This window comes from Pterocles gutturalis, unplaced genomic scaffold (genome assembly GCF_000699245.1).
Source record: "Pterocles gutturalis isolate BGI_N339 unplaced genomic scaffold, ASM69924v1 scaffold9923, whole genome shotgun sequence".
Classification (NCBI taxonomy): domain Eukaryota; kingdom Metazoa; phylum Chordata; class Aves; order Pterocliformes; family Pteroclidae; genus Pterocles; species Pterocles gutturalis.
Genome location: NW_010118078.1, coordinates 71,093 through 143,181, shown reverse-complemented (window position 1 = coordinate 143,181; position 72,089 = coordinate 71,093). Strand labels below are relative to the sequence as shown.

At 38.0% G+C, this 72,089-nt stretch overlaps 1 protein-coding gene across 1 annotated transcript; it reads left to right on the top strand.

Annotated features, from left to right (window-relative positions):
• Positions 1-51,333: 51,333 nt before the first annotated feature.
• Positions 51,334-66,383, top strand: RNF32 (ring finger protein 32). The gene is made up of 8 exons (XM_010076064.1): positions 51,334-51,357; positions 51,882-52,152; positions 56,809-56,951; positions 58,646-58,678; positions 59,121-59,245; positions 59,466-59,574; positions 65,628-65,786; positions 66,144-66,383. Exons 1-8 carry the CDS (start codon positions 51,334-51,336, stop codon positions 66,381-66,383), a joined length of 1,104 nt encoding a protein of 367 aa, XP_010074366.1.
• The last annotated feature ends 5,706 nt before the right edge of the window (positions 66,384-72,089 follow it).

Below are 72,089 nucleotides of genomic sequence, written 5' to 3'. Positions count from 1 at the left end.
ACAGTTGGCATCACACCATAAAACACTTTGGCAGCCAAACAAATAGCTTTACATGAAACCCAGCATAATCATGGGTTATTGAAACATGCTTCCTGTACATGCCTGGAATTCCCCTAATTAGCAGAGTATTTTCTCATCTGTCCAAAATATATCACACCAAAACCACCATGCATTTTCCCTTCTGTCCACCCAGAACAGACAATTGTATTGCTCCATCAGTTTTGGAGAGCCACCTGTAACATGAAGGGAAATTAATCACTCAAAATCTCTGAATGCACGATTTTTGTCCCATTGACTTCATGTAAAATTACTTGGCCTAAAGTCTTTCACAGAATTACCCAAAGCAATTACATGTGGTAAAACTCTATATATAGCCACCCTTGGGTTTTTACCCAGCTGTGTTGCCAGCTAACACTACAACTCCCAGCATGCCACTTCGCAGCTCATGCCAGCAGAAGTTTTTTGTGTTATTCTTTTAGATTAATTGTATTTTGGGAAATGTAGTACTGACCAACTACACACCTTCCATCTACTTTACACACCAGTCGTGAGACAAGTTAGACCCTAAATGTGGAACAGCTTACCAATGCACCCCTCCACTGGCAAACGTGCAAGAAATTCCTTTGTGAAAACAATTTCTTTAAAAAAAAATACACTTTTCCTTTCCAGGTGTCACTGAAAATGTCTACCCTGGACACACCTCCATTATTGATGCTGGAGAAGACTCCAACTATATCATAATTATTCTGGACTTGATTATCCAGTGTGGACCTAAATTCCCAGCCAGAAGTAGCTCCAGCTTAAAAGCTTTCTGTGGTTTTCAGCACAGAAACTGAAAAGAAAAAAAAAAAAAAACCTAAACACATGCCCTTGGCAACCAATCATACAGAATAAACAGCAGATACTGATAAACTCTGATTTCAAGGTAAGTGCAGCTTATAGACTGGAATGTATTCACATAAATCTTTGCATATAATGAACAAATGTTGAAGGCCAAATCTATATGCAGATAATTCACAAACAGTAAAAGAGACTGAATTGTACAATAAGACGTTCATTACAAATAAACCACCTCCTTTATTGATTAGATACAGATCTTTTAATAAAACATTTCATAAGTCTTCAAAGGAAGATAAACAACCTGTAAAAATGGAGAAAAAACCCTTTTCTTCTATTGGGTGAACACTACCAAAGTTTGAGAATATAATACACATCGTGCAAAACCAGATTCACCTTTCGACATTAATTTCCAGATTTTAAAACTCTGGACTAGTTTTGAACATGTTGACCTAGTGTATTAGCTTAGATGATGCATAATCCAGTTGATTTTAGTACTGATTTATGGCCTCAATTATGGAGTTCTACATCAATCTAAAAATTAATATTTCAGTCTAAACACCCTTTCACATTTTCTACAATATAACTTGTCATCATTAATCTCCAGCCTTGATGTTAAACATCTCCTTGCAATCAAACAGTAAGTACAACATGGACTATATTTTCTATGCTGCTGGAAAGAATGATTGAAGACTGAATTGATCGAAAATCTTGATTTATCTTGTCTACAATTTTCAGTAGTGTGCAGTGATTTATATACCAGAGAAGGTTCTTTGATTAGCTTGCCATAGTCTAGAAAGGCTAAACATTATGGGCATTAATATTTCAACACAAATGCTATCTCTGCAGTAAGCACAATAGTGACATCTTGTGCCTATCAATACATGTATTAACTGAAGTTCTGACACTTCTCAGTAGAGATTTACCTCCAGAGCTTTGAGGTTTGAGCAATCAATATATAACCTACTTTGATGCAATCCGCACACCAAACTGCATTAAAATAACATTAGGGCTTGCTTTAAGCTGACAACAGCCAGGAAATGCAGAGTCAAAGGCAAAAACTCTACCTTTAACCAATCCTTACATAATTTCAGATTCTGTAAGCACCATGTGATTTTGTGCCACAGTAACCAGCTAGAGCACAACTTCAGTGCCTCCATTTTCAAGGCTTTAGCTATGTTACATACCCAGGCCAATTGTTTTAAACCTACTTTAACACACTCGTCTATAATGCATAGAGATCCATAACGTTCTCTTGAACAGCAGGGACCCGCTGCAGGAAGGACTCTGGCTCTTCATTTGCCACCTTCCCAGACACAAGGCTCTGCAGAGCAGCAGCTGGGACCCCTCGCCTGCCTTCTGCTGTGGGTTCCTGAACAGCCCAGCTCAGGAAGGCCCCTGGATACTTTTCCTTACAGCCCCCAAAGGACTGAGATTCAGTCATTTAAGTGTCCTAGCAAATACAAATGCACCCTGTGAAATAATCATTGTGCGTTAAAATGTTGGTCTTAAAGAACATAACATTAGATATTCAAGGGATGTGCCAGTCTTAGCAAACATATGCCAACTCCATTTATTTGAAATCTGAAGTTGTTTTCTTTGTACAAAACTTTTCTAGTATAAGTCCCAGCAATTCCACAGAAGTGGGTGAAAACCTCCATCTTCCCCTGAGATGCAGACAGTTACCTGTGTAGGCTGTTCATACCCAGTGCACCCATCCCACCCAGTGATCACTCAGAGATTTGCTATCTAACTCCTCCACATCATGTGAACTATCTTCCCACCCAGTGATCACTCAGAGATTTGCTGTTTAACTCCTCCACATCATGTGAATTATCTTTTTCCCCCCACTGTCCACAAAGAGCCTATTCTGTCATGTCTTTAGGACTGGTCATAACCTTCTAGTTTCAGATATACAATCTGCTTAAACATTGATGGCAAAACACACTGGGAGGTAAGAAACGCATCAACACAACATTATCGATAGAGGTAACACCTTCTCTCCTAAGCACCAGGATGTTTTCCGAGAAGGTTTCCCTGCTCATCCCCAAGAGAACTTTTGGGCAAAACTGAGAAGCTGTTGAGCAGAAAAGTGATATTTATTGCACCTTTTTTAAAGGGAGGCAAATATTGTAGAATAAAAAGACCACAGGGGTCTGTAAGGTCTGACACAATTAACAAAATTGAATTCAGCCAGAAGAGTTGGGTATGTCTGTTGTGAAAATGTCTGTGGTGTCCCTTGTGTTTTCAGCAGGTTAGGACCACCAGCTGGGATCTGCTAGCAGGCACCCAATGGGACCCTGAGACTATTTAAGACCACTGGCTAGAAGTAAGATTAACTCAGAAGGAACAAGTCATAACCAGGCCTCTCACAAACAACAGGGAGACAGTATTGTTTCTGCCAGCCCTGTAGGAACAATGAGGAAAGTCAGTTTTCAGGGCCAGTAGATCCCATAAATGCTCCCTTACATACCCCCGCAAAAATCACTAGATAAATGAAGGGTTACTTGCTGAAATCTCAGCTGTTACGCATCTTCTAGTGTTACATAACTTGGTGAGATTACAGTGCATACTGGTAAAGTTGCAAACCAGTCATTACAGTGCATGTTCACGCAGACAAAATTGTCATTATTGCATGCAGTAAGTATATGCATGCTCACCTAATAAAACCTCAGGTTTTTAGAGATTTCACTCCCAAAGTTTCTCCATCGACCGAAAGAGATAACTTAGATAATGTATAAGATCAGCATATAACATTTATATAAACTGAAAAAAATATTACAAACTTTTTTGAAGACTACAAATACAGATTTATTTTCTTCTTGTGTTAATGTGTACCTTCTGTCTTCATACTTCACCTGCACTAACATTTAAGGAAGATAAATGAGAAGATGGGAGCTTTTGGTCCAGGATTCAGTTGCTTTTGTAACTCAGACCTAACTGTAGGTCTGCACTGCAGTCCTTAAACACTTTTGTACAGAGCATGCATAATCAGCAGACTTGGATGGTTCTGCTAATACCACAGTTAAATGCCTTGAGCAAACACACTATTATAATTTTGCACCAATTTGAAAATATTAATTTAAATGTTAAATGAAGAGGAACTAATCAATAAAAACATGCATAGAGTCTCTGGGGAAGTACACTGGGAAAGACAACAATAATCTGCCATTAACATGTAAATAAGGACACAGCAGGGAACAAAAAGAGTATTGACTTCAGTGCAATACTTTGGGAAGAATGTTTTACTAAAATTTGGGCCAAATTCAACTTTGATTTCAATAATTGTAAACACAGACCAGCTCAATTTGACACAGTGGGGAAAGGAACAGAACCTCCAAATGCTGGAGGCATGCAGCTACTGATACTGCTGATCAGCACGGCTACCCCTAGCCCCTGCACTGTCTTTGGTGTAAGGTGCTGGACACATATTTTTAATTAGATCATCTAAAGAGCTTAATATCTGAGACTGCCTACAAACTGAGTATGGAGTGAAAGGAAGAAGTAACATAACGGACAAGCAAAGGCTTGAACTGGCCAAGACCCTTTTTTCCGCAGTCCACCAGATTATTTTTTATGCTAACATGAACTCAGATGCAGCTAAACTACTGCCATGTTATTGTCATCGAAATAAAAACAAAAAGCTCATTCAGGAGCCAGAATCAACTCCTGGAAACTTGCTGTTAATCAATACTGGCTAGCCCTGTGAATATACAGACTCAGTAGCCTGGACCAGTCAGATATTCCTGGAAAGCAAAGATTTTTGCATTCACTGAGATGGAAATGTGTCTTCTAATTCAAAATGATGAGTATTTTTTATGCACTTTGTAGGGCCTCATCTTGCTTTCTGGCAATGATACAACCTCCCCAGTGTACATCGTGCTGACATTGGAAAAGTGAAAAAAATGCAACATGCTTCTCTTTTTTATTGCAGACCCTGTTGGTTGCAGATTGTCATCGGTAGGCTGAAAAGAGCTTACTCCTTGCTCCTCTTGCTGTGTTTCTTACCTGCCTCGAGAGCCTTTGCTCTGCAAAGGAGGCAGCTACAGTTCAGTCCTTTAACCATTGACTATCGTTTCCTGCAGTTTTTCAGAACTGGCACAGGGGAAGGTAAAATTTAAGCGAATATCTGAAAAACAGAAGGAATGTCTGAGCACTGCCGTCATGTTGGAACAGACCATTCACCCCTGGAAGAGGCTGAATGTTCATTCAACCAAGATGTTCCACCTGTAGAGAAAAAAAATGGACTCCAGTATGATGAACAACCTTCTGCAACTGGGGCATGAATTCGATCACCTCCCTGGCTTCTTTTCCCCACTTGCAAGGGGGCACAAAGATACAAGTAAAACCAGCAGTTTCTTTGCTGAAACTTCTTTGCCTTCCTTTAGCAACAACTTATTTTCTTCAAGTGACAACAGTTATCCTTGGGATTATGCTCCTCAATACTTTGGAAATAGTAATGTGAGTATGGTTAAGGACAAAAGCCAGAGACTCCTGGAATATCTTACCTGCCTTTGGAACTATTTGGCTTTTTTCTCTGCAGCCAGGTAACTCTGCTAGCAGGTCTGGACACTGGTTAGTGATCTGCCTTCTGCAGTTCACTAACAAAAAACAGAGCAAATAGATTGGCCCCTACATGAGAATGTAAAGCAAGTGAAGACTCCTTATTTCTTTTCACATTTCTTTATAGAAACTGGCACAGACTCCCTGATCATGCCTTTAAACAAAACCTATCTAGTTACACAGCATTTTAGCAATTGCCACCTAATCTATCTGCTTGAAAAATCTCTACTTTAGATGCTCAGCCCATCTTATACACCTGATCTCAGTGAAACCTTTAAATTTAGCCTGAGGATAAAATATTGAATACAGTTCCTATGTATACACTTCTGTGACCACACTAAAAGAAAAAAAAAAAATCACCTGATGAATCAGAGGAAAGGAGCACTGGCATTGGCCCACGCTCTGATCTCACTAGAGCCAGCCTGCTGCCTGATTAATGAGTTGTGATATCATAGTCTGTGAGGAGGCATACATAAGTGGCAAGGAGAAGAATAGCACCAGACACCGGCAGACTCTCTCTGTCTAAATCTGGGGAATAAAAAAAAAAAAAATAATAAAAAAAATTACGGTACAGGTTCCTATAAAAGAAGAAGGAAATCCTTCATATATCAAGGCTGCTGGATTTTTTTGAGGTGTTTTTTTTCTTTCCAATAAAACTATCTCTTTCCCCAAAGTGCAGAAGATTTTTATGAAAGCGCTTTAAACCATTAGTAGTTACTGGAAAAACAAGGGGTATTTTTTAACCTGAAGAAGTCATTGTAGCTGACAGCTTTTAAAATTGCTTTGTGTTTGGCTGACTAACTGGAAAAAAGGAATATCCATGGTTCTCATAGCTATTGAAAATGAAAACTGTTGTGTCAGGGGAGAAGGATATTTCAAGGTCAGAGCTGGTCAGAGGAGACTCACTTCTGTCTTTTATGATGGATTTCTTAATAATTTTCAAATATGGTATCCAGTATATATTGCTAAAGTTTTCACATAGTCCTACCGGCCCTTGGAGTTTGCAAGAGACTACAAAGAGAAGAGAAATATTTTCTAATTAAATTATTAGACTGGGATTCAGGACTGCATTTATCCCCAGGTCTTCCACAGATTTTCTAAATTACTTCGGAGAAATTTTTTCTACCACATCTCAAAGTTCATCTGCAAAACATGGAAAATAAAATAGAAATGTTTTGCACTACTTTGATTAAAATGTACAAAATAATCACAGATATTTGGTCATGTTTATATGACAGTCTCAAGGCCCGCATTAATGCCCTTGCATTAAACTTTCTCAATAATGGTGCAGTGGTTATGGGCTCCCTATCAGTCCTGCTCCTTATTTGACCGTAAGTGGCAAAGACACATTAAAAGTAAGTGGAGAAGATGTCTTCAGCATGCACATATCCTCAGGTCCCACTGACTGCTGCTGTTTCTGCTTCAGCCACTTGGGACACGAAGCCATTGGACACTGATGATCACTGAAAGGAAAGCAGCAAATATATGGAAAAGGAGTGTTTGGAGGATGGATTTGGGGAAGCAGTGCCCTGCGCATGCATCTATCTATCTATCTATCTATTTATCTGTCTATCTATCTATCCATCTATCCATCTGTCTGTCTGTCTAGCTAGCTATCCATCTTATGAAACTAAAACTGGGGAACATGCCCGCTGGTAGGGTGGCATCCATGTATCCTGCTATCATGCCCTGGGTAGCAGTCAGGAGGAGATAGCTAAGGATTGGGCTGGTGCAAAACGATCCCTCTCCAAAAATACATTCTCAATCTTCTGACAACACATGATTTAGGGGCTTCCGCCTGATGTCCTACAGGCTTTTCCCACAGTCGTTTGGGTGATCTCTCACCAAACAGGGACCAAGTTCTACCACAACAGAAGGATTCAAGCCAGAAAGGATCGTTTTGTGCAGCAGGGAAGAACAATAGTGTTCTTACCTCAGATTTTATTTCCTAGGATTTTCCCACAACTTAGTAAAAGGCAGTCACCTAGAATAAGTTATGGACCCAATGTGAATAAGAAAGGATTTTTGGACCTTTCTTTAAATACTCAGCAGAGAAAAACTGCGTTTTTAATTAATGTTGCAAGGACACCCTTAAAATCTTGCAGACTGTACCCAGTTATGTCAGTGAAGAAGACAGTCTTCCATGGAAGCACGTGGAAACAGAAAAAAAATTGTAACATGAGGGCCATCATTTTACTCATATTAGAAAAAAGATGGACTTAAACTCCATATGCAAATTAATATAAACACAATAAGTCTAGAAGATGGGTAATATCTTTCCTTAAAACTAACCAGCTTCCAGGGATTGATTTTTTGCCGTAGAGATTCCAGTTTATAGCACCATTTTTCTAAGTGATTCTCTGCACTAGAGTATAATTTAGATGATGGATCCCTCTCAATTACTGTCCATTAGAAGACAGGAAAACATTAAGTTCAAGTGAGTATTATGAGAATTATGGGTTACCCTTTAAGTGAAGAGATTGTAAGTGAAAATTAATTTTTAACACGTTCATTTCTGATGTTGCGAAGCATGATTTTGAGCAAAAAAGCTTTCCTATGAAAATTACTTTTTCAAGTAAAGTCATATTTCACTAAAGAAAAAAACACAGTGCAACACAGTAAAACCACCTATCTGCAAAGGTCCTCAAACAGCAAATGTTGCAAAGTATTTCACATCACTTCCCTAACTGATTTCAAAGGGACCCTGCACCAGAAGGTGGCATATGGTGCAGATGTTCTGAGCATGCAGATGTTAAAGCACGTGTTGTCCAGCACAGGGGTAGCACCTTCAAGGAACACACTGGTGTTACATGTGCACATTTTTGTACAAGCCAAAACAGAAGCTGAAGGCTCTTATCCACAAACACTGTACAGATAAAGAGTAAAATTTTGAACCAACTCACTAAATTTTAAACTAAATTTTTCCATGTGCAAATTCCAGATTTGCTCGTACAGACATGCCTGGTATCTGCAGCTCTTTGCTTTAGTTACCTATTTAGTAAATTTGTTGAGGAAGTTCAGCAAGCCAACTTGAAAAATGCAACCCTCTCATATAGTCTTGCTACTGAGAATAATTTAGAGACACAACATGACCATCCTGCGTTTGAAAGACATTTCTCAGATCTGCCTTTTCAAGATAGGTTAAACAAACTTGAGGATTCTTCCAGAGTGAATATTTTTTTTTTTTAATTGACAGTATAGCTTAATAAGAAACATCATTTGTTTACCCTTTGAAAATGACCGGAATAACTTCCCCGGTACTATTAGAGAATAAAACCTTTCTCCCTCTGTAGAGACCCATGTGTAAACAAGAGAAGATGAACATTTTGCATGACACAAAGAACAATTGCTCTGCGGCTGCTGCCATGACCCTCAGGCTACACTAGAGTCATGGCCCACTTCTTTTCCCCTGTAGGGATCTTTTGGTTAATGTATCCATTTAGTTTACAGCCCAAGTATAAATCCTATTTTATGCCAACTTATTGAGAATTTCCTAGCATTTTCCTATCTATCTGTGAGGTGTGCACATCCCCATACAATAAAACATCTGCATTTAAGCCCTTTCTGACACTACGTGGAATCTGAGGGATTTGTGTGGCAAAATCTTTGTCCTCATGATGTGACTGAGAAAACTCCCAGGGCCAGGAAGTCACCATAGGCCCATTTCTTTGTTTAGCATGTCTGGAAGGAGTGACTTGGTCTGCTTATGTAATTACTTTGTTCATACTCAACAGTTAACATTCAACAGCCTTCAGAACTGACGCATAATACAAAATATTCCTAGGAATATAATGCAGACATGAGAGATTCCTTTACAGATGTCTGTGCATACTCAGTCAGTCATCAGTGTTGTCCATGATTTGCAATCTCACGGCACCTTCCATGTGAAGCCATTTACCAGGATTAGTTAAGCCCCTCACAGCCCATCTATGAAGATGACAAAGCTCTCAGCAGCTAGCACTGAATAGAAAAGCACGTCACAGAAAAGGGGAAAGTCCTGATGCGAGGTGAAATATTGGCCTTTTCAAGGTCAAAAGATGTTTTCATTTCAAGCTAAATAGAAATAGGAATTGAGCTCATTTGCTTTCTGTGTTTTTTTTTTCTTTTAACCTGTGAAATCAAGGGTCCTTTCTATTCCTCCTCTTCTTTTGGCTGTACTCCAGCTCCTACACATGCAACAGGGATTGATGGCAATAAAATATGATGGTATTGAAAACCTGCCCATTATTAATAAGGTAGATGACTCATTACTCTTTCAATATGGTGTTAACATCAAAATAAAGCCAGCCTTTTATTGCTATGGTGGTTTTGTTTGTTTACTTCAGTGCTCTGTTGCTCTTGCCAATGGTTTAGATCTGTAAGAAAGTGAGATCATCGCAAGTGCTGCTGCAGTGACACCAGTTTGACCCCTGTCCATTCCAGACAGTGACAGTGTTTCCATTCTTCTGAACTGGAGCAGGATCAACCCCATCGTAAATCACTGGAAAATTTCACATCCTCCTGTTGTTGATTCACAGCAACGGATTAGGACTCCTCCGTAACTGTACAATCCACTAAGGGTTCAACATACACATAGGCTAGATGTAGATTTCTTTAACATCTTTACAGAAAAGGCAGCATATGCAAAATCCGTAATGTCACCAAGAGACTGTCCAGGCTGGGCACTGAGTGGCTACAAAGTCTCTTCCCGTCCTCCTCAAATCCCAGTGCTCATTAAATGCATATCTAGAGTGACTGCGAAACGAAAGCAGAGGGAGAGACTGAGACCAAGAACACACTGGGGTGGTGATGGCAAACTGCACAAACTCAAGTGTTCATCAGTAGTTGACCATGAAACAATGACATACTATCAAATTAAAACTGCAATATTAATTTCTCAGATCTTGTGGCTTGAACCAGTTTCTCAAGTCTGTGAACAAAATATTTATGTTAGTGACCACTGTTTACCACGTCCTTATGCCTACAAGTGACTTCTGTGTATGTTATACTCTTTGACTTTAGGACTGTCCAAAACCAAAGACATTATGAAATTCTGAATCATGGAATCTATTTTCACTCAGCAGCAGAAAGAAGATGCAAACATTTTAAGATCTCCATTTAAAAAAATGAGAGGCAAGAGATTCTAAAATAGCCTATAGCTGAGCAGAGCAGGTACTTCTCCGGGACATAGGAAACCTATCCTCAAGGACACACTCAGCATTTATCTGGCAGGTCTTGTGTCTTTGCCTACCTTCTGCCAGACAAACCTGGTGAGCAAGCTGCAGTCTTCCTCTTCTTTATGATAAAGCTGATACTGCTTATTATAGAAAAGCTTTGTCATTAAGTTAAAATATGAGAGGAAACTTCCCAGGTTGTATCTGAAATGAAGCAGCTGAATATCTGGCAAAAGCCATTCATCATAAACTGTGCCTCTAAAATTGATACTTTTCCTCTTTATGCCAGAAACCTAAGTATTCCTTCCTTCTACCAAATTGCAGGAAACATCTCGTCTCATTAACGCCACTCTTCCTTAGAATCTTTTAAATATGTATTTTTCATTAAAATTCTAATTCTTGATAAACTGAAAGCAAGATCTGGTGACAAAGAGGTTATAATTAATCTAGCAAGAGCAGTCAGAGAAATCCATGTAATTGAAGGTGAATGGATGGATGAGGAGACTAATGCTACAGAACTTCCAAAGTCTTTCTGTGGAATTAATACTACAGAGACCCATAAAAGATTAATCAAGACAAGCAATCAATAACTTCTCAAGTGCTAATAAGCACTGCCATGTTCCATGATATGTTGAGCAGTTTATCATGTTTAACCATATGAAGATTTATAGAAAATCCATTGTTAAAACCAAAGGATGAGGTAATGCACCACTTAGTAAATGAAGTGCAATTAAAATTTATGTTTGATATTACACATTCAAAAGATCTGTAAAAATCATTTTGATTTCCTCTTTTTAAAGAAAAGAAATTAAGGCACTAGTTGCACTGCTCAGTCAGTAGTCCTGGGAGAACAGTGAAGACAGCAATGGTATTCTTCAAGTTAATATCTGCTTTCAAGTGAAAGGTGATGAAATAGCCTTAAAAAAAATAAGCTCCCCTCTCACTTCATTTTACTCAGTGATCAAACTTTGCTTAAAAATTTTGAAAGTTAAATAGAATACCTATTAGGAACATAAAGGACTCTGCTATTCATCAATCTGATAGATTTGCAGGTCAAATGAGAGAATGACTTAATGGCTAATTAATAGTCCATAAACTACAGGTCTTGACCTTAGGGTCACTGTGACAGAACTCCACACTACAGCATATTATTAATTAAAACCATCAAATGATGTATTTAGTAAATCAATTCTTTAACAACATTAAGATGTCTCAAATGTATGACATGATTTGTTATTTATTTATATGTCATTGGACAGCAAATATATTCTGACAACCACACCATAAGCATCCTTAGTAAACTTTAAAAAGTTACAGTAACAGAACGTATACCAATATTTTTCCTTTATGTGTAGGCATTGTTTGTCTCATTTTAGTTTTATTTGGGGGAATAATTTGTAAGTGAGATTCCATTCCAAAGCTCACTGAATTTAAAAATCTTTATGATAATAGAGATTTCATACAAGAAAAGTTGTTAAGGTTAAGTTCCTGTCTGTTTCCTTGATAAATTGCTAACTCTTAAAAAGCCTGTATTAAAAACACGAACACTATGTACATCACTTTGCCTTCGCAATGTCCTGTACCGTATATTTAAGCTTATACTTAGATGCATACACACATATATACACACCAAATCCTTTCTATGCTCCAGTTACAGTCATTCCTAAAGCGCAGAAGATTCATGTTTTTCTGTGGCATGCAGATAATGATGCAGGAGAGAAAATAACCAAACTATACATTGTCCCAAAGAGTGCACAAAATGAGAATCTAATTTCAGCAAGCAAGAATCAGAATTTCAAGATACAGATGACTGTCACCTTGTAGGTCAGTCGCGTCGCTCACAGGAGCTGGATGCAGAAAGAGAGAGAGGTTGAGCTTAGGTCCCTCCATGGACATATAAACAGACCAGGATGAGGAGGAACTGAATCCAAGGCTCTGACAGCTCAAGAGAATGCCTACTGATTAGTACTCACTCTGTTTCATAAGATAAACTATTTAATTTCATCACTACTGCTCACAAGGAGGAGTGTATCCATGTGTCCAGAGGTACTGGCTTTGAATCACCCCCTGGAGGTACCTGCTGCTCTCCCCTAACATGTGAAACTGAAGTTCCTAACTTCTGGTGTCCTAAATCACACCCAAATTAGATGCCTTAAATAAACAGTGTGATTTACCTCCCTCCATGGACAATAAATTATCCAGACAAATGTATCACTATAAATTAAATCATTCTGATAGATACATACAATTCAGGGTGTGTAGCACCTAATTAATTAAGTGGCATATTCATTTGCAATTAGCAAATAAGCTCTCAAATCTTGGCATGGGTGCTGCAAAGTGTATAAGGCATGGCTGTGTAATTACAATGAAGCATGATTCTTTTTCATTATAGTTTCTTCAGGAAAATAAATTCACTCAAACCTAAATTCACAGATTGTTCTGACTCACCCATAATAGCATTTTTCAAAACAAATATACTACTCGGAAAGTAGTGGAAGAATTATTAAGGTTATATTAGAGACATTCTTTGTCGGGAAATCACTTTTTGTCCAGTTTTTATTACTAACATTAGCTGGTTGGTTTTAACCAGTTTTGTTTCAGAGTGGTACAAATCATCTTCTACCACCTGTAACTGAATATATAATACTCACTTCAGGAAGAAAGTGTTCCATAAACTTCTACAGCTGAGGCAAGCTTTTTGCAATGTGGGACCATCTCCTGCCCTGATAGGAGTAGCATGAGTAAGATATTCTATAATGCACCACTCTGCCTGACACAGAAGTCCATGTTCAATAGTGATAAGTTATCAATAGACCCTGGCAGAGTTGGCCTAGGATCTCCTAACAGCTGTGATCACACTGACTGGGAGGAAAAAAAAAAAAAGCAAAAAAAAAAAAGCCTGCTAAATACTGTACAACTCTTTAATTGATTGGAGTTCATTAAACTACCTCTGAAGCAGTCTGCTTAAGACACACATTATATTTTTTGCAACATCAACATCTTAGCAGAAGACTCTTACCCAGCCACCACGGTCTAAGCAAGGAACCACCTAAAGTTATAGTGACAAAACGACGCCAGCACTTCCATTGTGAGCTTCAATTATTGTTTAGTTCTTTATCTGCAAGTCACACATGAGTGTGGAAGCCCATGACATGCCACTTTGCTGAACCAAAGCAAAAAATCACGCTTGAGTACTGTGCAATCAGTGATACTAAAAAGAAATCCAGTGACATTAATATGTCATGTTGGATGTACGACCTGCAGAAGAAACACTGCACCCAGAGCAACAAGCATGAGTTATGAAAAACACGTGCCTTCCTGGCATCGCTAGGGAATAGGGTTCCCTGCGTTTATAGTGATTGTCTTAATGTATTATTATATTAAATGTTTCAGGCACTTTCACTTACCTTTCAGAATTAAAGATTAATTGATTTCTTGATTGTGGACATCTAAACAAAATGCATTGATGCCATTCATTTTTAAAAGCAAGACACGGTGTTGTATTTCAATATGTCATATTTTAAGGCTAGCTTATTGATAACATTTTGAGAAGTCTTGATATTCCACTGGAATTTAAGATACAGAGTAAGTGTAAGATTCTTATTATGATGATGTGTTCATGGAATCCACAATCTTGTGTGTCAAGAAACTTTTGCTTGCACTGAGATTCACCGACTACTCGTTGTAAGCAGAGGCTCAACCTGAGAACCATTACCCACAGCTGGACTTGATGATCCTTGAGGTCTTTTCCAGCCTTAATGATTCTATGATTCTGTGATTTTAGCCTTTCTGGTGATTTCCCTGGGACTGCACATACATGTTGGAAGTACTTTTACATGCAGGGAACAGGTTCAAAAACTAGGAGCAGACTCACACAAATATCACATTCGACATGGTCTTATACTGCAAGTCTGCAGAAACCAGTTAGGTTTCTGGGAGTAATTTTACTAAATTCAGTTACTGACTTTCACATTTATAGCAGTTAACTTCAAACCAAGATCAACAGCTTAGTTTTGTTTCTGTAGTGCTTAATGTTGGTCTAGTTGGCTAATGGAAGATAAAGTTCATGGAGCACCAACAGCTTATGGAATCTAGACATAACACTGAGGGTCTTGTAACTCAGAAAGATCAAGCAAGAAGGTGCACTGTTCCTCACAAACACACAATCAAATCAGGAATTCAGAGGCATTGAGCAATGAGTTGATGCTCATTGGTACTATTTCCAAGATTTACAGCCCCGTATTACTCAGCCCTGGAATATTTAGAAAGCAGCAACCAGAACTTTTAGAAAGTGAGTCTGTTCACTGATACCAAACCAATGTTCCTACATTGCCCCATTTTCTTGGATGTGTATTTCTGAATGGATGGACAGAAATTGAGCCTTGTAGTCCTGTTGGTATCAACAAAGTCCAAATGCTAAATATACACACAGGAAGCATTCTCAAAACATGCCATTTATGTAGTAGTTTGCTGAAATGGGACTAGGCTGAGTTAGAAGAAAGGCATGAATCATTTCTGGATGCTGCTTGGAACAATGAGCTTGGCAAGATGATCTCAAAGATGGCAGCACATACCTTAAAACCACTCTCCTGTGCAAGCATTCCATGCTGCTGCTCTTCAGCATTGCCACTGAAGAGTCTTTCATAAGTAAAAAATATGTTATGTAAATAAAAACACACATAAATAAATTACAGAGCTCCAGGCAAAAAAAAGAGCTTATATTATAATATCATAAATTATGAAGACTGTAATTGCTACAGCCAATAACGTTTTAAAACAGAACTGTGCTGATAAATATGTGCGATAAGGCTGAGTAAGGCTTACTTAGTTTCAGAGTGGAGTAAATCTGTTGATGTAATTCAATGTAATTACATAAGCAAGACAATACAGTGAAGTCCTCAAAAAGTCACCAGCTTTCTCTCAGTACATTTTTTAACACCAAGAAAGAGCAATGTAGATGAAATCTGTGCAAGAGGCTAAAAAAATTTATTAAGAACCCAAAAGATACTGAACACCTATGTTTCTTTTAAATACCTTTAGTCTGTGGCTACTTTTAAGAAATCAATACATTCTTTTCACGAGAAATCAGAGTCCATGATTTCCTATTTATAGAATGCAAAGGGGACTAGAATGGACGTTGTGCTAGATCATTTCCTGAAATGTGGTGGCTTAGATTAAAGTCTGTTTGAACATACCTACCACAAACAAAAACACTGTAAAATAAAACAAAAATTCAGCCCTGTCTGCCTAGATATGAGTTTTCTCAAAATGCATGCTGATTCATCAAAATAGAGTGAGGTAAAATCATTTTTTTTTCTAAAGTCCTAGAGCACCTAGATTCAACTTGTTTCTGCTTTAATGGAAGACGTAAATTGATTTAATTAATTTTTAAAAGCAAATTTCATAATGCAGACTGGCACTCATTTTTCTCAAGAGGCAATTTCATCTGTTCTAAACACCAATCTTCCTGCTCCTGTAGCTGTAGCCCACTAGCATAGTAGCAACTGCTCGGTGCAATAAACCTCTCTTATTAATATTTAGGAAAGTCAGAACTCACAAAAACCAGTGACATTTTGCAGTTTGCATTCTGAAGCTCCTCATTTGATTTTCTCTCAGACAATTTCCTCCAGGCTAATTACCTATCTCTTTTAGGTCTTTTAGGTGACCTCTTCTGCCATACCCTAAAGGTTTGTCTCTCCACCTTCTACAGATCCTGTTATACTTAAGATGTCTATATTTTTATGATATCATTAATCCTCAGGATCACTTAGTATCTCACCTCAGTAGGTAAACTCTTTGGTCAAGGCCATTTGACTCAAGCAGAATATGATCGCTTAATACCACATTTCTTTTCCTTATTACTTTTTTGATGACACTGGCCTTTTTATTGCTGTAATCCCTATCGTTTTCCCTTGTGGAGCCCTCATATCCAGAATCTGAAGGTTCTTCACTTTCTACATCTCCAGCTGTGTCCTGGATTTTCATCCTCACTGCTAAGACTCAATTTCCCATTTTCCATAACACATTCTCACTCTCAACACTTCCAACCTTCCAGCTCAGTTGCACTTGAAACTCAGCTCCCTACGGCTCCTCTCTTTCAATGTGTCTCCTCAAATCTCCCTCATCCATGTTTCTTTTTCTTTCTTTCAAAGCTTTCTTTCAAAGCCACATCTCTGCTTTCATCTCCTCCTACACTCCTTGCTCTGGCAAATCCATCCCCTTCACCACCTTTCATGTATATTCCTTACTTTGTGCCACCCAATTTGTTTGGAACAAACTCAATTATTTATCAAATTCTCTCTGTCTCCTTCTTCATCTATGGAATAAAAACTTCACCATTACTAGAAATACAAATCCTTTGTGTTGCATGGGTGCATAAAATCATGGGTATCTCTTGTCTTGTTCACAACATGCTACTGATTTTTGAGAAAGTATGGCTGATGTGGTCTTAAACAGGGTAAATCACAAAGTCCTGTTTCATGAAATCTTGGTCTTTGGAATAAAATCATATCTAAGAAATAATCAATCTTATGCCTAAGCACATGCAGGGAGTCTCTCGTATTCCCTGAAACATTTAAAAACAGACACATTTAAAATTTACTTCCATATATAATACTTTATCAGAACCGAGAATTTTACCCACTCATATTTGTAAAAATTAATGTCTAATTCTCACCTGTAATTTATTCTTCGGGAACCAAAAGAATGCTTTAGGTATGCCAAACTCATTGAACACATGATACTAGCTAGATTTCTTTAGCTTTCTGCAAGCATCATGCTATGTGGTCATACCGAGAAGTTATCCTAAGGGTTTGACATTATTTCAAATCTTAGAGTTTTTATTGCCATCCAGACTAAAAGCATTTTGTAAGCATGCCAAATTAATAACAATTCACCTGGCCTTGTGTTACCCGTCTATACCCATTTACACCAGAAGAACAATGTAATTTCAATTTTGAGATTCCAGAGAGTTCAAAAGACATTTCACTCCACTTGGGAATACTTGTTTATCTCTACTACATAAAAACCATAAAATTAGGGTAAGAAACAGCTCCTCTGCTGTAACCTAAGCCTGTCTATGCTACTAAGCCTAAATGTAATCACATTGCAGCTTCTATCTGCAAAATATGGGTCCAAATTAGTTTTTCCCACTGTTAGGCTTTAACATTTCATATCTACTTGGCTTAAACTGAAATGTAGATTTTGCACAAGAGAATTTTTTATTAATTTATTTAAATCAAGCATGTGTTCTAGAAGGTATTTGAATTACGTTCTTTGTCTCCTAAGACATATCCCAGTATTTATTATTATATAAAAAAAAGAAGAAGACTACATATAGAAATGTAAATATAACAAAAAACATTAGGGCCATCTAACTATAAAAGGAAACAAAGGAGACTGTAAGTTCAGGAATAATAAGGTAACACCAGTCAATCTAAAAATGTATCTGCAGAGGAAATCAGTTTAAAGGCAATGTGGTTTGTTGGTTTATTTTAGAGCAGGAAGAGGAGGGAAATTAGATTGATTTCAAAGACAGAGAAAATCCCACACCATAAAGTGAGTCAAAATTGAAATGCTGGCTGAATCTAGATGGGAAAACCTAAAATATCTTTGGTTCACGAGGTCATTAAATATCTAAATCACTAGCGTAGAATTGAATCAGCAGAACCATAAACCCCATAATTCTGCAATGGCCATATCCCTGAAACTCTAAAGGCAGAATGAATAGAAGCAACAGTAAATCATTGTCAGAACTGAAACTAAATCACTTCCAAAAATAAAGGCTCTGACATTATAGGGTACATCACCTGTATGTCATACACATTTTTGAACTATCGTAAGTAGACATCACCACTCAGTCAAATGCTTTCTCCGTTTCCAGGTGTAGCTCACAACTGGGATACCTGAATCGCAGCTCCATAATTTGGACAGCAAATCTTATCTAGTATCAAGCAAATTCCTTCTATTCAAAAAATTCCCCCATAAAATACATTGCCAAAGATAATGCTTTCACCCTTGTGTCCTGGTATTCTGGTATAAATCTTATGCCATATAATGGAGAAAGAGTAACATACTGTCAGGACACTGCATTCTGTTGTAGAGATACAAATCTATTTCAATTTCCATCTTATCCCCAAAGCTCATTAACATATGAAATTGCAAATGCTATGTAGGTCCTTATGCACGGTGAATAATCTTCTAATAATATTATTAATGTGTTGATATTAATAATATTGGCATATGGTCAGAAACACCTGGTTGCAAAAATCACATGCTTTCCTTCTGAAGGCAAAAGATAAAAGTCTGCTTTTGAAAGAGGAGCATGACAACTTGAATGGAATGATGATCTGCTTTCATAGAGTGCCAAATTTATCTAATATCAACTCCAGAGTTTCACTAAATATCATCCAGTCCCACTTCTAAGGGCACTTCTACCTCTTCTTGGAGAATTTTCTCCATTTATGTTGCAGTCAATAAAAACAAATTAATCCTATTTCCATATGCATAGCTTGTTCTAAATCTCGCTAGATCAATATAACATTCAACTGATTTTATTCATTTCAGTAGGCTTTGGACTCATCCCACATTTTATTAATTTAAGACAAACATTCATCGGTACCAAAGATCTAAAATGGGCTTATACTGTAACACTATTGCAGAAGATGTATAATGACATCTCAGGAAGATGACACATTTAAGTAAGATTGGAGACATCACCCATCAATTTAAAATGTGAGAACACTGAATACTGAAGAACGAGTTGCAGAAGGCAAGGGGACAGTATAGACTCCTGATGGTGATAAAAAAAGTTTGCGTTGTATAGAATTTTCTGTTGGCTCCTCCCATATTGTCCTCTACAGCATAGTTTAGTATTTGTCAGGAATAGATATTTCTTTACATAACTCACAAACCATGCTTCATATCTTTTAATTCCTTCATTTCTAATGAGTTCATAAAAAAAATAAAAAAAAAAAAAAACTAATGAGCTGGTGCAAGAGCACAGTATGTCAGCATAATGTGCTGATATTTCACCACCACTACAAACCAGAGATAAGCAAAGCTGAGTTTAACTTTCCTAACTTCTCCTCTATTGACTTTCAGGGTTTGATTCTGCTGCCCTGACACAAGCTTCTAGTGCCGTTTGAGATACCACAGAGACTCTGAAGTGTCCACCTGACAGCCATCAGATGTGACGCAGGATTTGAGAGACCTACACCCTTCAGGTGTGGCAGCCGAAGGCCATGATATCCTGAGGTATCTCAAAAAGCACTAGACACTTATGGCTAGGTAACTGAATCCCACCTCTTGTGTTTTTAGCAATAAGGTTATTAGAATAAATCTCTTGGGACATAGTGTGAGCTGTCACAGGCTACTGCATTATACTCTCTTATAAACTGAGCACACTCTATCATTAAGCTATTTTAACTTTTATCTCCCCACAGTTTGTAGTAGGACGTGGCTCCAAAACTTTAACTGCTCTTTCTGATGCTTACAAATGTTGTTCATATTGCCAGCATTACTCATGGATGATCAAACCCATTTGTTTTAATGCCAACATTATCTTCTCACTTCAATCGCACTAGTGTTTTTCCTTCCTTTACAGGTTTACAGAGAGAAGCCATATACACTCACAGCACAGTGTTTGCTAGACTAAACAATGCTAGGCTTTAACAATGCTTCCTGTGATGACATTAATACTCTTTATCACTACTAGAAACACTGTGTCTGAGACTTTGTTTGCCTTTTCTGCAGACCTGTTGGTGAATCACAGCCATCCCATTGTTAACTAGCAAACTCCAGCCTTTGTACCCACTTTGTCATTTTGAGTGGGTGAGCTTCCAGACTACAGCAGGTTCGTCTTTTTATTAAGCCTAATTTATAATAGGATGTTTTATTTAATTTCTTTCTCTTCCTTCTTATATGTCCAGCTAGCAGGTCAAGGGAGGTGATCTTTCCCCTCTACTTAGCACTGGTGAGGGCAGATCTGGAGTGTTAGCTGTAGTTCTGGGCTCCCCACTATGAGACATGGACACATGGAGTGAGTCCAGTGAAGGGCCACAAAGATGATCAAGATGTTGGACCATCCGTCATACAAAGAGAACGAGGATTGTTCAGCCTGGAGAAAAGAAGGCTCAGGGGTATTTTCTCAATGCTTGTAAATACCCGATGAGATGGTGGACACAAGACAGAGCCAGACTCTTCTCAGTGGTATCCAGGGAAAAGACAAGAGGCAAAAAGCGCAATGAAGAATTCAATTTAAACATAAGAAAAAATGTCTATACTGTGTGGGTGACTGGACACTGGAACAGGTTACCCAGAGAGGCTGTGGAGTCTCCATCTTTGGATACAAAATCCAACTGGACACAGCCCTGAGTAACTTGCTCTAGGTGACCCTGCTTTGAGCAAGAGGGATTGTACTAGACAAACTCCAGAGGTGCCTTCCAGCCTCAATCATTCTGTGATTCTGTAACTCTGGAAAGTAAATGGAAAGCTAATCAAAACCAAATTTTGCTAAACAATAAAAATCTTATGGCTGGAGTACTAATGAAATCCCAGCTTCTCAAAAGTCTGCATCTTTTACTTTCCCCATACTGACAAACCCTTCTTTGGAAGAATCTAGACCCTCTGATTTCTTATGTGCCATGTCTTAAAGACTCTTCTAAATGCAGATCTTCAGGACTATTTTGTGTAACTGAAACATTTGACATACCTCACTGCTGAGCTGTGACCAGAGCTCACTATTAGATTGGAGGTGACCCATCCTCAGTGAATCCCTGCTGGCTGCCAGAGCTGTTTGCGCCTTCCCTCCATAACCCATCCAGCAATACCAGTGTACCTAGTGTTTGATCAAGGTCACCTTTCCTTGACAGGCAGCATTTCCTTCCCTTCCACCAGTAAGGCTAGAGGGCCCAGTCCAAAACCCACTAGAAAAGAGTCCAGATGAATTAAATGGAACCTTAAGTCTCTCACTGGTTGCAACCGAGAAAAAGACAATTAATACACATAGGAAATAGCAAACTTGGGATCCACCTCTTAGAGTTTCAGATGAGGCACCTAGTCCAAATGAGGTCTCTAGGCTCCATCTATAGTAAACAGGGTAGAGCAGCACCTTCACAAGAGGATACAATTCATCTCTAAAACAGGAGGCACAAATTTCTGTCTGAAGAATAGCAATTCACTGTGTTACTCCTAAACAAGAATTTCAGGCAGCAAGTCAGGTGAGCTGAACCCCTCACCATTTCCTACATGTTACCTTTGTCCATTTTCACACTGGTATTATTGTTCTTCCCCTTTCCTCAGCCAAATGCAAGTCCGTTTGAATTTGCTTCCACTATGTCTCCTGACTTACTAAATCAAACCCATTGTAAGGCACAAAAGCAAAAGCTTTCTTCAAATCCAGATAAATTATGTTCAATGTCTCAGGATTGCCTCCTCCCAATCTGCTAGTGTATATAATGCATTTAAATGAAACGTATGCATATGAATGGTGATTGCTCCTTATTGAAACGAACATCTCTAAACACCCTGTAATCTTGTTCCTTATCAGTGTCTCCCAGAAATTATTCCAGCATAAAAGGCTTTCTTCTTCATCCTCAAACCAGTTTTAAAGCCACACAACACAAACAGATTCTCAAGCTCTTATATTGCCATTGTATTTGTTATTTGTTCCCTTTGCTCACACACACAGTTTTAAGTGTTTTCCAAATGTATAAGGGAAATTCTTGAGACTGGAATTTGGTCACAGATTAGGAGAACAAACAATATATGAAAGAGAAAAAAGAGAGAGTCTCCTAATATTCGTGTCAGAAATGAGCAATTATTTAGAGACTTTATCTGATGCTTATTGCCAAGAGTAGGAGACTTCTTTTTGCAATTATTTTTTTTGCAGCTTGAATTCTTTTCCCATCAGGCAGTTCCCCAGAACCATCTGATCTCCTAAATGAGCAAAGTAAATGAGTTGCCCTTTCTCTGCCTATGTCTTATGCGTTCTGATTGTGTATCCACCGATTAAAACCCTGATTGACTAAGAGAGGCATTAAATCAGGACACATTGTCTCTGAAAAATATATAAAGGCTTTCCTAGAAGATTTGATTATACCTAGAGATATATTTTTACTGGATCTTAACTGCTGTCAAATCACAGTTCTTCCAATTTGCCTACTAACACTGTGACCAGCAGTAAATTTCATAATCCTATCAAAATTGCTTAAAAACCTAAACTTTATTTCCCAGTTGACTTAGGTACCTCTGATTCAAATCACATTGAAAACCTCCTGCCTGCCTAAATCTCTTTTGAAAATTGACTACTTCACAGCCATTTCCCAAAGAAACCTATACTCTCACTGTTAAGTTTGAGATCTATTTATTTCCTTTGAAGTAACAAGAAGAAATTTATTTCAGAAAATAGAGATTTCATCACCAGGAAAAAAAAATCATCTTCTAGAATAATGACATTTAAAATATGCTAGTTGCAGTATGATTCTTGCATGAACAGGTGATGAAAGAAATGCATTTCCTCCTGCCAAAACTAACAGCTGTATTATTAAAAATATTGTTAGGATTGTGCAAAAATCCAGTCAGAATACTATTGTGAAAAAATACCTCATCTGCTGCTTCTTTTAATACAGTAGCAAGTATGCTGCCTGGTTTGGCTTCATGCCAAGATTAATTTTAAATTGGACCTCATGAAATATTTATGAGGTCCAATTTAATGGGATTGCTTTCCCTGGCATTAAGCCTGTGTGGATAGCATCTTAAACACTGATGTTTTTAACAGAACCTCAAGACACACACAGAAAAAATCCTTGGGTATTAATAGGCTTATTAATAAATTGTTTAACACTATGACAGTATACTTTAGAAGTATTTTGACAGGCCCTTTGTAGTGAATCTTTACCTGCTTTTCTCTAAGCCTGCGCTTTGCACTCTGTCAGACAAATGCTGCTTAGCATTTAGCAAAATGGTAAATCATCATTAGTTAGAAACAAGCTGAAGTGACTGTGAGTAAAGAGCTAATCACCCTTAGAAAGGTTTCCTGGGGAACTGACAGTGCTCCAAACCTTACAGACACTGCTCACCTCCTACATGGCTTTCTTGACTCACTGAGACACCATTTACCTTTGGTTTCTAATTACATTTAATAGTTCAATAAAAACATTATATTGAGGCACATATAAAAAAACTTAGTATTTTGTACAAAGAAAACATCTTGAATAATTGATAAATCATTTTCCTTCCCTTTTTCAATTAAGAGCATGAACCCAATCTCTAGAGCAAATTATTTCAACTGCATTTGAACGAGTGTTTAAATACCTGCTTCACTGCTTCTGCTTCACCACCATTCACAGTGGACCTTCAGCAACCAAAAGTCATGAGTGGAGTGTAAGTGTCAGTACAGACCACAGACAAATTTGACCTCAGTATCTTACTACCAGAGAACACCACTGATGTGTGACCCCTGTTATTAAGTGTGAAAACAACACTGCAGATACCAAATGCCACCTAACTTTGCGGATCAGCTCTGCAAGCTGCAACATGATTGCTTGAGTTCAGAACCGAGTACAGAACCCAGAGCTTCGGTAGGGCTGACCAAATAGAGGTTTGTCTGGAGTGGAGGGCAATCGTATTCTGCACTGCCAAATAGAAAATATAGTTATGTGTGTTTCCCAGCGTGATCCCTTTAGAAGGGCCACGGATAGCTCACACGCCTTTGGAAAAAGCAAGTCATACAAGTAGCAAAAAGAAATTGCCCATCTGACCTGCTTGGTTCAACAACCCTTTGCAAAAAAAAAAAAAAAAAAGGATGCTTACCAGAAGGGTAGGAAGTATCAGGCAAGCAGGAGTAAGGAGCATAGAATTAAAAAATGAAAGGGTGGGGGGAAAAATCATGTTAAATTATGCATTTCGATAACTGGAATAAAATATCCAAAAGTTACATTTTCTACGTGTGCCATCTGATTCTAGTACAGCAAAGGACAGTCACAGAGTGTGACATGACACTGTAAAATGCGCCTCAGTTTCTTTTTACTGGCACTAGATGTATTCCCACTTAAATCCCATATCTATATAATTGATATTGCGTTCAAAGAGGCAGAAAGTTGGCTTCACCATTTGCTTTCTGATGAATCAACATGCTCAACATTGAAAGCTCTTTAAGAAAAATAAAGCCATGCCACTAAGAGTTTGGAACAAAATATAAAGAGATAATGATCTAAATAATGAAACTACAAGGGAGTTTTAGGAAGGCAGATTGTAATTAGCCAACTGGAATTTAGCCAGGACACCACAGCTAACACCTCTGTGACCTTCAATCAACCCTCCTTTAATATGCATGAAGTTGGGTATTTTTAATCATTAGTAAACCGAATTAAAATCCAATTGGAGCAAATACTCTGTTGGTTGATTTTCACCATCACAGAGCTGCTGGAATGATGAAGTCCATGGGGGGAAAAGTTCTGAATATTCAGTCTTAAATGCTCAGCCAGCTAGCAGTCTGTCCCCCTTCTAATACTTCTGATGCTGACAGCTGTTGGATGCACATATAAAATGTTTCCACACTCATAGCTGGGATGTATAAGCAACATGTTCACTCTGGATCTCTTCCTACCAGAAACAAAACCACTCAAATTCCCACTGTAGTCAGTAGGACAGAGGAAGAAAACTCAGAACGACACCTTGAATTCACTTCCACACTCCCACGAGGCCACATTAGCTCTTGGTATCTTTTCTGAATTGCAAGCTGCACCCACTCACTTTATTAAGGCACAAAAGTGCCGGGTCAGAACAGCACAAAGCCTGCTCATGTTGTTGTTCCCACACAGATCAACACCCTCAGCATTAAAGTAAAGCTAATCACAGGAAGGCCATGATTCACAGGCAACCATTTCAAATGAAGGAATCCCACCCCACACAAAGCAGCTCTATGGAATAAAAGTTTGAACTAGCTACCTCTGTTTGGGAGTGTTGATAGCAAGATTAATTATCCTTCTGTTGAGAGGCAGAAGCTGCCACAATGATGTGTCACCAGCACTTACCGAGCAAGGATGTATTCATCACAAGTGACAAGACTGCAGAGAAGTGAAATTCTTGTTTAATATTCGTCTGTATGCTAATGTAGTTTGAAAACAAAGTTCTCTAAAGCTGGATAAGAAGAAAAAAGAGAAGAAAAAAGGAAAGGAAGAAGAAAGATGCTTTAGCCAAAGTAAACTACGGGAAGAAGTAAAGCAATTTAAGTTTCTACTCATTTTACAGACCTTTAGAGATTTAATTTGCACAGCCATTAGGGATTTAAAGAGGACTGGTGTATAACTTGTTTGCCCATTTGACTTAAGACAAATCCATCTGACAACAACAAAGCACTTTCTTTGTCTTCACCACTACTTAATTTAAAGGGGACATGTTTACTAACAGCTTAATCTGTTTAGTACAAATAGTCTTTTACATTCTTTAATCCTGTTAAAAAAAAAAAAAAAAAAAAAAAAAACCAAAAAAAACAACCAACCCTCCACAAACCTTTTGGTCCCTTCCAAAGCCCAAAGACAGACTTTGGGGCAACTTGATATCAATAAAATAGCTGTACAAATGCTCTGCACTGGACAATTTACAATTTATGTCTTCCTTATAAAAGTCAAAAAAATACGTTATTGCTAAAGCGTCTGTTGAATACTACACACTTTTTTGTAACAAAAGCTGTCGATCTGCAGCAAATGCAAATGCACATATTTATTTCATACAGCTGCATGCACAAAACTTTAGCTAGCACTGGTGAGGATTAATTGCAAAGAGCATAATAACCACATCATCTCTCAATGTTACACTGTTACTGAAAACTTTTCTCAGGAAAGCTCAGTGGTTTTTCCTTCAATGCACATATAGCCTTGAATTGTGCATGGAATGCCCTTAACCACATTTTTTTCTCATAGTATATTCTATTCCATGGCCACCAGTGTCTCTTGGTTGTTTAATGTTAGTAAAGATGGAAAATGTCATATTTTGTAAAAGTGTTGACCACCTGCTGGCCAGGTTTATTCTTTTCTAGTGATTGTATTTTCTCATCTTTGCTGTTGATGTTATCCATGATCTAGGAAAAGAGCAAAGTAGTGAGAATCAACAGATTCCAAGATTCTTAACGCTGGAACTCTCTGCTGTATGACCTTATATGATTCAGTCCCAGACCAGCATAACATGTGAGCATACGCTTAATTTTAAGAACAATCATGCATAATAAATATTTGCTTTAGTGTCTCATTGTGTTGGAGCCTTGCCTTCCTTCTGTATTTCAATATCCCCATTTGCAAGATGCACTACTAAATGCTGTTCCTGCGGAAAAGCTTTGTAAGCACCGAGTATTATTCTTGTCACTGTCCCTGAGGACTCCTCTGTTCAGGCAGTGACAAACTATCCTGTGGAGTGCCCAAGGTTAAATTTTGTGGTTTGCAGTTTAAAATGAGTGCCTTGCAGAGCACTGTTTGTTAGATGCACTCTGTTGCCATCAGCTCTTCTTGTAAAGAGAAGAAAATTCTAGTAGCGTACATCTTTCTTCCCCCTTCTTTAAATATGGAGAAAATATATGCCTGTAAAATACATTCGGGACTTAGAATTTTTAACAGAAGACAGTATAAAAATTGTGTACTATTTTACTTAATATGTCCGTGTTACTTCAGGAATTGTACAGTTATTAAAATAAAGCCTTTTATCTTCAGATTCAAAAAGAAAAGGAACCTAAAGACACCTCTGACAAAACACTCATAGTGAATACATCCATGAGTAAACTCAGCCATACAAAAGCTAATGATTATTAGTGTCTGGTTAAACAAGGAAGAAAGTGGAAGCAATGGGAACAAGCATTTACCTAGGCCTTTTCACACAAGAATTTAAAACATTTTACAACGAAAACAACAACAAAAAGAGCAGGACTTGATTCCTGAAACTCAGTCTTCTGCCATATCTACTACACATCAATCTTCCCCAGAAAATGCTGGTTCTAACATTTACTTTGTTAAACATATTTTCACCCCACCTATGTACCAGGTATACTGAGTAAACTACAATCTTATACCAACACACGTGCTTTTGAATTCAGATAAATATTTGAACTGCACTATAGAGGCTTCTATAAAACCCAGTTGCACCCAATCCTGTAAGATCAAGCCAATCTTTAATTGTAATAGTAAAAAACATATTACAATAATGGTATTTTCAAGTTAATGGCACAATAAAAACCTGGCAAAAGGCAGTAATAGCTATACTATTTTTAAAACAGACCATGGCCATAGAATAGGCTAGATTTTCAGAGGTTTATCTGAAAACCTGCCCCTTAAGAGAATATTTAAGATTTTTGAGTTCTTTTAGAGGGAGACTGTTTATTTACTTCATGTTTGTATAACACCTGGAGGAAAGCAGACCTTATCCTACATGTCAACATCACAGGAATAATAAATAAAACTAGCAGTCTTTTCATTAGCATTGTGTTAATTGATTGATGAAAATATCTAGCTTTGTCAAAAATCTTACAGTTTTAATCAGAGACACAACACCTTTCCCAAAAAGTCCCCATGCTGCCCCATGGCACTTGCAAGAGCAAGACTGGTAGACCCACTTGACTGTATGTGTAAAAAGTGCACCCCAATTTTACAGACTTCTTTTGAAAGCCTCTCTGGGCTATTTTTGAAAACACAAAGATAATAACTGAGAAGCTGTCTTTTCCTTCAGTTGCAAAGATATACACGGCAGGTAATTAAATTGCAATTAACTTCTGACCACCTGGTCTCTCAGCAAAGTGATTCTCTCCTGTGGGAAAGGAGAAAGTAAATGGGATTTGGAGGCATGGTATACTTCCCTCCCTGCTTTCCCAGAGCTGAGGAATGCCTGCTCCAGCTGGAAAAATATAAACAGCTCCAGTGAATCGCAGAAGTTTGGACATCTTGCTTGGTTACTTCATGCCAGATACCTGATAATGCAGGCACTCACTAATCCCCCACGTACCTGGTATTTTTGGAGTAAGACAGAGTATGAATAGTTGGTTACTGAAGAGAGGGACTTTAATTAGCCTTACTTTGTAGGGATTTACAATTTTAGACTATGCAGGTGGTGGCATTTAAATTCTCTGCCTCGTCTCTCCTCACGTCTTCATGTACATAAACTGTAAGAAAAGACTTGGGTGTCCTCCTTCCTCAGAGGAAGGCCAAAAAAAAATTCCTTGGAGTCAACCTCAGTGAAGGAAAGTAGCCATGGTAAAATAAAGAAAAAAAACCAGGTTAAACTTCAAGACTTCTACAGTACATAATCATCCCAAAGACATGGGAGCAACCAGGCATTTTCCAAATGGGGACTCTCCCAGTGGCAGTGAAGTGCTGGATGTTATGCCGAGAAAGGGGACAACCTGAAGAGGGACTATACATTTTAATTTTTTTATTAATACTGATAACTTCAGCTGTGCAGGCAAAAGGATATGCCATAGAAGTAAATGCAGGTGAAATAAAACAGCTTTTTACTACAAATTTTCTAGTGAAAGAATCTTCTGTGTCCATGTTATCACTGTCAAGATGACCCATAAATCTGTTGTGTGAATGAAAAATGCAGCTTCTCTGAAAAGACCCCCACTCCCTCAATTGTTATAGCACCTGAGAGTTTTATTGATGTATTTTTGGTTGCCTTTGGGCTTTGTATTCTTTCTTCTGTTAACATTGAGAGTGAATATCAACATTTTATTAAGTTGTTCTCTAATGTGCCACTGTCAAAAAAAAAATGAAGACTCTCAAACCTTGTGACATGTAACAGAGAATTAGGCATTTGGTGGGATAGTATGAGTCATAATTTCAAAGTTTCCACTTTCAGTGTGCACTTCTTGTGTCAAAATTCACGTAATATTCAAAATACCCTCAAAAAATGTGTCTCACAAATCATTCCTATTTATAAAAAGCTTTCCACTGCTTTCAAGACTGTTGCCAGTCCAGTCAGAAACTAGATCAGAATCAAGAGAACACTGATAAGAATTAGGGGAAATATTATTCATTTATTAATGCTCATTGCATCGTGAACCAGGTATCTCCTGCAAGGCAAATGTTGTATGTTTAATTCCCAACAGCTGATCTGAGCATCACACTACAACCAAGCAATGTAAGATACATTAGAACAAAGCCTCCTCACTGAAAAACAGTGGAAAGTCAACAACGCAGCTCCATTATTACAGCAAATAAAACCTAAATGACTCGAGGCTCTTCCTCATACACTTGTTTTTGCTAACGGAGTTTGTCAGGATATAGAAGGGGTATTTACAAGTGCAGTGAACAAAGACCATAAAAATGGACAACAAATATAATAAACTTGGAAGATATCAGGGCTCTCTATCAGACATTCACTGCAAACCTGAGTGTACAAGCCCAGAAAAACACCCACAATGATGTTGAGGCCTTTCAGCTCCTGACAATTGTGTCACTAAAGGAATACTTTGTTGAGGGTGTTGACTGTAGGAGCACATTTTAGTTAATTTTGCTTGCTGTAACGATTTATTGATACCAGAATAGAATTCTACTTTCACACGCTTATTGAAGATTGTGCCAAGGCATCCAGAATAAGGTTTGGAACCCTTTTACAATTTTATAAGTGATTAAACATTGATCCATGGTACGTCTTGTTCAATTGCAGGAAAAACTGAGAAAGTATTGGAGAAAATGAAAATTATTCATATGGGTTCCTGGTTTTTATATAGAAGAAGCTCTGCAGAATCCAGCTTTAGAGAATTTTAAGTTAATGTCTCATTATCTTCTATTCAGGTGGGGAGCTAATCCAATTTTGATGCAACTGTGTAAATGTGGCACAGTAAAAATAATCAAATTATGGTTTTGCTTGCCATTTGTACCCTCCCTACTCCATTTCACAGCTCAACTTCAGCCTTCACCTCTCGCGATGCACCAACCTGGTTCAGTCTTACCTCACTCTTGACAATTCACGGTTCAGGGAAGATACAGAACAACTGAAGAGTTTGTCTCTTTGAGGAACCTGGGAGGAGGAAGTGCAAAAATTACAATTAAAGCCTGCTTAAGCATCTATTTACTTTTAGAAATCACATTTCCCTGTAGCAGAGGAGAGATTTTTTTTTAATAGAACAGTGACAAAATATGAATATTTGATAAAATGCAAAAGTAAAATGGTATAATGCAAAAGACTTTTCTTTCTCAAATGTATATAGGATAACAACTGTCAGCAGCTAGCATTATAGCCAGGTAAACCCAACCATCTGATTAAGCTTAGTTATGTCACTCAAAGTTTAGGGTTAAATAATATTGTAAAGTATCAGAGGTGATGAAGAGATGGACACAGATTAAAAGACACAAATGGTAGGGTGTGAGGTAGAAGAAATGGAAGGTGCACGAAATTATGAGACAAAGAGATCAGATGAATGCTGAAAACTTGCACAGATAGTAGGAATTTAAATCCTGTTCTTCAATAACATTATTTAACACCAGAGCTCATTAACTACAGAAAAAAAAAGAAGTATTCATATTACAAAACCTATTTAGACTAACTAGGTTTCTAATCTCCTTATTCATCACTCACATATATTCACCTGAATTCATTTTCGTTTTCATGAATGGAGAATGTTTCAAAGACTCATACTTGATGTGAACACCTTGGGATGTGCATCAACAGCTTGATGTAATCTATTCAGAAAGCATACTAGGTAACCAACCCCAGACTACACAGTGAAAACCAAAGATACAGCAGGGAAACAGCCCAGAAGCATAAAATGAAATTGAATTGCCATGAATGTTTTGGTGAATACTTATGAACAAGAAACACATTCCCAGAAATTGGAATGAATCTGCCAAATGATTTACAAAGGGGAAAAAAAAAGATTGATTTAATTGGATAACATTATTGCTACCAATACAATCAACTTCTCGTTGAGAAGGTTTAGCTTGGGTATTAGTTTAAGCTACTTGAAACTGGAGTACTTTAAAACTGCACACAGACAATTGTGTTGGTTTTCGCACAGGAATAAGTGTGTTTCAAAGTTGCTTGTAAAAACTAAACTCAAGTGTAAGAATAACCATGTTACTTAATTGAAAATATTAGATGCAAACAAACAAATGGTACAAAAAGAACAGAAGGCCTTCCTTCTACACTCATGTCATGCAGTGGTAAATCTGAATACCAGATCTTGTTAATCTACAAGTCAGTAAGTAGACATTCACTACACTCATACTACCCTGATCAAACCTCTCTTACAAAGGAAGGAAATGGAAATTTTTTTTCCTTCTGACCTTCTCATGAATCTCACTGTCAACTGAGCATCAACTGCTAATGAAAGGTTCCTTCAGACTGCCTTGTACTTTACTCTGAATCAAAGTATCATGATTGCTTTCACCTGCTTCTGCCAGGATAATCATTTGAAAGTTGATCAAACATATCTGAATCAGTACAAGAGCAATAACTGATAGAGACGGATGCTGTCAGCTAGGAAGACGTCTTCACGTGCTATTTGTTCAGCACTTGTCACCTTTGGATCACAGTACCTCTGTGTGCACCTTTCTTTTTTATTATGACAACACTGCAGTCCAGTAGCTTTCATTCCTGAAAGCTTGATGAAAATACGTGATGATTTTTTGAAATATGAGAAGAAGCTGCTTATCTTTGGAAAGATGTTTTCTTTGATGCTGGTGTAAAAATGCATGGAATGCATCTAAACTCAATTAAGGAATATTTGTAGTATCACTTAACCTCTTACAAATGCTTCCTGGCCAATTGTAAAGAGAGCTGACGTTTTCTTTGAACAGAAGAAAAAAAGAGCAGGGAGATCCATATTAAAACATACTTCTTGTGACAATACAGTCTGGAAAATTTCTTTCCAGAAGAGAAAAGTTTTAGGGCTGTCAACAAAACATAACATTATGTAATGTCATGTGATTGCTTAAGGGTTGGATATAGGATAACATTCATTACCCAAGCCAAATCCATCTGAAAGTACTAGACAGATTGCAAAGACATCAAAAAATATTTCTGTATTTCATTTAAGAATGTTACTAGCTAGAAACACCATTCCTTAGCTCACTTGTATTGTGGAACATTAAAATAGAGTTTAAATGTAAGAGTCCTTTTCCCACTTCCCAATGAAAACATAACAAAGCCTTTTCCCACTCTTGGAGTCTTAGAGTTGGATACTCAAGAAAATTTGCTACGTTTTTCAGAGGTGGCTTCCAATTAATTTAATTCATTTAAGAGTTTCACTATAGCAGATAAACAGAAACATAGTGGCAAAGATCTGAGAAAGAACAGTGTTACTATGACACACCTCTGAGGTCCACAAGTCTTAAGGAATACAGACAGGCCTTGTCACTTCTAAACCGGCCATTCCAATAAGTCACAAGATGCTGCAAGGTATTGTTAGTATCTGACTATTCGAGTATTTTGTATCTCTAAAGTCATTAATGAAAACCAGCTCCTTTCCCCTCTGATTATCCACATCAATATCTCTAGGAAACACACTGGTGAAGATACTTCATCTCCTAATATCTCGCGGTCCAGATTTTTACAGCCCAAACTCCATCTGAACACTAGCTCTTGCTGCTTGTTGCCTTTACACTTCCAAGGATTCTCAAGCAACAGAAAGCACCAAATGAACAGAGATTACTCTGTGTGAATCATGGATCTCCGTGTCCAGATCCACACCATGTCTCTCCAGGGTTGCTGTTTTTAACACACAGTCTTGGAGGAAGAGGGAAGGGCTAGTACAGTGTAACACACAGTGTTTGCTTCCCCTACTTGTGCCAATATTACTCATTCAGTTGAGAAAGAACAATAGCCATCAATCTCCAAGAAAGTAATTCTCAAGGGTTCTCCAAGCACTAAATAAAAAGGTAACAGAAGCTGAATTGTTTTGTTTTTTTAAATGCAGTAGAACAATGAAAAGTGAGCATGAAAACACTCCATGCTTGTGAACTCAGAAATCTCAGCTACGTTCTTTCACTTACGTGGATGATACAAACGTGACATCAACAGGCTCTTTAAAGAATGATAGTGGGTGACTGCAAAGAGAAAAACTGAAACACAAGAAAATTCTTTGACTGTTCTAAAAATGCTTACAAAGGAAGGGTGTGTATTTATTCAGCCAGCACTAGGATAAGGTCCAAGGTGACAGATGAGGAACTAAGCAGCAACCTGATAACATCAGCATTATGAAATACTTTTCACAATGACAAAGTGTCAGCTGTCCTTGATTAACATTCAAGAATGATAATGGAATTGCTAGTGTATTGTGGACAATTTTCTCCACCACATTTTTCCACATTAAAGAAACGTGGTTAGTAATTAAATGAGTAGAGTTTATGCTGGCAAACATCTACTCAAACTTCATGTGCAGTGGCACAGTGTTTACACCACTGTCACTGCCACGCACAAAGCCATACACAAGCCACCCTTGTGAAGTTAGCTCAAATACTCAAGCTAAATACCCGAGTATTTGCCAGTCTTCCTGGGAGGGATTTGCAACCCATACTCCTAGGACAATATTCTTAGTACTGGCCATTATCTACTTTTCGTACAAAGGGTACAAGCGGTTGACCAAAAGCTATTGTATCATGAGATAAATTACTTCCTGGAATTCCCAAGATAAAGGCACTGGGAGATAACACAATACATAATGACCTCAGGTGGCTTTTAGACAAAGTCTATGCTTCCAGAAGCAGGAGAAACTGGCATTTCCTACACTGTTTATTGAATAGGAGCATATTTTGTTAGTTCCCAATCAGCCTGCCTTTAGCATCAAGGAAACAGCAGATCAGTGGGATCTGGAATTTTAAGTCCTAGTTGCTTATAAAGCTTTATTGCAAAATGAATTTGGTTTCCCAAATCGTTTTTCCTATTTGTTTAGTTTTATTTGCAAAGTGTTTACTCATAAAGAGTGATCAGAAGGTGAGCACCCACTTTTGCACTTTTCCCAATTCACACTGTAAATGCTCTGCCCTCTGAACATCCAGGTCTTTTGATTTTGTTATTAACCTAAGTGAATCAGACTGGAAAGATCTGCCCCCATGCAGGTTTTGGATCATCATGAACAAAATATTCTATTGATATGCAATAAATACTTCACAGGTATACTTTAGATATTGTACACTGCCCTGGCAAAAGGATATCACACTGCATTTATAATGTAATAAAAGAACAAATAGATTCCTTCAACGTGGAGCTCTGACTTCTAATTATAAACCATACCTGTGTGGGAAATCAGTAACTAGACCACTCTGTTTTCTCTGTTCTTCTTTCATTCTTCCAGTTCCTTCATGCACCTAAGTTTTTCCTTCTGTATTGCCTTCTTTTCCCATCCTTCTTGGAAAGAATGCTCAAATGCTTTCAGCACAAGAATATACCATAAAAATAATAAAAATCCTTGAAAATAGAGGATCTTATTTACTGCTGGGCTGAAAAAGAAACAAAATCAGTGGGATGCATTCAGGAATAACTGAGACAAAGAATGGGAAAAACAGATGACTATAGCCAGTGTCAATCTGATAAACACTGATATTAAACAGATTTGGATATAATTTGCCTGAGATTTAAGAAGGCCTTTTGAAACCCTAATCTAAAAGTTAAACATCCCCAGCACTGGGAAGGAGCTGTTTATTGGACTGGGAGGATATCAAAGAAAGAAGGCCCTTGTGAATGGAAAAGTGTTGGGAAGTGATTAGCAGGCCACCACAAGGATCAATCTGAGGACAGCTTCTGCTCACACTGGATATAACACACAGCATGGCAGAGAGCTTAGCAATAATTAAAATAAAGGATGGAGCACTATGAAGTTTGGTGACAATAATTTTGCAAGTGATCTGAACAAACTAGGAAAGTATACGGGAAAATTGTTGGCTTCCTTATTGCAACCTGAAGAAACACAGGTTAAAGAGAATTTTACAACAGTAAAAATTAACAAAAATTTTTCTATGCTACGGAACTTTGCAAAAAAGCTCATCCTGACGAGCAAGTACAGTTTTATCAGTTTATTCTCTCCTGATTGCCTATGTTTCAGTGCTCAGCAACTCTTAAAGAGAATTATAGCAGTAATAAAACCACATACACTTCCCAATATTTAAATGCAATGAATAATCTCCATCTTCACTTAACCTTCTCAATGGGTATAAGAAAAATTATACAAAATTATATTGGTAGACAAAAGCAAATTACAAAATACTTCATTGGTGCAGGGACCAGTCCTTTATTTGTAAGAAATTTCATGGACCTTATCAACAAAAAGTTATCACATATCTAAAAATACATAGCTACAGATGACACTTCCTCTTAGACTTACTAATTTAAAAATGGTTTGAGAAGCTGAGGTTCCATTCAGAGACTGGAAACAGAAAAGCATACACAATGTTTGAATAATAAAATTATTTGGGATGCCTGCAAGCTTCAGCTAGGTCATCTCTAAACATATAGTCCTGAATAAACTGTCATAACCCACCATCGAAAGCTCCTAGCAAAGACTATCCAAGCAACGTAGCTCAGATGCTGATCTCCCTAGCTCACTCTCATTGCAGGTAGCCTGTCGTGATGCCACAGGGTCGAACCTGGAAGTGAATCATACCTACACTCAGATGATCATGTTAAAAGAACAGGCTGGCCCACAGGCTGGAAGTTAAGCACATGCTCAAGCATTTTTTCAGATAAAGTCCTGAGTGACAATGCACTCATTGTATAGGAAATTAGAGATTTAAGCAAACGAAAAGCACAGGTCAGGCCCTGAGTTTTAGCATAACCAAATCTGACTGCACTCTCTTCCGCAACTGAGGTACGGATATAGACATGATTTGAAGAACTTTGTTTTCTACTCAAATGATGACGTGCTTGGTCAATGACTGTGTTTTACTGGTCCGTTTAGGATTAATGACCTAATGAGGCAAAAGTAAGACATTTGCTAGGAAATCTTCTAAGCTTCAATTCTTTCACTTAGACTTTCTCAGCATCTGTTTTGTTCTAGTACAAATCACCACTTAAAATCCTCTTCCAATTCACTGAATATAAGCAAGTAAACAACAAGCCAAATCTTTTCCTCTAGCACTAGGTTTAAGAAGAGCATTATATTGCTTTTCGTAAATACCTACCTAAATACAGGAATTCTTAATTTCTGTACTTAAAAGCCATGTCACAGAAAAAGTATCCTTAACTAACGTCCTTATTACTAAGTAGCTCAAAAGAAAGACCATGTTCTAGAGACCAGTAAGGAAGAATGACACTAACTTGACCTACAATAAAATTCTATTATTGGAAGCGCTTAAGAATACAACTGTGAAAATGAGCAATAAGCAAAGTTTCCAGTTAAATACATTTGGAAGTGAAGCGCACTGATTAGTTACAACATCAAACAAAAAAGATGGATAGTCTTCAATTTAGAAAGCCAACATATTTTTATGTTATTACAAGCACTTTTGGGGAACTCATCATCTTACACCTGTTCTAGCAGTAGCCTCAAACAATATAGAAGTCACCTTTGGATTTCAAGTTGCTGTTTAAAAGAACCCTAAACATAAAAAGGCTTTTGATGATGCCAGAGGAAACCAAACTGGAATGTGGAGTAGAACTAACAAGGACTAGAGTAAATCAAAATATGTATTTCTAAGGGAGTTAGAAGGCACTGCAAAAGTAATAAATAACATGTTCTCACTGCCAGAAGATTACAGCGTACAGTAGAGAACATGCTGTCTGCAGAGGACAGTGGTCTTAAACAAGGCTGTCTCAGATGTCAGACGTCCCATTAAAACACTGTCTTTCCAGGAGTTCACAGCTTCCTCAGACTCTAATGGTGTGGGCTGAAATTTCTGAAAATAGCTCTGACTAAGGCTGAAGTTTGTGAGAAATGTTGACCTAAAACAATTCTGCTCTTTCTCAAAGATGAGAAGATTAATACGTTGCTTCCCTTATTCCCCCTTCTTTTTTTTTCTTTTTTTTTTAAATAAAAACCACCTTTTACAGCTGTTTGGTAGAGATGTTACAGCTCCCTCCATGACTCAGATCAAGACTTGGAAACCTGGCATAGCAGTTGCCATAGTGTCAATATTCTGTTGTTCTTGTGAAAATGTCCACAAATTCAGCCAAGTTATGAGCTTCTAGAAATCTGCCCACACAGACTGAGTGGAAATTTGGACTGTCTAGCAGATAACAAGAAGCAAGCTCCACCCACTTAAACCTGTCGGGCCAGCTGAAGCGTGCGTGCCACATCCTCCCAAATTGTACATCCATCCTGTAGCAGAACTTTGCAAGCCACCAGGCCCACTGCCTAGGAATGAAAGCAGTAAATTTTCCCCCTCCTGTGTTTTTTATTGCCTCCGTCCATTATCCTTCCTCTCCTCGGTCATTGTTAGAAAGGAATCTTGCAAATTATCACAGTGGAATGAGGAACAGGCAGAAAAGTTTGGGAACAATTGGATAAAGCAGCTCAATTAGCAAATGCACAGCAGAAGTAGGGCCACATAACAAAGAACAGCAAATGGCAGCAGACTGCCCAGTGCATCCAAGCATTTTGGCCTTGCCATTGTCTCAGGCAATCAGCATGTTTCTAGTTGCAGCTTTACAAGAAGCTTTATAACAATTTTGAAGTCTTATTTCCCTCCACATGATGACATTATAAATATTAAGGCTGGAGAAAAAAAAAAAAAATCCTGTAATCCCTCCATAACTTTACTTCAACACCTCAGTAGTTTCTGACTATTAGATGTTCATTCATTTGGAGACATTTCATTCAGTGTACCAGGAGGCCCAATAGTTTGGGAAACCATCAGAGCTATACAGGAAATGAGACTGCCATCTTTAAGATCCTCTCTCATTTACAGCAGGAGTTGAAAAACAGGCAGTGCATGAGAAAAGGAGAAAACATGGTCCTAAGGTTAAAAAATGTCATCCTCAGGTATTGGAGTCTGCTCAGCTTTGACCACAGCCTATATGGTGTTGAAAAAATCACCCTGAACTTTTCACTACTGAGCTCTGACTGCCCGGCCCTTACTTTCTGAAAATCCAGATTTTCTACAATGACAGAATCTGATTTATGAAAGTTTATGAGAACTGAGGACTGCAGCAGGAGTCAGCTACACATCTGCTCTCACTACAAGAAGTGCAAAGTATTCTGAAATGTATCAGGTTTAAGACATCTCGAATTGGATTGATAAAATTAGTGACCACTTTTACCTTGCATTTCACATTTTTTTCTGTCCCTGTGTGTTAGATAGCAAAAATACATTAAATGGTCATTAATCAAAGGATTAATAAACTACCCTCTTATGGCAAGACTATAGAAAGGTACTTGAGGAAGCTGATAATCACACATTCAGTGCTGGATGGAATGGTGTGCAGCAAATAACTCAGTGGCATACACGGAGCAATTCAGATAAAAAGAAACATTTCATAAAGCTTCTATTCAGTGGTGTCTATTGTATATGTTAAAGGCGCAGACATCCCATAGAAAAAAGTAGCTATGCAATAATGTAATTTAATATCACTGGCAGGATGTGGATGAACAATCGGAAAAATCACCAGAATTAAGATTGCCTTTGTATTTTCTGATTTGTCTACACTTGACTTTACAACCTTAACACTCTTGTAACAAAGCATATGATACACTGGCTTACCAAAAACCATTTTTCCAATTTTGAGTATTTCCACGCCAGGGACTTGTAAACACCTTTTTGTATTAACATCCTACTAATATTTTGTACTTCTCTGCCCAAAGGCTTATCATGGAAATTAAAAAAAAAAAAAAAAAAAAAAAAGTTAACTCAAAAAGTCACTGAACTCTATATTCAAAATTATTAGTTCATTATACATTTCTAGTAACTTGGAATACTGAACCTGCCTTTTAAAAATACATGAAAATGCTATCATTTGTCACATAAGAGTATAAGACCATGTTCAGTGACCCATTTAGGAGGGTACAGGGGTAGAGGCCAGGAATCTGAAACGATCCTCCTTAAAATGTCCCCCTTCTTTAACTTGAATCAATTAAGGAAATGGTTTGCCATTAAATTATGGCTCTCCCACACACCATTTAAATACACACTTGACTCCCATTGAAATGGTCAGTTCAACTTAAATTAGATTGAACTGTGCATAAACAAAAGGCTACTGGAGAGCACAAAACTCCCATAGCACCCTCTGCTGATAAAGAGGGAATGGGATTAACATTCATACAGAGCAATTCCACAGAACAGGCAAAGTAACAGAGAAAAGTGAAAATGGGTTTTCACTGCAGTTCAGAATTTAAGCTGCTGCTTTATAAAGGGACCCTTTCAAGACATTTACACTCAAAGGCCCAATCCTGTAGACCTCACTCTGGCAAAATTCCAGCTGAAGTCAATGGGAATATTGCCTGTGTAAGGACTATTCAAAATTAGTCAAACTGTCTGAATATCATTCAATCAGCTCTAATCACTGCATTGAGAATGAAGGCCGTAATTTTGGCATTTTTTGTCACTTTAAATTCTTCAACAAATACTTGCATTATTCTCTGTAAATCATCTTGCCAAGCAGTATTTGTCAAATAATTGGACAATTTTTTTCCATCAACCATTGAATAAATTATGAATAACAAGCACTGATTTAACCATGTGACTCCCATCAGTCAACTCTTAAGTTTCCTATGAAGGGCTTAACTGGGGGTTTTATTGGTGGCTTAAACATTAGAGAAAAATCTCATTCAACAAGAACTACTCAGCTATGTTTCCACCAGTATTGACAGCGTAAAGGCTAGATGTTAATTGTGATTTACTTTTATAATTGTATGGACTATCATAAATGTTACCATATTTCTTTGACTGAATGTCTGATTTTACTCATTCTCCCAAATCCAAAGTATAACCTTTAGGAAAAAAAATATGCCAAGCTCTACTTAGAAGAGATGATACCTGTAAAGAGACTTAACAATTTATTTTAGATTAACAAATATACTTGGAATAAATATTTGCTGTCTCTCAGGCACATAAGCTTCACACAGGCACAATAGTTACAACACTACCACATTATTAGCAACAGAATTTGTGTCTCCTATACGTCAAATTTTTTACTGGTTCTTTCACTTCGAGATAAACTCTAATTTGAAATATTGCAGTCATTACAAAATTTTAAAGGGAGGATGAAGATGCAGCTTTACTATCTTTTAACTCTGTTTTAATAAGAAATTAAAATAGAAACAAAATTAAAATTTAAACAGGTATTTAACAGGCATTTAAAATAGACATTTGAAAATTCTATTAAAAAGTAATTAATAGGAGTAAAATTAATTTAAAATTAAAAATACTAGAGCATCAGAGTGCACCAATATCTTAGTGACCAGTCTCAAAAATGTTAACTGAATTCTGTTTTAGAAGAATAAACAATAAACAATCCCTTAAAAAGATCTATTATTGTGCAATACAGTGCTAAGAGAAAAATCTTGGGTTTATCTGAACTTGTATAGAAGCTGTAGTTACTATTGCTAGAAACAAACCATTTTGGATACTGATGATCTCCTCTGAAATTGTTCTTCAATAACACCTAACACCCCAAAACCACTTATACCCTGTCAAGCTGGATACGCACAAAAAGTGATGACAGCCCCAAGCAATGCCAAGCAAATGCACAGTCAGGGTCTAAGATATTCCTCTCCTCCTCTCCGAGATGAGCACATCTTGAACAACTTTCCACTCAGGCCAAAACAAAACAAAAATAAAATAATAACGTGAGGAGGCAAGGGCAAACAAGATGTGCAAGAAAGATTGTGATGAGCATTTATAAAGCAATGGTGACTGGTAAAACATTGAAATCTTACAGGAAAAAAAAAAAAGCATTACAGAAGGAATTACTATTCTTTGCAGTAGCCTGCCCTACAGAAGCAATGTGGATTCCCTCTCTCTCTCTCTCTCCCCCATGTGGATGTATCTATATGTACATTTTCTTGTATCTTATTAACTCTCATTAAATTTGTGTTTCCCTCTCATTAATTCACCTTTTATTTCAGGTGGTATCAGGAAGTGCGATTAGCTGCATCAAGCACGTCTTCAGTATGCAAATTATTTAGCTGGTAACTATGTTTATAATTAAGTGGTTTAACACCACTTTATTACATCTTTTCAGTTGCTTACAACCTTGCCAAACTTCAAGAGTTTTCCATGCCAGGTTACTGGCTCAGGAAAAAAATTTTCTGGAAAGTTTCTGTAAGTACCTTCTGTGTGAGTGGAAAAATTGTTTTGTCTGCATTCAAAAACTTGTGCCTTTCACTGATGCTGGTGTGACAACTGCAGAAAAGAAATAAAATTTCGGCACTTCCTTCTACATATGCTCAAGGGAGTCTTGTAAGTGTTGGCAGATGTAAAGCCTCTGTCTGCTGCTAACATGTTCCATCCTCCCAGAGCTCTGAAAATAAAACCACATTAACCATAGTTTAACCCCAGCAGTTGACTGTTCTCTATCCTTGTCCTAAAAGTCTACGCAGGACTTTTCCTGCAACCAGGGGATACCAGTGCAAAACGCACAGGGACTGAGATCAGAAAAGTGATGGCTTTTAGTCTCACACTGCTGCCTAAGATTTGTGGATACACATCTGGGCAACACAACCCAGGCAGACTAACAACACAGCTAATCTGCCTTAAACTCAGTGTGGGACAACCACCTAATCATTAACTCAGTTTTCCAGAAAGATTTTACACCTCCCACTAAGGTGTATATTGCAAGAGGCAAGAGGCGAGTTCCCCACCTTAAAGCTAATTCGGGCATGACAGCAGATGAGCAGGCACACCTTGATTGCAGTATGGGCATTCCAGCTGCCTCCTGTGCTCTCAGCTGCTCCCCTTTTTGCTCTGCAGTGCCTAAACCTCCCTGATGCCAGTAGAATATAGAACAGGAACTGGGGGAAGGTAGGAGAAAGGGCTAGACTGAAGCAGACTGGGATAAGACAGGAGAAATCTGCATTCTGCAGAAAAACTAGGAAGCAACTTTGCATTGACTGTAAAAACTGATCCTAACCAACACTCAAAAAAGAACCCATCTCTAAAGGTGTGTGTAGTGTCAATTCTGGCACTTCCTAACCTTTGCAGCATTGCTTTTGTAATTATGTTGGGTTTTTATTGTAGGTCTCTGCTATAATCGCCCTGGGTTTTCATATTAAAAAAGCATTGGGGTAGGTTCTCTACTGGTGTAAATTGGCACAGTGCCATTGATTCTAGTGGAACCGTGCCAATTTTCATCAGCTGCAAATCTGGACCATTCTTGTTAATTTAGTTGTAAAGAAGCTCCCCACATGCCTCTAATCATTCCTATTTTCCCCCTTGACCCTTCCTGTGTTTAAGGTTGGGTTTTTATCTTAGAAATGTAATCATTAAACGCTTTATTTTGTTTCATCAGCAAATTGGGATGTCCTTAGTCACCACTTCCAGCCTTTCCTCTGAACACAGATTCACAACAGAGTACAGCACAAAAAGCTCTGCAACAGCGCTGTCCCAGGCTGCTGTCCCTCCGTGGTCTGGTATGGTGCAGGAAGGGAAGCTCGGAGTGCAGCTTGCGTGGCGTCTCAGGTAATGAGACCTGCTCACTGGCATGGAAAACTGTGTCAGAACAAGAGATAGCACGTGCTTTGTCTCAATGGCAATTTTAATGCATCCACAATGATCCTTGGACATTACGCTGACGGATTTATTGTTCTGATGAAATCTTTTGCTTTCTACCACCAAACTAGTTTTTCCCCACACTGGCTTTATTTGTGTCACCTTAATTACCAAGTTCTTTTTTTACAATTAACTATGTTACTAGCTACTGTCTACAAACTTTGTATTTTTTGTGGAACTCACATCTTTTTGATAAAACTATATATGCACTTGTATTGCCAACCTTCTCCACTAAATTGTTAACATTTCAAATATGCTATAAGGCTGGAGCAGCAAGATATACTGTTGCAACAGTCACAGTTATTTCTCCTTAGAATTACACTCCATACAGGTTTTTTATAGGTTTTTCTATCTTTAACAATTTTATCAATCAAGTTTCCTGACACCAAAGAAAGGTTCACCATTCTAATTCCTGGAATCGTTCTCAGAACCATTTTCCCCAAAACAGTTTTGCATGAAGCTGGCTACCTTCAGTTTTCCTCTATTGTATCACATTTTGCTGATTAATTACCTAAGTTTTAATAGGAATTCAGTTAGCAATTCTTTAGCTCCTCCAGATTCCTTGGATGAATGCCACATGTTCTGACTTTCACTGTCATTTAATTCCACGGGTTGCTGCAAACCCTGTCTATACATCACTGCTTTTGGCAACACTTGCTGTTTGTAAATAGCAAACGCTAAAGCAGGTAGCTTCTTATGATCTGCTCTGCTGAAATTCTAAGCAACCGTAATACTTTATTCCTGCATAAAATCTTTGTCTTTTCAGATTGTTCCCTTTGTGCCCTGGTGACTCCTAATGCACATTATCACTACAACTCTAAACATTCTTGAGACTTCCTCTAACTTATTTGAGATTAATTACATTCATATTACAGGGATGTGGCTTTGAAATAATAATAAAACCTGTTGTTTAAAATACACACCAAAAGTGGCATTCCAAGTTTTAAATGTGTTACAGACATTAGGTTTATAAGGTGTTTTGTTTGTATTGTGTTGTATATCCCATTTTGTGTGACTCTACTCACACTCTCCTTAAAATCCCATTGGAGAAGAAAACAGTCTTTGCTTTGTGCACTTTGTTGTCATACTTAACCTATTCAAGGTAGTATTTAGCCCAGACATTTTCTCATGGTCCCATACACTCCTCATTTTTCTTGCCTGAAAAAAATATGGGATTTATAGAACAGCCTCCCATTTCCGCACCCCAATCTCTCTGTCCTACACAGTATACAGAAATGAATTATTGTACCTCATTGATTTTTTTCACGAGCACCGTATTCCACAAGTGATGAATTAAACCTATATCTTGGTGCCAGACATTAAGCCCTACCTGGAGTTTCCTTTAAGTTCCTTATAGCAGTATTTGCAATTTTTATCATTTTGTGGGAATGTTCCTCTTTAACGGTGCCTTTTCACCTTTGCTGCACCACAGCTACAGTTGCTTACCGTTATCTCCTATTCTTCAGTGTATTTTGCAGAGATGAGACGTCTGAATAGCACGTAAGAAACAGGACATTTTCATCTGAAAATACCAAGAGGAGAAAAGAAAAATTACAGAAAAAATACTCTTTCTTATGAAGAATGTTTTTTACTGCATACACTTTTGTTCTGTCAGGAAACATACAGTACTAAGCAAGAATAGGAAATATTTTTACTTTGTATATGTTGTTGATGAAACAAAGAACAGAATACTATCTTGTTCAGGTATGTTGATTTTTTAAAGCTGAAAATTTGTATAATACACAAGGAGGAAAAAAAGACAGGAAAATATTCTAGGCCTAGGTAAGTGTTCCAAGAGTGGTCTGACAAACCCGATCTATTCAGATTAGCAACAAAAATGGAGGGATGACTTGATGACGTTGCTAATGTATCTTTTCAAGGAGAAAATACCAGTTAATAAAGAGCTCTTCAGCCTAGCTGAGAAAGGCATAAAAGGAGCAAATGGCTAGAAGCTGATGCCAGACAAATTCAAATGAGATATAATAAAGAGTAACAGTCACGATAATTAACCACTTGAACAAACAACCTCCCCCAAGTTATGAAATTTTTAGATGAAAACTGAATGGCTTTCTGAAAGATATGACTTAAACAAATGGTTTGACTTCTAAGCCTGGATAACTGCATAAAATTCCTTGCACAATATTGGAAAGTCAGACTGGATGATCAAATTGTGCCTCAAACCTGAAAGTTTTTACATGTGGCAAGACTTCAGAATCACACCATGACATAGAACAGCGACTTTTTTGTTGTAACTGTCATTTTTGTGTTTTCTTAAAACAGTAATTTTATGAAACAGTTTTCTAACCCTCTGACTTGTTACACAAAAGGTTTTTTTCAGACAGACCAGGTAAAAGGCAGGTGAAAGTTGCATTTAAAAAAACACCCGTTTCAAATAGCTTTTAACATGAAAAGAGAGAGAGGGAGAAAGAGACACAAACGCCAGCACTGGAAGTATTAAAAGCACGCTCTGAAGACCTCTGTGATGACAGTTTGAAGAAAGCAGCTTTTATGTGTTACTGAGCCCACCACTACAATGTCTTTTAAATTCAATTGTTTACCTAGAAAATATAAGCAAGGGCCAGAATCTGGACTAGAAGAGGCACCTTTTGATTGCAGACACTGAACTGAATCCTTAACTAATAAATTGTTCTGCACCTTTGTCTGAAACAAGAAAAGCAAAGGTCTGCATTTTCTCACAAGAATGCACAAGCCCCCTCAAAAGCAATATGGTTTCCTACATCTAAGTCTCAGTATTTGTTGACTTAAAGAGTTTGTATGAATGACAATGCACATCACTGGTTTGTTACTTCTGTCATCTGTGCTACTGAGTGTACCTTGACTCAGATCAAAGTTGAAAGCTTCTTAAAAGATACACAAACCACAATGTGACAAATAGCATGCTTTGTTTGACACAGCAAACAAGAAATTACTTTCATCAACCCAGGAAAAGAATCCTGTGTTTTCAGTGCTAATTCTGAAGACTGCAGTGATGGAACCAGAGCTTTACTTCATCCTCAAGGAATGAGGACCTCTCTAAAGACAAACAGAGAGGAAGAAGCAATATCGGTGCATTAAATGCTGACAGTGGTATGAATTTGAGGCTTGTACTCTACAGTACACATTTGTAGAAAATTCACCCTTTACATAATTAAACGGATTTCTCACAATGTGGAAAATGTCTCCATTAAGCAAATATTCATCTAACCAGAAATTAGATTAGAACATACGCAGGACTTCACAGATGCATGCAAAACTAAACATTCATACATCTACAGCATTACACAACCTAGTACCATACACAGTTAATACACAGGCATGAGAAATATTGCAAACCAGATGTTTTGGGTTTGTTCTTTTTACAATAATATTACCTAAGTAATTTCCAAAGCACTCTTATAAAATATGTGAAAGTTTTTACAAATATAAAGCATTTCAGATCTATAAATCCTTGCTAATATGTGCATTATTGGAATAAATAAAATCTTCACTATGACACATGCTCAGTAAAAATCAACAGTCATGCATGAAATCACATTTGGCTTAGAATCCAATTTGTTCCAAAAATGTACATATACAAATTTCCCCTTAAATTAAGCTTTTCCTCCCTGAAAAGGAAATAATATTTACTTAAAAGAACAGATTTTGAATTCAACTATAAACCAGTGACAGTCTTTTCACTGACTTGAAAGGGCTTTAAATGGGACCTAATAACATCTCTACTACCCTTACAAACTAAAACTATGCAGCTTTCCTACTGAGTTGGAAGCACATGCCTGAAATTTAGCAGAAACTGACAGAAAATGCAAACAGTAAACAAATAGCACAACATGGAAAAATACATAGTGTGTACACACACATATAAACAAACATATATATTATATATATATGTGAAGAAATAGCAAACAAAGTAAAACATTTTCGAACTTCTGAGAAGAAAGAGCAGACACTATATTTTTACAATTAAGGATGTCTGACTCAGTTCTCTTAAAAAAACCTTTAACTGGCCAACTACAAAGCTCTGCGACAGTGTGCCTTGCTGAGTCAAAGGCATGGCTCACATGTGCAGATTTGCCAGAACCTGCCTTTCTCAGCCAGCAGAAGCATTTCAAGCGGGAATTCCTTATTAATGCATTCAGACTCAGCTCTCATCATTTATGACAGCACTGCATTTGATTCTTAGAAGAATTATTGGCTTGTACACTTTCAGCAGCATAAATGTCCTTCTTTCCAGCAGAAAAAAAAAAAAAAAAAAAAATGTATCTTTACACATGCAAAGGTCATTATCCATCCTATTCACTGTCCACACCCTGGAGCTTAGTTTGGAGACAATGACACAACCCAGCCTCACTGGCACAATACTACGCAAAAAGTCTTCCAGGGGCAAGCTTACAAAAGATTTAGCTTATCAAAGGTATAGCACTCACTATTCTTGCTATTTACAACGCAGGCTTTATTATTGAAGTGATAAATATATTTTTATAACACAGTCTTTTAAAACGGCCATTCAACTGTTGACCAATTTGAAGTAACCTCCACAAAAGTACATTCCTTCCAAATACATTAATACTTTTATTACATTCCTTAACATGGCAAAGTGTAAAAACATATTATAGACAATATCGTAGTATGAAGACCTGGGTTCAGTGAAGCTCATTACAGTCACTATACGCGAAAGTTTACTTCAAACTTTTGCCCTATCATTGCTGTTTCTGTATCACATTTATTCAACCCACACAATTTATCAGCTCCTCCTGAAAAGTTACTCTCTTGCCATTGACGGCAGCAGGCCACCTGCCTCTGCTAATTAACAGTACCATGCTTGGTTGCAGCTCTAGGAGAAGGTGGATTGGCTCTTCTGCTAGTACATTTTATTCTAGAAGACCAGAAGCTGTTGCATCTGTGTCTTACTTCTTCAAAAAAGATTTAAAACTTACTACACCATATGGTACCTCTGACCAGCACTGCTAACCTGGAGCTAAAATTCTCATTTTTCCTAAATCTTCTTAAAAAGTATTCTGTAAAACTCAACTGTTCTAGACAGATCCATGATTTCAGCACTATTTAAACATACAATTAACATTTTAAAATTATACACATGGATAAAAACAGGTATCATTAGTCACTTATTAGTCACCTTCAAAACAGGCAGCGTGTTCATTATGTTAATATCCTTGGAGTGTTTAAAGCAACCTTTTGCATTTGAAGTGGAGGCTCTTGGTAAAAGGTGACACTTAACAAGAAATGGCAATTACTGAGCCTTGTTACTCTCCAAAAGACTGCAGTATGAATTTTAATTTCTTCCTGACCATGTATCAGCCAAGTCTAATACAGACGTTTTAGTTTAGAAGCAGTAGGAAGTACAGTAAAAGTGAAAACCAATATACAAGACAACACTAATCTTCTCCGAGTTTCAGTTAAGGCCCAGCACCTTTGGATTAAAGGCTTATTTTAATGAAAAGCCTTAATTAAGCATACATGTGTATAGGATCACCTTAATGAGGTATGACAGAAATAGAAGAGATGGCAAACATTATTTTAAGAGAAGCTTATTAGCAAGCTTAAGAAACTCAAAGATTCCTTTATTTTTGCAAATATTACAGCATTTACACTCTCATTTAAATTTTAGACAGCAGAAAGTGAAGTTTTCTACTTTATTTTCTAATTAAAATTTATTACTAAAAATCTTTAAAAGTTTATATTGTAGAACATCCCTTTATGGTATTACTGAGTGAGGTTTCATGTCAGGCTAACTTGCAAGTTCAGTTTTTAAACCATTATTTTATCTATTTATTCCTGTCTTTAGAAACAATCAATGATTTAATGTCATTTTAAAGGTAGCCACTTCAGCTGCTTTCTAAATCTTCCCCTATAGTACACAGAGGTATTCTCATTTGCAGATTTGACTTTAAAGTAATTACTATAATTACAGAGAAGAAGTGCATCCAGTGGCTTAATCACTCCATTTATATGCTGCTCAAAGGATTACTCTCAGGATAGCCTCTCTGCTTTTCCTTGGAAAATGTCAGTTCCACAAGAAAATTAATCTCTCAAGTCAGTAGCAGCTGAGGAGGACCCTGACAACTATTTAAACCCAAAAGATTAAAGAAACGGCACAGCTGGACTCGAGGCAGCATCTGTACCTGTGCTCCACTTGGGATATAAGGGGCCGCCAAGTGAGAATAACCAGGAAAATGCCCAGAGGAAGCCAACACTCCTACTAGGGGCTAAAAGTACCTTTGCACATTTCTGGATCTTTAAGAAACACATCAGTGGTTATTTAAAATGCAGGCAGTGCTCCTAGCTCAGGAAGACGCGCTCTGAAGCCTGGAAAGTCCTTGAAGGAGCTGCCCTGCACACTAACCCCAGTTTTACAGTCTCCCCAAGATATCTACCTTTTGCCGTGGCCGAATTTGGGACACTAGGCGACAAGGAACTTTGTCTTGATCCATATGGATACCACTCATCTGTTCTCTTTGTACAGAAAAGATATTTTAATAACGGTGGCCCTGTGGAATTGCCAGAGACACAGCTCACCCAGAATGGCGGTGATGTGGCTTCCCTTCAAATTTAAAGCCAACAGTGCATCACTTCAAATGGATGTCCCCATGAGCAACCACTGGGGCCAGGCCAGAAGAAGTGACAGCCGACAAACCCCTGAGGAGAGACGTGTTTCCCACTTGGCGCCTTCCCCACAGCACCTTCCCGTGCGCCCACCGCCCTTGTGCAGCAGCCTCGGCTGCCATCGCCCTGCTGGGGAGTTCCATTGCCCGGCAACACGGCCCCTGCCGCGACCAGCGAGGCAGCTGCGGGTGAGCGCCAGTGGGGCTGTGGTCGGGCACAGGGGCGAGGTCTGTGAGGTAAAAACGGTACGAGAGGGAAACAAGAGCATCGAGGCCATGGGTAGGGGCTGGTGCTAGGCCAGGAGCAGGGTTGGCAGTGCCATGAGGCGGCTCAGATGCAGGGCCTGGCTGGCAGGGCCTGGCTGGAAGGGGCGATGGCCTCATTCTGCCCAGGGACACGCACTGGTCCCTGTGAGGGGCCGTGGTGGGGACAGTGCGGCCGCTCCAGTCACCCAGAGGTGGAAGGGTCTCGGCCGAGAGCCATGGGGAGCACATGGTTGGCTGTGGCAGTGATACCAGAAGCTTCAGCAGTTCAGCCGTTCTGTGTAAACTATGTACAAACAAGATAAGCAAGCCTGCGTGCTGAACTGGTCTGCCAGAGAATAATGAGCTCAAGGGAAAAAGGATGTTTCCTAAAGCTATCTCAGTGTATCTTTACTCAAGGAAGCAAGCTGCTTCCAAAAACCTAGCTTACTCCAGGAAAGCAGCATTCTGCTGACCAAGACTGGTGACAGTTACCATATACACAGGTAAAACAACTTGTATTTATAGCTAGTATACATGCAACTTAACAGATTTCGGAAATAGGTGGGTAAACAACATGAATATTCATACATTTAATGTATATAATGAATGTGTTTTTGTCTGACAGTGTTCACGTTAGGCGGAGAAATCCCCTGTGTACCCAGCACTGAATAAACCCATGTCGGCTTTCTCAGCTACCATTTAGTTTGGAGAGTGGTGTTGGTTACAGTTAACAGTACCAAGAGGAACAACTACACATTGAACAAATCAGTGTGGTAAGAGTGGGGTGTCACCTCCCCTCTGCCAGCTCCTCTCCGCCGCGGAGCCAGGCCATGGTTTTTCCAGCTGTACTGATGAGAATATTAAGATCACAGTGGAGCAGCTTCAGCCACAAAGGGGTTGCTAACGGCATGGTTGCCTACAACAAACTAACCGGGCAGAACAACAGTTCAGTGGGGTTTAGTGCTGTGGCTCTATTTTTCCCTTGGCTCAGCTTGAAATTTGTGGTTCCCACCATTCATGTTGAAGGTATTCTGTGCACACCATGGCCAGTGTGCTGGGGGTGATGTGTGGCTGACAGGAGAGAGCACAGTTGGGTTATGGATCCAAAGTTAACTTCTCTGCCTGCAACACATGTTAAGCTGTCTCCCATGGAGGGCCTAGGAGAAAACGAGTGAAATTGTAGGTTTCTCTTCTGCTGTCGGTGAGGCTGTTTCTGCTGAGAAATATTATTCAAGTTCTTGTACATGTCTGTTTGTAGAGCCACACGAGTCCTGTAAAATCAGCTAAAGATTATCAATGGAGCATCATGATTTTTACAAGGTATGATTTCACATCTTTTAAAATAAGTCAGAAGGGTGTGGAGAAATGGAGGAATAGATAGATAAGCCCATTCCTCATATAAAAATAATATATTCTTGTTTATATTCAGTGTTCTGGAAGGCAAGGTTAGCCTTTGGGATTGTTTTTAATTATATTGAAGTAAAAATGTGTTTGGGCATGCCAAACTTTTATAGTCCATAATGAGTTTATTCCATATAATAATTATGGGCTCAGTAATTAAAACTTAAAAATTACTGCTATTTTATTTAATATAAATGATAAATCAAAGATTTCATTTGACTTTTTATATGTTAAAAGTAGGATGTGTCAGAAACATCAATCTTAAAGTTCGTATTATGGCAATTGTATGTTAGGCTTCAAGTACAGGAATTGCATATGTATATAAGCCTTTGACAAGTCAAAAGCATTGGGTAAGAACTGAATTTCTTTTAATTTAGTATAATATTTATGTTTTTAAATAATTTATAACAATAATTATTCAAGCTTTTTTTTTTTCTTTTTAGGTCCGCTCCTCCAAACGAGACATGATAGCAGTTTCTGCAGTTGCTTTACAGGATCATATAATACACAGTCATCAGATCCAGGATCTTTCATTAGCAGATCCTTTTAAGTCAAGGATGAGGAATACCAAGAACATTTACAAACCCGTGAACAAAGAAATGGTCAGAGCAGTAGTAGATACTGGACTAAGAAAAAAAAGTACTCGCCACACAAACAAGGAAGATGCAGAAAAGGAGTATGTTCTTGATCCCCGTCCTCCACAGCTAACATTAGGTAAACCAGTATATTCTGATTTGTGAGTTTTGTTTTTATTGAAAATAAACTGAGGAAGCTGAGCTTTCTGGTCAGAAAGATAATTTAACGCTAAACAGCATAAATTCCTGGTTTAAAATTTGTCAAAATTCATCCGTTTAGGCCATCAGGTGAACAATGGAATTGCAATCAGAGGCTTGAACATGTCTTTTCATATGTGAAATGAATTTTAAAATATTATTCTTGTGACAATGAAGGTAAAAATGAATACGCTAGTGCATCTTGATGAAGAGGAATTCTTCATTAAGAGGCAGGAAGTCTTTTACACTTTTTTTAATATGTTTTGTATACGGACTGTCATAACTTTCTTTACCTTATGTTCTTAAGCAAACATCAACAATTTTGATATAGTTTTTATTCGGAGGAATGTTTTAGTATCAAGATTTTTTTTCAGTCTGTTTGAAATGGTTTGGTTTATTCCTTATTCAGTAAAAAGACGTTCACTAGTGCTGTATTAAATGTATTCTTTGTTAATATATACCCACCTTTACTCAAAGTTTAAAAGGTTTGTTTTTGCAATGGTCCTGAGGCTAAACCTGGGAAGAATTAACACCTGTAGTTAAATACCTTTTTCAAATTTAGAAGCAAACTTGCAACAAGATAAAAGTCACAGATGTGAGGGCTTGGAATGATGCCTGGTGAGAAAACTAACTTTTAAATAATATTATAATACAGTTGTACAGCAGCAACAGACAATATTGCTTAAAAAAACAAAGTGAGGGAGCATCTTAAGAGACCAGGAGTCCTGGTTCCCGCCTGCCACTTTCAGTCTTGTATTTCCCTTTCCAAAGGTTTCTACAATATTTTTGCCATGAACATCATCTTGGCTCCAGCCTTTTGGTTGTCTTGATCTGGCTCTTCTTAAAGGACCTTCTGGCTCCACAATTTGCCGTTGTAAGGATAATAAACTTTCATCATCATTAATAATTTTTTTATTTATTCTTTTTCACAAAAACGCCCTTAGGCCTCTCTGAAGATCATGTTGCCTTTGCTATAGTAACTGTCACAGTAGTCCCAGCGCTAAAGAGAACCATGTAAATCAATGAGGCTCCATACAAGCACAGGCATCTGCCTGTTGGAATCAGCTGAAGGTTAAGAGGGTAACTTAAGATAATACACAACAAGTGAGTGTAACAAGTGGTAGGGCAAGGGTAGTAAGACAAAGTGATTATTGCTATGTTTACATGCCTATGGTTCTAAAGATGGGAGAGTTTTTTTTCTTTGGTTCGTTTTGAAGAGGAATTTGAAAGAAAAGAAGATGGGGGGGGAAAAACAGCAGAGAGGTACTGGGGTTAAAGCAAATATAAATAATGAGTGAGTATGGAAGCTAAAGGTTGTGGTGAAAAAATGCAGCCCAAGTGTGAGCATGTTCTCTGCAATTATAAGAAAGACAAAGTATTTTCTCTTTAAATCACAGCATTGATCATTGACTGAAATGTCCCAAATTAATGCTTGTGCAAGTGATTCAAAAGAATGTGCTGAAAGATTTTACAAATTGCAGTTGTTTCTGGGTTTTGGTTATTAGCATTTTTGCCTATCAACTCTCATTATTTCAAAATGTTTATATCAAGCATTCTCTTCATAAGAATTGTGTGGTTTAAATCTTATAGCTGTGAAACAACTTTGAAAATGTAATTTAAGGCAAATATTTATTCCTGAGTTTTTAGGTAATCAAACAAAATCTTACAGGCCTCTGTCATTATTTTTTTCTCAACAGGGACTTGAGTCCCAACATCAAATAATAATAGTTTAAGAGTTAATGTGTGTAATCATTTTGCTAACGTTCATTTTAGGATAAATAACTCACTTGGTTGTAAATGGGTGTGTCAGTAAATGGGTTGGGCTTGTAAACTTGATTCTAAAGGATGAAAACTCTTGGATGTCTTGAGCTGTGATAAACGTAGGCTTTCATTGCTTGTATTTATTCAAAGTGCTGCTTTCAGAATACCTTCACAGAGCCTTTTGCTTCAACCACATATCCCTTCTTGTGTGTCCTGCTGCCAGTTTTCCTTCATCAACTATGCTGTATAAAAGCTTTCCTTCTAAACACCTGTATAACCTGTCCCTCACAAATATCCCATCTGGTTTATATTATTTAGAAGTTAGGTTTTGCCGACAATCTCTTCCTATTTGGCAGCTTTAATCATCCATTTGTGAAGTTTTAAATAAGCATTTTTTCTTACCCCGGGGGTATACAAAAGGCTTTCCACAAAGCCATCTCATTGTTTTCCTTAAAACAGTCTCTGACCACAGTGCTCAAAAAAAAAATAAAGGGTAGGCATTTTTTATGTTGTGATACTGCCTTTCGTGCTGTGACTGGTTTGCTATCTTGTTTGCTCCCGGTGTATTGAAAATTTCTCATCTGAAAGACCATCACTTGTGTATACTGGACTATCAAAACAGGATCTGATTTTCTTACTCATTCACTGATACCCTTAGGTCAACTAAACTTTATCTATATTTTTACTGAAACTTTTATAATGTATTTTATAATTTGATTCTTCTTTTGTAGCAGAAGCACGGATCTGTGCAATATATGCTCTTCAAAAGTTGAATGGTCAAGAGGGAAAGCAGTCCTGGTTAGGAAAACTTCCTCTCACTTGGCTACCAATTTCAGAAATTTGTGTGTAAGCTGTAAGCAAAATACATGGTCTGAACTAGTTTTTATATTCTAAAAAGCTTGCAGGATCCTTCATATTTCTCTTAAAGCTCATATTATTTATCACCAGCAAGAGCACCAGATAAAAGCATTTTACTCCCCCAAAACTGATAGACAAAGCTATTTTATGTTAATACAGTGTGTATTCTACATTCTGAAATTACAGCGCTGTAAATACATACGTATGCGCTTTGCTGCCTGACACAGAGTGGTTTGAATTCTAGCCCATAGCCTGAAGGCCGAGCTGCGAGCTCCTGCACATGTGGAAGTGATGTGTTTGTGTCTTGGTACCAAGTTGTCCAGGAACCAAAACTGCGCACCTCTGGGACCATTCATAGATGACCACCGATGTCATCTACGTCATTGATTGATTCAAATTTTCTTTTAATGCTTTTAATGCAACATTGCTTACTTTCGACTTGACACCTTTACAAGGGTAACAACAGTAACAAGGTGGGGTATATGTGAAACAAATCATATGTAGAGAAAGCACTTTCCATGTAGTTCCAAAAGCTTCAACTGACTCAGCTTGGAACCTCAAAGCCATCCTGTTATTCTAAGTTATGGAATCAAATTGATTTATGTTTGAAGGATGTCATGAGCTCACAAGAAAGTAGGTTAGGCAGATAGTTCAACCAGAGAGAAGAAAGTATTCCGTATAATTCCTTTCGTACCTCACAAAAGTTCTTTAAAAAGATCAGAGAGTTTTGCGCAAATTTTCAATGATTAACGATATACATCTGTAGATGAATGAGCTCTGGAGTGGAATTTTTATCTCAAAAATTAACAAATCCTATTCTAGAAATAATCAGACACTTGAGCAAGTGGATCACCAAAACCCCATTTTTTTCGTTTGTTAGGATTCCTTTTCTCTTCATGACTAACTCATATAATGGGTTTGTCTGACAGGGCTTTGAAAGCTTATACAGAACACGTAAGTGCTGCTTATTAATGTCTGATTTATGCAAAGATTTTGGTATGAATGAAAGATTTAACCCTTTCCTTTCCATTTAGAACTAAACCTCTCATCTAGGTGTCATCAGCTTGCATTCTAACTATTGCATGTCCCTCATACTTTCTGGTTTTAGCAAATACTGTTGAGACCTCATCATGGACTCACGTCGTTGGCTTATTACACATTCCTTAGACATTCCTCTGCTGACTTTGGTGAATATACAAGCTGCTTCCTCCAGTCTTCAAAGATGACAAAGATCTATTATTTGCTCTTCCTACTGGCATCTTTTTTTACTACTGAGATACTGACACTGGACTTTATCTGCTATTTGGGGGGGGGCGGAGGGGAATATTGTAGGTATTTCCACTGATTCCTTCTTTGAGAAGGCAGAGATTTCACATGGACATGCAGCAAGGCACCTCACAGTTATCATTTGAGATTGACAAGCTCAGTTATCACAGTGATGCAATCTCTGTGTTTCTTTATGTTATTTATTTCTCTTGCATCCATCACAGTCTCATTACACTTCAGCATTTTGCAGCAGCAACAGTCTTTTATTCTACCACTTTGTTTGTTTTTATTTCTGAGTATACAAAAATGTAATGTTGAAGAAACCCTAACAAATTAATTCTAACAGAGATTTTGTTTGTACAAACATAATTATGTTATTGTGCATTGTTACATTGGCTAGTTAATATTCCCCATCAAAATGGCTGTGGAAAGGTATCAAAAGAAATTCAAATTTCTCAGCAAACGAAAGTAACATTTAAAATTTTCCTGTATAAATCCTGCATGTAAAAGCATTTCTGACCATTGCTGAATAGCTAATAGTAAGAAGTATGTGGCCTGCCAGTGGTTTGTCTGGTAATAGGTTTATATGAAGCATCTGTATTAAAGTATTTTTAAATAAGTGCATCATCAATGAATTTCACACGAAGAAAATCCATTGTCTGCATCTGCCAATGGGTTTTATTCAATGATCTGTTGTTGTTATTGTCTACAGCTCAGAAATTAGGCCTAGTCGAGCCTCCTTCGTTACCACTGACTGCTGAAGAATGGGGGAAAATAAAGGAGAGATCCATACAGCATGGAGACTCCATACAACCTTGTGCAATATGCAGGGAAGAATTTGCACTTCAGCCTCAGGTATATGTATGATTGTGTGGATTACACAACTGTATTAAAAAAAAAAAAAATCCAGAGTTACTGCTAAAAATCATCAGCTGGAGGAAGAAAGGAAAGAAATGAAAGATTCTGCTTTAAGACACCATTTAACATTTAATAGCGGGACCCAGCTATCAGTGGCCAGCTCTGAAAGTGTGTTGGACATGACAGGGCAGAGAAAAGTTGATAGTGACTGTTCACTTCTGAACTTATGAAAGCAGAGAAGAAGGTAATCTTTGTTCTTGCAAAGCAGGTGTAAGCTATTTTTTGCTTCATTTAAACTCCTGTTAGCTATGATCCTAGCCTTCATTCATAAGAATGGTAAATATTCACTAATTACAAAATTTAAGACGTATGTTGTTTTCTCACAAGTTTTGTTGCTTTGCAGTTTAGTTCAATAGTTATTTCTATTGGAAAAATGGAAGTAGGTATGCTCTGAATACTAGTAACTTCCTTAGGCTAAGAGAAGAAATGCTTGCATTTACCTTGATGGCTTTATTCAGTGCATGTGTGTAGCATAAGCACAAATATGTCACGCTTTATTAGATTCTCTCATCTATCATCTTGAAAATGTTAAGCAAAAGGGACAAGTGACTGACTGAAGAGGAGGGCTGCTTCAGAGAGGTGATGATGGTAATTAGAAGAATTATCCCAACTGCTTGCAAGTTTCTTTCTACGTTGCATTTTAGGGTGGTTTTTTCTGCCTTTTTAAATTTTTCTTGATGACTTTTTATAGCCAAGTTTGTGATGTGAATCAAGGTCTTTCAATAACCTCAGATACAAGGCTTTTGCTTGCTTTTACAGCAACGTTAACTGAAGGTGTACAATTGTCCCCAGACAGGCGGGATGGATCTGGCCAAAGACCATTCTGCCAATTTCTTGCTACCCTGAAAGTCTAAAGCTCGACAAGAGAGAGCAAAAGACAGCACTCATTAAAAAGGTTACTTTAGATTTGGCACAAAAAGGGAAGTGTCTCTGGAATTCTTTTTGTCCTCAGTGTTTCGTTAGCTTTCCTCCCTCAAGGGAAAAAAGCCACTGTATCTGAAAGCTTTCCCTTCAGCTGGCTGCTAGCCATTAATCCTCTTGTGTTTGCCAGCTCAATAGTGCACACTACTTGTTCTTTTTTTCACTCCTTTCCCAGTTTTTCCTTCCTCTAAGAGCCAACTGCCTTTTTTGTCCAACTCTATATCTTTTGTCAGGATGGAGATCATCAGCATTTGGTGGGAATTTAGGTCAGATAAAGGTGAAGTTTTCTTGTAGCCTGTGAACATGCTTTCTCTTTTGTTTTATTGTATGTGTGAAATGCTGCATTTGATGTATATCACTTCTTGAAATTTAACATTTCTGTGGGGAAAAGGGAAAAAAAATTAATCAGCTTTCATTTTAAGTACTTGTTTTATAATATTTTCCTCCAGTCTATACCAGTTGGCATTTCTTGCTTTCTGACACTCCATGTGTTGTTAACAAAATTCACATATTGGTTTAAGATACAATATATTAAGCAATTTCTATAGAAGACTAATTTTATTTTCACCGGAAAGACTGCAGCAGTAACAGAAAGAAACTGATGACCTTTCAGGCAGTCAGAACTCTTGTTGTCAGCATTTTTTTACTTTTCAGCTTGTAGAATGGTTTAAAGTCAAGTTTGGGCTTTTTTTTTTTCCTTTGAAAAACAGGTGCTGCTTTCATGTTCCCATGTGTTCCATAAAGTGAGTACATTTTTATATAACTATTCAAGCACATAATACACGAGTATTTTAATTAAACTACTTAAGTAACTATCTTAATTAATTAAATGTAATAATCTCAAAAAGTAATTTTGATTCCAGATTTTTATGGTAAGAAATACAATTTAAGGCTATTTTATGATGTAGTACTTTATTCAATTTTATTACCTTTTTAAAAACCATATGGGAAAACACAGTTTGTAACTGAGCTATATATTTGCATACTAAGCATGAATTCATTAAATTTCATGCATATATATGGAGATTTACAAAATTCTCTTAACATTTTAATTATAAAAACACACACCTTGTAGAGTGTTCATGGATTGTTGAATAAACTGTTTTTACGTTCTGTAATCTATCCTGTTTCATCTCTTCCAGTGATATAAAATATATTGTAAGTAATAGCAATTCTTTTTTTCAGGCATGCCTGAAAGCCTTTGAAAAATTTACAGGTAAAAAGTCTTGTCCTATGTGTAGAAAGGAGCAGTATCAGACCAGAGTAATACATGATGGGGCACGCTTGTTTAAAATAAAGTGCGCTATTAGGTAAGTCTTACATCTGCTACAGGTGTTGTCACTGGACAATATTTATTTCTAAATAATGTTCTAAATGTGTTAAAACTTTAATACACTAAGAAACTAGACAGAATGAATGCATTATAAAAGTATACAGTTAAAAAAATGCATAAAATATTTTGTTTCATTAAAATAGTAAAATTATATAAATTTGAGTTTCCTTTTTCTTGAGCAAAATTGTGTCTTGCAGAATTCAAGCTTCCTGGAGGGGATATATTGTTAGAAAATGGTATAAAAACTTGAGAAAAACTGTGCCTCCTAAAGACAGTAAATTAAGGAAACAATTCTTTGAGAGAAAGGTATGTTGTGTTTGTTTCTTTGGTCTGATTCAGCTCCCTTAAATCAAAACTACTGAATATCAGCTCAATACCTTTTCATTTATTCCTTCATATTCATATCAAACAGGCAGCACTGGAAACACTCGGCTCTTTTGTTAGTCTGTTCATTCCATCCTCTTTAAAATGTAGAAGGAAAATAAGTTAAATATTTAATTTTAAGGCCTGCCTTTTGTCTAGCCTGACAACAGTGGGGCTTTTTGTGAGGCTCTGTATTTCGCTTTTTGATAAATCAGTAATCTGTTTTCCTATAGAATTACATGAAGGGAGTACAGTAAGGGGAGAAACAAATAGATCCATAAAAAATCATAATTTATTTCACTGTCATTGCTCCCTCACTGGACGTTGAACTGGATAGCTGCATTCCCTAGCTTTGCCCTTCTCTAACGTCTGCTCGGATGCAGGTCAGACTGTAATAAATTGGGGTCCTGACCCCACACAAATGAGGCCAAATCAGGTGCAAGCATTTTGCAATGACCCTGCCTGCCTTTAAGCACGCAGCTGCTGCAGAGTCCTCGTGCAATCCTCAAGTCTTCCTTTCTCAACTTCCAGTCTTCCCCCAGTTTTTAACAGCCAGCCCAGCTCAACTTTTCAGTAACAAAAACTTCTCTGACACACATCTTCAGCAACTACCAAATTGTGGTCTTCCAGTCCAGATTACCGAACAGCCCGGCTAAGAGATGAACAAAGCTACACAAGACAGCCATTTGAATGTAGCTAGTGCACGCAACTAGGAAAATCTCTGACTCAAGTTGCAAGCTGAATCAGTGGTAGGTTTAAACCAATACTTAAATCGATTGTTTGGGGTTTTTTTACATTACCACTTTAGTTAAACAGAAGAGCGCTTGCAGAAAAAATCCTGTTACTGCCTGATAGTATGTCTGGTGCTTACTCCTGTTAGCGGAGAGCTTTGGAGGCAAAGACCCTCTCTTCCTATATGACGCATTTATGTATGATAGCAAGATGGGTACCCTAGAGGTGATCTTGCAGACTGTTGCAACAAAACTGGTACCACGGTTGTGCTTGTGTGGTGACACAAAAAGAAAATACTGTTCTTGGCCTTGACAGCAAGACAGCTTGCAGGTTGCTGTTGCCTTTGTAATCAGTGCAAAGACCTTTGCTGCAACAGGGAAAATGATACAGAGGTACCTGAAAAAAGCTAAAGTTATACTTGGAAGTGCTCAAACACTGAAGTTTGGAAGAAGTGAACCCTTCAGTGGATTCTGACTGTCATCAAGTAGCACAATGAGAACAGACAGCAGAAACACTTGGGCTTTACCTCATGGAAGACTTGAGGAAACGGTCATATGCCTCCTTCCCAGGAAGGTTCTCAATGTTCTGGGAGCCCAAGTTATCATGCTTAGGTATAAACAGGCTCTCAGTAAAGGAAAGTTGAACAATGCTTCTAAATATCCTGCAAGTTGCAGCTGAGTGTCATTTGTTAAAATTTCTCTCACCCAACTTCAGATGTCTACAGTACAGCAGTCTACCAAGCTACCTACAATGGGCTAGCTGTTAGGGCCCCTATCTCAGTATCTGTTTTAGAGAGAAACAGCCTGATAGACTGCCCGCATTTTATCCCATGATTATAAACCATGGGAAGGTGTTCATGTCACATAGTATCCATATATAGTCCACAGCATTAGGAAATAATTCACATATGTAACATTTAGGATTTTGCAGGGAACAAAATAGGCAGTATTTTTTCACCTTCTCTTAAGAATAAATTTATGAAGTCTTCTCATATGGATTAGCCAGATTTAAATGAATTCAGTACCGGTTATGATTAAAGGATACACTTATTTTTCCGTAGCAGCTTTCAAGTAGATGGGTTTACCTGCTGTTCACTCTTAGACTTTGGTATATATATTTTTTTGTTGGTTAATGAAAACACTGAAGTTTTTCACAAGGAGCTGTCCATTTCCAGATGCTAAAAAGCTTTTCTAAAATAAATTTTGCCTCTCAAATTTGTGCTGTGCTTTTAAAATGTCACTCCCTAAACATTAGCATAATCAAATGGCATCACAATTGGAGGAAAAAAAAAAAATCAAATTTTTAATAACCCTACCTCCTCTGGAAGGATCACAAAGTTTGAATGTCAAGTTTCATACTCTCAAATAAATAAAACAAAATAAAAAACAAGGTCTGAAATACTTGTACTAGGAAGGACACATATTACTTGTTTCAGGGTGCTACAGTAGCCCTTATTACACCTATCATTAAAATTTTTAATAATCTAGATCAAAGGAGATAAGAAAGGTCACTGAAACCAAAGCAGACTACTTTTTAGCACGAGCATACACAGAAAACAGGGTGTTGCTTCAGCATGTTAGGTAGTGAATTTCTTTGATCCTACCTATAAATGTCACTTCTGTATGCCATTTAATTGTGGTATAGTCTTTTATTGGTGCAATTAAATCTTTTCAAATGCATTACATTATCTCAGCTTTGCTAAAAATCTTGCCATTGTTTAGGAAGGGAGGTAAGTCCTTGTGAAATGATGTAGTTGACTTTAGTTTCTTCCTCCCCCTCTCCACATGATTTCTCCCAACGATTTTAATTTAAATCTCGCCAAACAGCATAATGGTCTGGAATTTGTTTAGTCGTTTGACTTCCTTTATCACACGGAGATGGTAAACATTCTGTTGCTAACTTGAAGTGGCTCCAAGCAGCAAAACTAGGAGGATATTAAACCAGTAAAAGCTTATCAACTGATTCATTGATATGCCGTAAATTCCAGCCTTTTCATTTTACTTTTGAGGGTTGCCATAAGTCAACACATTAGTAAGCAATTTGCTGACACTGGATCACTTAAAAAGGCTTCTCTGTGGACAAAGTTCACCTCGGTGCTTTGTTTCATCGTTTTATTTTGTCATAGTCTTGTGCTGCTGTACAGATGACTGATGTAGTTTTGCACCCTGATAGGGTATTTCAAATACTCAGTTCATGCCATTCTGTTCAAGTTTTAAGAAGTCACAGACACAAAATATAGAGGTATAGTGTTTTCAGAAATAAATTCAATTAATCAGTTTCACTTGTTCTGGGGAAAAAAGGTTATTCAGTATTATGCACTAAAGCACAGCAAGATTTAATATTTAAATCCTAGAACATGCTGACACTAACAAATTATACAAAATCCTTATTTCCTTTCTGTTCACATTGATAGTTTGCACTGATTTGCCAGTTAGCATAAATTTTGGTATAAATTTCAGTTATACTCTTTTTTTCTCCCCAACCTTAGGCTTTATTTGCTGATGGATGGATATGGGTTGGGTTAGGTCATACTGCAAAAAACACAGGAATAGCTCAGAGCAGATACTGTCTTAGCAGCTGGGGAATTTAACAGATCACCGTCTCAGGCAGGAGAAGAGTTCTCCTCTCTTTATTTTTAGTTTCTGCTCAAGATGGTGAAGGAGGACCTTCACCATCACTTAGTGAAATGGGGAAGAGAAACACAAGTGCAAGCTCAGGGAAGAAATGGAGGGCTTCTGCCTGCTGAGGGAAAAATGAACAAGCAGAACAAGCAGCACAAGCACAGACTTTAGAGGGCAGTGCTGGCTTGATGCAGCCCTCTGCCCCCTGCTTTCAGCTCTCCTTCTTGGGTGATTTTCTTCAGCAGGCTGTCTAGTCACAGTACAGCTCACAAAGACAGGCCAAGTCCTGGAACCGGCCAGCCGCTGGCTGTGCTGCTCACACATTCATAGAAATAGACACTGGATAAGGGCAGAGTTAAAACATGATTGATCTTCCTCAAATTTTGGGTCCTGAGAGGCTATTAGAAATCATCATCATGGCTGCTCGAGCTTTCTATTACATCCCCCCAGCTTCCTTATGAAGATAGTGCAGGTCTGTTCAGCTTTGATACTAATATAAATGAAGACCAAGCCTAAATCAGGACCAAAAGTTTTTTCAAATGGATCGGTCTTTACTTGATATTGAACAGAACCCATGAATTCTATACGGTTTAGGTGTAATCTTAGCCTGTTCTTCCTGAAGTCAGATTTTAAAATGAAATCAGTAAGAGCAGTTAAAATGGCAATGTGGAGCAGATTCAGCTCTAAAACCCAGCTAACAATTGTTCAGATAAATCTTACTAGGACTAGCATTGCTTAATTAAATAAATAATCACATTAGTTAAAGATATAACCTGATTGAAGGGTAGTGCACTAGGATTTCATGTCCCATTCAGGAAGCCCACAGTGTCATCATTTGGGATTGTTTGGAGACCACAAAGTGTAAATATTGAAGGAAGCCCATGCTGGGATTCTTGTTTGTTTTTTTGTTTTACACATACCACTGAAGGTCAGTGTGCATGTTTGCATGGGATAGCATCAGGTTTTTTTCTTTCTTGTCAGTGAACAGTCATGAGCAGAGCACAAGATTACCTGTCTGCTCTTTGCTAGACACAGGATTCTCTCACAAAGTACAGAAGGGGCTGCTGCTTCTCCTGTCGCATTGTGATTTAAATACATACACTATGCAAGAGGTCTCAGGGGATGGTTTTTTTCCTTTTTTTTTTTTTTTCTTCCAAGTTATATTGCTACATCAGCACTAAGTAACAAGGTAACTAAATCTGATTTGTACTGAAAACAGATACATCCTTTCAATGGCTGTTGTGTCAGGGATCCTTTGGAAATACAGTCATAACTGGTCTCAGTTAGCAGTGACTCGGACTATAAAATAAAAAGAATACACAGAGTCACATCTTATGTCAAGAAGCAAACAACTTTCCTTACTTGATGGTTTTCACCACTTCCCTTACCTGGACACTGCCTGTGTCTAAGGTCTTTGTTGAGCAACCTTATGTGTTCCAATTGAAGATATTTTTATACATCCATATTATGTGAACATACTTTTTTTAAACAAAAAAACATTAACTAACAAGTTATTTAATAGTTTTAGACAGAAATTTAGGGAAATCAAAGTTTAAATAAAATTTTAGAATGTTAAGTGAGCTTTTCAGATAGTTTTTGTGGGGTTTTTTGTGGGATTTGGGCTCTTGATTCCTTCAGGTCTAGAAAAGCTCACTTTGAATATTCTGATATATGCTGCGAAGGGTCCCTTCAGCAGTTGTAAGGGAGCACATGTCCTGGTAGAGAAAAGTCACCAAAATAAATAAGTGAAACAAAACACGAGGAAAGTGTTCAGCTACCATCAAGCTGTCTGACCTTGACAACAACCCTTCTGCTGCCTCACCTCCCACTTCCCATCCCATCCTCCCCAAAAGGATGGCTCCTTGTTTTCCTGTCAAGTTTTCACTCACAGGAAATGCCTGGGAGGAAAGCTCACACTGCGTGGTCATGGCACGGGTGTTGAAATGTTCCTTAAAACTGCTGAAAGCATTGACGAGCAGAGTCACAAAAGACAAGTCTAACACTTGTGTGATTCCCCACGGAACTTTCAAATATTGTTGTAGCAATGAGGGAAAGTGGCCACAGTGAGTTGGGATTGCACTCAAGGAGATTATTAAGAAAAGCATTCATTGATTTTAGGTATTTTATTTTGCTGAGCACTGATGGAAGCATCTTCAGATCCGATGACCAGATTGCTCAGGCATATGTGCAATATGCAGGAACAGATTTAAGCCAGTGGGTCATAAAAGTCTATACCAAGGACTACACCTAAGATGTCTCTTGTCTCACTGGGTATCACGCCTTCAGCCCCACAGCATGTGCCCTGGTTTCCCATCACATAACCAATGCTCAGCTGAGTTCTACACTTGCTTTCTCTAACGCAGCAGTACGTACCCCTGTGCTGCACCCATATGCATTAAGAACAGTACATCTCTCTTGAGAAAGTTCAGTCATGGCCCTGTGTTTTCTCTGAAGTGTCATGGTCCATCCGTGGAGTCTGGGTACCTGATGTTTTAATCCGTAAATCTGGATACCAGCTGCAAATTGGAACAAAATTCCACAGATCACACAACTCATCAGACCCACTTGTCAAATCGCCCACACTTCATCCATATATGGACTACCTGCAACTCCAAATCTAACAGCAGTCAATTTTCTTTTCAGGTTCAACAGATCAGCAATCAACTGTTGAGTTCTTACAACATGGACCTAGATGAATTTTTTTCTGAGATAGATTCTTCTATAGCTGCAAGTCGAGATATGTTTCAGCAGCTGGAAGAAAAAGAAATAAGTGAAAATGACTGGGAAAAGATCCAGATGCAGGTTGGTTTTGTTTTGTTTTAAAAAAGGTAGGTTTGCATTTACAAGCTCTTTTACACTGTTTTGCCGTATATGTCAGTCTTTTCAGCACAATTCAGTGCATTCTGTTTTTTTTAAATTTTGGTCCCTCTGTTCCAAATCAGAAATATTAAAAAATTTTTACAGTTCAGAGATTTACCTCAGCAGCATCTTTCATCTAGTCAGTTAAAGAGCCCGAAGAGGCTGTAGACAAAATTGAGAATCAATGCTACTAGTTTCTCAAAATACATTACAGCCATAAAATTTGAACATTTGAATTCACATTTTGCTGATATATTTACCTTCCATTGTTTCACTCCAGGTTCGTTTGTTTTTATTCAGGCATTTCGGCAAGAGATCTTTGACTGTCCGATCTGTATCATGCCACTCGGTCCTACAGTTCATCCTGCCCGTCTCTTCTCTGGTAACAGCAATCAGTTTTCACGACAGACTGTACTGCTTTCTTGTTCACATTTGTTTCATCATACCTGTCTTCAAGCATTTGAAGAGTTTTCCTTGGGAGAGCGACATAGTTGTCCTTTATGTCGCTCACATTATCAAAAGAAAATCCTCAAATATTGATACATACAGCTCATAATTAACTACCTTGTAGACTGTAGCTGACAACATACGTACTTTTAACTTTGGAGTTATTTCAGATCCAGATCTTCCAAAAATAAATTATTTTGTATGGACAATGGTACTCGCTTTGTATTTAGAGAAATAAAGGCTAGAAGGGTGCCGTTGCTTCCCTTTTATATTCAGTTTCACTTTGCCTTCCAACATTTTTACTCTTCTCCTCTCGGTCACTCCCACCTTCCTCCATTTCATTTTCCTTTCTCAAAGATGAGCCAGGGTTGTTTCAGGCATTGTGTTCACTCTGCAGCACCCCACCATTATCCCCCACCTGGTATTTTGCACCTGATGTGCTGCAGCACATGTTCCACTCACAAGGACTGCCACTACTGCAACTTGCAGTTATAGCAAGAAACACTTTGTTCCTTTCCCTTCAGCTATGTTTACTAACTAGAACCCTGGCGGCTGCTTCTGCTTGAACAACTGACCAGAGAGCTGTAGGCAAGTGGCCCTCAAAGATGCAGGATCCTTTCAGAGCTTTAGAGAACCTGGAACCACAGTAAGTACTGACCACTTTCAAAAGAAATAAAAACATAATCATGACTTTTCAACTATGCACTGCTGAAACTAAGGCAGGTCACTATAGATAACTTATAAGACAAGTATGAGTACATAAAGACAAAAGTCAGAAGCTAAACCAAAATGAAACAGCAACGTATCAAGGTAACAAGAAAATTTATTTTGCATAAAAAGACAATAACTGTTCAACTACAGAAATGATAGAGCTTCCAAATGATACGGAAAAGATCAAATTGTGTCATGCATTAAGTGCAGTGGTGACGAAAATAGCAGGTGTATGGGTGTACAGTCTTAGCTGCAAGTGGGAAAGGCTGTATTAGAGAACCAGCAGATAAAAAGTGTTTTACTTATCAGCTGCTGATTGTTGTAGGTTTTGGCCCTGTCTGGCAGACAAACACCACAACAGCTGCCTGCTCTCTCTCCCCCCCTCCCAGGGATGGGGCAGAGAATTAACGGGGTGAAGGGAAAAGAGACCCTTGGGTTGAGATAAAAACCATATAATAACTAAACTACAATAATATTGAAATAAGAATAGATATGATAATAACATATACAAATATACACGAGTGACAGATACACAGTGGTACTGCTCACCACACAATGACCAAGGCTCACCCCACTGCCAGTCAACGACCCTGGAGCAGGGAGAGTCCCAAAACCACAATCCCAGAATGGAAAAAAAAGAGTCCGACTGTCCAAGAGACTGAGATGATTCTGAGAGAGGGGTGACCCAGAGAGAGACAACCCACAGCAAGAGCGTGAGCTTCCAGACAGCTCCTCATCTATATACTGGGCGTGACATGCATGATATGGAATAGACCATTCGCCAATTTGGGTCTCAGTCCTAAACATAAGGTCGAATCCTAGGCTAGTAATTGGGGCTGTGCTCCCTCCCAGCTTCTCCTGCCCCTGCAGACACTGGCACAGCAGAGAAGCTGAGAAGTCCTTGACTGTCCTGGCAGCAACTGTAAACATCAGGATGTTATCAGCACAAATCCAAATCACAGCCTCCCAGGACACTTATCGACTCTGCCCTTGGGCAGCCAGAAAGCCATCTACAGGGCTTTCAGAGACCGTTGTCTTCAGGAACTTGGGGAGAATGTGTGAGACTCCAAAAGGACAAGGAATTGGTAAATCTATCTTGAAACTGAGGAAGAGGCAAGAAAATATGGGGAAATGCAGACATTAATTTCCCAGAAAAACACTGGTAGAAACTTCTTGAAAAGAACTAGTATTTGACAGGAGATTTGCCAAGAAGGGAAACCTACCAAGTCAGTTCAGCTGATTTCTGTAACAGGATACAGTCCTGCAGATGAAGCAGTAAACAGTGTCACAAAAAACTGAAGTGCAAAATATACACTTATGTAGGAATAACCCCATGTATGAGATGACTTGCATCTTGTATACGTAGCAATATAGAAACTTTCTGTAGAAAGACATCCAGAAATATACTTGGGAACACAAATTCAGTATGAATGAATGTTGAAAAAAAAATAAATAAAGACCACCAAAAAAACCCAACATCCCAAAAAAGTCCTGAAGTCATGATGTAGTGTAAGGGCTCAAGCTTGGAGGTTTCTGTGTCCAGTTCTGAGCTTGGCATTTCTAGAAACACACCACGGTCCCCAGCGGCAACAGAAAGGATGATGAGAGGCTACATAAAACAATTGAGGGAATTGGGGGGTCCCTTCTTATATAGAAGATAAAGGGAAATGTAACCTTTCAGGTGTGGAAAAAGCCGGTGCAAATAAAGACTTGTCTTACTATGGATGTTTGAGAAGCAAATTACAGCTTCAAGCGTGGCATTTGACATTTAGGAAACGTTGGACAATTCATATTATATATATACTGCCCAGAGACAGCACAGAAATCACAGCGCAGACAGTCCCTGCCAGGCTGGTTAAATACCAGGAATAACGTGGGTATGTCTGATTCTCTGCCGCTGAACAGATCAGACATCTCCAGGCCCCCTCTAGCCACATGCTGTTTTTAAAGTTCAAGAATCATAAAATCTCCTGTGAAATGGAAAGTCTGAAGTTATTCAAGTTTCAAACAGTTCAGGAACCATGGTGGTCAGGTTTTTAATATATAAAAATTCCTCTTCAGTCAAACTATGAAGCTATTGAAAATTACTTGTACATTACATAATCAGCGTACTCCTCCATCAACCAACCCCACTTAACTAAAGTAGAGGGTTCAAATTAATTGTGTGCCTTAAACACAGGACTGCAATGCCTCTGAATGTACAGGAATCTCCATCACATACCATACACCACATATTTTTAAAATATGATCATTTGAGAATCTCAAAAGCACATTAAATTGGGGGGAGGAAGGAAGAAGAGAGAGGAATGTAACTTTTCACATCAACTACTGACAGGATAATTTAGAGTGCCAGAGATTTTTTGGGTTTTTTCACCGCTTAAAACAAAAGAAAAAAAAAGCAAAACTCCACTATGAATCACATTTTAACTTTATTGAAAACACAGTAAAAAAAAAATCATCTTCCATTCAGTGTAACATTTCAAACAAAGGAAAAAACACATTACCACTGCTTTTCACAAACATTCAACCTGGCTAAGGCGGCATGTATATTCATTTAGTTTTGTAACACAGCGAAGTATCCACAACTGAGAACATTATAAAAACATATTTCTGGATGACCTAAAATAAAGCAGGAAGGGTTTGGTAGGGAGAAAGTATGTACACAGGAAGCTGTTCTGATTAAAGGAACACCAAAAGCGTGATTTTTCACCTATATTTTACCTTGATCCAAGATATATCTATGTGAAAGAAACACCAGTTGCTCAAGACTGCAGAGTTTACAAAGCCTTAAGCAAAACTGGACCAAGAGGGGACCGCTGATTCCATTCAGCATCTCTCGGCCTCACACAAGATTGTGCGTGATTTTTTTTTTGTGTGTGTGTGTGTAAACTGAAATCAGAAACACTGCAGTGAAAAACGTGAAAGTGCACAACAGAAGATACCTGCTGCCATTGGTACAGCGCCAGCAGGAGCAACATCCACAGAAACGCAGGGTCAGAACTGCGCTTTTATGGTTGTGTCACCCAAGCCCGTGTGAAGCTGATCCCATGATGCGAGATGGCCAGCAGCGCTCCGAGAACATTCTCAGTCTCCTCAGTGGGAATTTCAGAGACAAAGTTTCATGAAGACAAGAGCAACGCATGTTTTCTATTTAGGTAATGCAGGGGTGGGTTCCTAACCCCACCAGAAGGTACAGGAAATCTACCCAAATTTTTAATGTACAAATGTGTTTTGCACACTTTAAGATTTCAAATCCATGACCCAAAAGTATATTCATTTTTCTATCCATGTGTTTTTGAAGCAATAAAGGTCAGGCCAAATAAGGCAAAAATACTTTGAAATCTACCTTTAAAAAATGAGAAGTGGCTCAACTTTGTTCTTTAATATCTAAAGCCAGGGAAGAGAAAGTTATTTGCACAGAATTTGGGAATTTAAGTATTTTGGCCCAGACTGGGAAAACTTATGGTCACAGGAAAAACACAAATCTTGCATCAGTTAATTTTCCCCTGAAGCATTTAAACACCTCCATCATACTCACAACACAGGTACCGCCACCACGATGCTTTTCTGAATGATCACTTGACATGGAGAGAGGAGGTCCAAAACATTCTCATACACAGGAAATACAAGAGGTACAGAAGAGTCTTACCCTGGCACCATGCAAACATAAGAGCTACGCACTGCTGACACACTAGAGCGATGTGTCCGAATCTCCAGCCTTACTCTACACACGACAAGGAAGATAAGTGAAGCGCGGTTCCACAGAACATCCGCTACTCTGGAGTAACTGCCACCGGCACAGGCTCAAACCGGCTGCTCGAGCACGTCACTCTCTCACCGAGAAGCGGGACAGCTGGCTCACACTACAGAAAGTTAAAAGCACATATCTATGAGATGACTGTATCATTTTCATCTCCCTCCTAATCCAAACTTCCATGAGCTCTTGGTAATTTGTCAGAAGGCCCACTCTAACGACAGGATTGTTTTAATGGAATTAGTGGTAAAAAACAGATCTTGTACAAATGAATTATTTGATACAAACATTTTCACAATGGAAGAACACTTCTAACTAGGGAATGTCTCCATATAGATTATGTGGGAAAAGAAATATACTAAAATCAAAGCAAGAGCCTTGATATTTCAATAGCTGGTATCTATGGAAGCACTGAATATACAAGGAATGCAAAATAAATCAGTGTTCACGACAGGAGCTTCATCCAGTGATGCCGACTATAAAACCTAAGGTAATGGGGGTGGGGGAGCGGAAGCAACAGCAACACGAGGTTAATGTACAACAAACGCTCAGAAGCCATTTAGAAGCAGTATCCCAAAGTGCTCATGAAGGTACAAATGGATAGTCAAGATACCTAAAGCCCTTAAGAATTGGGATTTCCTAATTTCTGTTTGTATGAGGCCTTCAATGAGATACAACTTTTAAACAGCTTAGAAGTAGGTATATCATCAGGATTATCAACATTTACAGGATATTTGATACTATCCCTTTGACTGTTTGCAGTCACTTTCTATATTTGTTAAAACATTTAGTGCCATGTATATATTAAAAAAATATGAATAAATGAAACAAAGTTACTTAGAAAAATATGGTAATTAATACAGAACTTGCAACCATCCTCAGGTTTTCTGTTGCCAAAATACAGCCATCTTCAAAAGTTCACAGGCTTCTATAAATCTAAAGTCAAGGATACTGTTGCACTGTGAATCACAAAACAGATTTTAAGAATTCATGAAGTTCTTTTCAGTGTTAGTGAATTACTGGCATATTTAGAGAACATACAATTAACCTTCATATAACTAACACCACCTGCGTTTCTTCTTTCCATTTGAAAGAAGAGTTTTAGGTGCTTCAGTTGCGAAACATTTCTAAAAAACCTTCCATTTAAGTTTCCTTCTGGTATGTATTCTCACAGATCATACATAGATTCTTCTTGTTGTGTTATTTCACGTTTTGCCTACATCAAGAAGAGTATCTGTTCTTACCATCAGTGCCACCAAATAAGATAGTGAATGACTCGAGAACATAAACAGGAAAGCAAGCCAAGATGTTAGATGTCTTCAAGAATTAAGGTC

Bases quoted from the DNA above. Each gene is read 5' to 3' on its own strand.
- RNF32 (XM_010076064.1), top strand. From the start codon at position 51,334: ATGGAGCATCATGATTTTTACAAG. The intron at 58,679-59,120 runs GTGAGTACATTT...TCTTTTTTTCAG, and splicing joins GTTCCCATGTGTTCCATAAA to GCATGCCTGAAAGCCTTTGA. The intron at 65,787-66,143 runs GTTGGTTTTGTT...GTTTTTATTCAG, and splicing joins GGGAAAAGATCCAGATGCAG to GCATTTCGGCAAGAGATCTT.